Source organism: Stegodyphus dumicola, chromosome X2, assembly GCF_044657685.1.
Source record: "Stegodyphus dumicola isolate Sdum_Otavi_A_Nest chromosome X2, ASM4465768v1".
NCBI classification, from domain to species: Eukaryota; Metazoa; Arthropoda; class Arachnida; order Araneae; family Eresidae; genus Stegodyphus; species Stegodyphus dumicola.
In genome coordinates, this window is record NC_140781.1 from 393,467 (window position 1) to 465,555 (window position 72,089).

The 72,089-nt window shown below is 32.5% G+C and overlaps 2 long non-coding RNA genes across 3 annotated transcripts; one reads left to right on the forward strand and one right to left on the reverse strand.

Moving 5' to 3' along the window:
• Positions 1-42,061: 42,061 nt before the first annotated feature.
• On the reverse strand, positions 42,062-45,405 carry LOC146992664 (uncharacterized). 2 transcript variants are annotated; one of them, XR_015039277.1, is made up of 2 exons: positions 44,859-45,405; positions 42,062-42,203 (listed from the first exon to the last, which is right to left on the reverse strand). It is a non-coding gene; the product is annotated as an uncharacterized LOC146992664 (long non-coding RNA). The 2 variants fall into 2 exon arrangements; XR_015039278.1 differs by lacking the exon at positions 42,062-42,203 and adding an exon at positions 43,842-43,998.
• A 5,097-nt stretch (positions 45,406-50,502) lies between these two features.
• On the forward strand, positions 50,503-53,961 carry LOC146992665 (uncharacterized). Its single transcript, XR_015039152.1, has 3 exons — positions 50,503-50,726; positions 51,377-51,490; positions 53,624-53,961. It is a non-coding gene; the product is annotated as an uncharacterized LOC146992665 (long non-coding RNA).
• The last annotated feature ends 18,128 nt before the right edge of the window (positions 53,962-72,089 follow it).

Here is a 72,089-nt window from a genome sequence, read left to right on the forward strand (position 1 = left end):
AGAAATATTGTTCCTTATAAAAAAATACACACATAAATTTTATATATAGAAAAATCTATGTACTCTTCTGTTATAGAGACTTGGATTCAAAAATGTCTGTATGTGTGTTTATACACAAACATACATGCATACGTACATATATACGTGCATATGTGAACACATTCATACATACATTTCTGAATTCGGTCCTGATAACAGAAGTGTACCAAATTTTGCCGCAGTTGTTAAATGAATAGTCTAAGGTAAAATGGTTCTGGTTTATTTGATTACAGTAAAGCTTGCTCAGGCTCATCTATACCTAAGGGTGTAGAAGATGCCGTTGTGTAGTACTTTCGATTGAAAACTGTCACACATTAATATTACATGTGTATAATCAGCTATAAAATATGCACCAAGAAACTGAAATTGTCAACAGTAATTTAATATACTTTATTCTGTGTTACATACGAATAGTACATTCTTTTTGGGCAAAGCTATATGAAGCATACACAATCAGCCTCATTCAAATACTAAATATTTAAGTATTTTTTGATTATCCAACCCCTAGTTTCAGCATTTTATAAAAGTGTTAGGTTTTTTTTATGCATTCCTGGTACACATCCGACCAAAGACAGTGCATAAAAATGGTTATATGATTATATTATACAAATGGTTATGATTTTATAGTTAACCGTCATTTCGCTGGCAAATACTTTTTTTATCATAATGAATTACATTAGAATTTTGGAGTCTATGTACTTATAAAAAAGAAAGCGTTAGATTTCATTAAAAATACAATGTTTTCCCTAAGAATAAAGAATCAAAAATGTGCATTCTATGAAATTGTACTTTTTAAATGATAAAATTTTAAAATCTACAATCTGAATATTAGAATATGGTTGGAAAATTACCGCAAAATCTCTTGTTTCTACCAAAGTGCTTTTAACATTCTGTGATGGATGGAATTCTCTTATGAAAATTATGTTATGGTACTTGAAATGGTTTCTTGTTTACTTAAGAATTATAACCAGATAATGAAGCTCTTACAACAAATTTTATCTGATTAATATAATTTATGCCTTTTTTTTTTAATGAAATGGCTGTTGTATATAATGATTGTAGTTGTTTAAATTTAAATAATTCTTTGGCATAATGTAATTTATATCATCTATGTTGCTACAATTCTGTTTCAGTACAAGACCATCATGTCAGTGTAAGATTTCGTAAGAGGAGACTTGGTTTCTAATCTTTGTGTAATATAATACGGAGAAGCTCTTACTGTGAATTTTCATATGTATAATTTATTCTTGTATTGGATTGGAATGGACTCGGTGTTTTCATTTAGGATGTTTCATATTCAAAGAGTTAGTTCAGTGTTTCATATTCAAAGATGATTAAGCTCATACAATGTAATTAATTAATAGACTTATCACACAGACCTTTTTAATAGACTTATTTTTTTTTAATTTTTTGTTCAGACATAATGTTACTAATTAAAAACAGCATTAGAAAAACAAAACTGGTTAAAAGAAAACTTCAGTTATTTTTAAAATTGATATTTTATATTTAAATGCTTTTATTAATATAAAAACAACAATAAACATATTTCTAAATAATAAGGTTATTAAGAATCCTTAAGAAAATTTTTAATATTTATAAAGGTTTGCAAGGTGAAAACATAATCGATTTTGTTATAAATCACATGGTTTTGACATGTTTTGAGTATGCTCCTGCTGGGTTGGTAGAAGCTTGGTGATCCTGTTATGAACAAATCTTAACAGATGAAGATATAGCATGTGAATATAGAATCTAAAGGAAAGGTAAGGTTAGATTAGGGTCTTTGAATATTACCAAGCACAATGGTTATCAGTCTGAAGAAGAATGCTTTTATGAAGAACTTTATAGGGCACACCCGTTCTTATATGGCAGGGTTGCTTTCTCAAGTACTGAGGTAGGGAATATTTAATCTGCTCTTTTTTTTTTTTTTTTTTTTTTGAAGTGTTTGGTAATGGTATTATTCATTTCATGTATTTTCTGTAATACATAAAGAACACTAATATTTCTATTACTAGTGTCTTTTTTCATTTTTAAGTGCTTTGCTCGTTGATATTCTCAAAATTGCATCTAATAAGTAGTGCTATTAAGTATATAATAGCTATATATTATGTATAAATTATAATATAATGTACGGTTGATCTTTACAATATGGTAACTGGTAGTTTGGCGACATTTTGGAAGCGATAAAGGTTACTACCTGGGACTTTGGTAATAATGTGAGCAGTACTCAGTTCCGATTACGCATTATTTTGCGTGAGGGAAATGAGAGATCATGGGATATGTCATGTGATATTAATGGACGAATTACGGTTCTTTAATCGGAAAAGGGAGGAAATCGGGGAAAAAATGTGGAAATTTTGTATTTAGCTTTATTCTGTGTTGTGTAATTTTTGGATCCCATGGCCCTAATTAAAGTGAATTCGAAATGGGTATTTAGGCATTGTGATAAAGAGAAGTTTGCATTTTATTTAGCGGAGGAAGTATGAAGGAAAAATTCGCAGAAAAAATCTTTCAATAATTTTATTGAATGAATTAGAAAAGTGTATCCGCCACGTAATCAAGATTCTGAAGAAGATTAGGTAAGTTAGTATTTTTAATTATTTGAGGATATTATTTTTTTGCATTGTTCTAAATGTAAGGTAGAAAGGAATTTGGTATTATTGGGAAAATTGTTATTAGCAATGATTTAGTTTAAAGTAATTAGGATTGTAAGGTAATTTTTATTAATTTAATGTATGTGCTCATTTATATTTTAAGTAGTGTTTTTGAATTTAATTATATTTTAATGAAATGATAGTTATTTTGTGAATTTTATGTTTGTAGGAATTTGGTATACGTTTAAGTTGAAATAAACGTGCATGGAAATAATTTAAATATTTGATACTAAGTATTTGTAATACTTGCAGTATGAATTCGTTGGTGACGTGTATAATGTAATAGATGATTTAGAGGTAAAAGTTTTTGGATATTTTATTTATTTTATATGTGGAAATGTTCATATTTGTAAAGGGTAAATACTTTTTCGCGATCAGCTAATTTCATATATGTTCTTTTTACCGGGTTTAAAGATTGAGAAAATTGTCATGTATTTTCGTGAAATTTTTCTAATTTACGAGAAAAAAAGCAGTGTGTTTGGATATAGTGAAGAGTGCGCGCAATGCCATTTTTGTGCAATTCTGGGATGTTTTTTTAAGTAAAAATAAGTCGGCGTGTACATGGTTTATGTTTATGTGTTATTTTGAAAAACGCGTAAAGAGTATGGTATTGTGCACTTTTTCCCAATTTTGCAGTGAATATTTGTCATGATTAAGCAGTTTTGTTTGATAAAATTTCTAGCATAAGTGTAATTCGGCTAGTAGATTGTTGGAAGAAGTGTTCAGTAGATAAGAAGAAAAGAAACATGTCTTTACTTCGTGAAGACAAAATGGCGGCGGGGAAAAAAAATAGAGGGTTGCTGTAGGAGAGTTGGTTGCCAAATTTTCGCCAAAAAATCGCCAAGTTACCATAATGTAAAGATCAACCCAATATATTTTTAGTATGTAATCATTCAAAATAAATTTTATGGAAAAAAAAAAGACACTTGACAGCAGAGATTTTCTGGAAATCCCAAGTTAAATACATATGAAATCATTTGTTTACAATCAGTGAACGTTAACACCAAAACAGCGACTCAATGCTTACAACAGCCAGCAGTTCCTCCTTTACATGAACAAGAAATTAAATTTAAAAAAAAATATATATATATATTTCTCCTTTTTCAACAATGAAATGTCCTTCGATTTCATGCGATCATTACGCTATAGAACTTATCCTTCAACAGGAAGTCAAAATTCGTACATTGGGTTTTTCAAGTAAAATTCCGTGCTTTACTAAATGATGCGCTTTTTTAAATTCTCTGCTTCAGTAACATAGCGAGAATTTACGCCTCCTTGAACAAAATCAAACATTTCGCAAAAGCTAAGCAACTCCATTTTTGGATGGACGAAGTCAGATCACAAATCAAAATACCGATTTTTATACGCCATACCTATATGTGAATTTAATCGCGGATAAAAAGAAAAGGCAAAGTAGTAGTGAACATCCTAAAAATATTACTGTCTCCATGGGTGTAGTCAAAACGAGAGGAAGCTGTAATCATTTACAATAAATACTGTCTCACAGGTGCGTGTAGTGAGTATGTTTGGTAAGGCTGAATAGATGTGATGATGGGGGGGGGGGAATGGATAGTGTTGAGATGCTTCGTATTCAAGCATTTATTTATTTATTTTACCATGGAATTTAGCATGGAATACAAGGCAATATGTATGCTTTCATCCTGAGACACACAGCAAAAGACCCATAACATCAGACAGAAACATATATTACTTTAACTAAAATAACTAAAGACAATAAGCATAGATCGGTGGTATTTATTAATATATTTATCATAATTTATTATAAGTTTATTTATGGTCAGCTCGCTATCATAATTTATTACTTGTTAATTAATGTTAGTTTAACACATTGAAGAAAACAGTATTTATATTATCTCTTAATTCTAAGAATTTATTTAAGGCAATGAAGAATAATAGATCCCTCACATTTAGATATTAAACAGATAGCAAACAAGAGTTGAGGGAAAAAAATCGGTGAGGTATAGTATTTAAAGGCAAAAAAATATTTAAGCGATCTCGGGGGGGGGGAAGATAGGAGAACGAAGTAGCGCATAGCGCAACCTAACATACACGTCGCTTCGCAAAATCTCCATTTTCCCTCTCTGGAAACTGGAAATGTAGGCGGTGTCGTTCTGTTGGCAGATAGCCAGAGACGCCGCACTCATTAGTGTTTAGCCAAGATAATCGAGCTTTTTCCCAGTATAGACGGAAAAATTAGACTAACGAGGGTCAAGATAGGAAATGAACTCTGCTTCCTCCAGTGTCCCGGCTTTTCCCGTCGGAGATCTCTACTCCCGAATCTGCTGGTCCTCTGTTCCACTGCAGAACATCTCGAGATAGAAACAACCCTACGACTGGTCAGGCTGATTGTGTTTCAGAACCTGCTTCAAGTCTGTTTGTGTTTCAGAACCTGCTTCAAGTCTGTTTGTGTTTCAGAACCTGCTTCAAGTCCTCACGTGATAACCAGAGCTGGAAGAGTTATTGGTCTTCCTCATCGACTGGACCTGTGTGTATTTAATTCCTCCGTACCGTCGGACCTCAATGGGAGGAGATGTTACATCTAAACTCTGGACTATCAGCGCCGTTGCATCTAAAATCTAGAATAATCAAAACAAAAACGTATATAGAACTCTGATTTGCATTGAACTGGAACCAGAACAAGAACTAGAAAGATTGTATGAAGGAAAGAGCGTAATGCTCATCTAAACGTAATCTGTTAATTGTGTATAAATATAATCTATTTATGTTTCACACAAGTCTAAGTGTCAATATTTTGAAGAATCTTGGAATTTAGATAGTTCAGCGATCAGAATGGATGTTTCCTTGGCCATCCGGAAGATAGAAAAGGTAAGATAATTTTTTTTGCCTTTATAGAGAATTCAGAAATATTAATTTTGAGTGAGAATCTAGAATTTCGTTTCCACTAGAAGGTTTCATAAATACGTTATATTCACTTTTACATTTAGCCTTTGAAGTTAAATAAATTTTACAATTTCGACCTAGCTTTTGCGGTTTAAAATATGATTCTCCTTGTTTAATTGCAATATGTGTCATCAATTCGCAATCAAATAAACCGAATATTTCATCTGATACAATTAATTAACATAATAATTTAAAATCACTCACTTAGCGCATCTGACAATAATACTCAACTGTAGCATTTTATCTTGACGCAAATTAAACATAGCTTTCTGAATGTAATTTTCGCGCTTTTTGAAAACTGTATAACACTCTCGTGGCGTTGTCTGAAATTCTTTCAACACTATTGTTCTAAGCTTATCATAATTGCGCATGTCTTCTTCAGTCAAATAAACTATTCAATTATTCGCTCTCACCCAGAATATTCAAAATAATTTCCAATTTTAGCTCATCTGGTTTAAACGCTTTCTCAAGGGACTGGAAAAAAAGATTGAATGACTTTACTCTCGAAGGTACTGGCAAAGAATATGTATTGTTAAAAACAAGGTGGTTAGAATAGAACAAGGAGGAGGCTATTCTAACCTCCTTGGTTAAGAAGGAAAACTTCTTCGCACCAAAAGTTGCTCAGCTGCCCATGAGCGAAATATCTGTCTCCAAAGCGCCAAAGTTCGAAGCCGGCATCGAAGTTCGAAGGTCACGTTTATCAAGAGTCCATAAAACGAATATCGTTATAATTTTCTTAAAACTTTGAAGGAAAAGAAAATATTTTTTCGCGTAAGTAAATTAAATTAATAGGTTAGTTATTTTGAGTCCACCCCCTCCCAAAGAAAAAGTGCAAAATTCTGAGTCTAAATTATTACAAAAAGTAAAAGAAGAAACGTTTTGTCGGTGAGATCGGAGATCATCATTCGTTAAGTGGTGTTCGACACGAAGGCCTTTACCACAACATGTTTATCAATCCCCTAAGAACCTGTAACAGTTGGTTAAATTCCATAAACTGGAAAAGTTCTGTGCACTTGTAATAAAAGTGCAAAGACTTCAGTAGTAAAGAAGTTGATCATGGGTGACGCCATACATCGGCCACATATGAAGTCTTCGTTGGATAAGCTGTAATAGCAACTAATAATTTTGACATATCTTTTACACATTATCGTAGATTTGACACAGTATCGTACAGTAATATTGGAAAATAATATATACAAGTCCCAGATTTTTTTTTTTTTTTTTTTTGCTTTCGTCCGAGGCGAAAGTACCTATATCTTAATACTCATAGGGAAGTAGACTGTCACGTGATATACGAATTTAATGATGATAAAGTCAGCAGCCTTGGTAGTGGGCAAAGTCCGGGGTAAGATGAAAATGATGATAAAGATGGAACAAAATCTTGATTAAATAGTTGAAAATAAAATGTATACAAGAACTACCATCTAACATTATGATGTATAGTTTTGGGCCGTTTATGCGGCTGTGCGATTAGATAGTCATAATCGCCTATGTTTTTAATAACTTCTTTTCGTAGAATTTGAATGTAATCTTTAGTAATTCGGTATATAATGGTAAAATCTTTAGAGAATTATAAATGACAGTGTTCCTAACGAACCACGGAGAGTTCGATAGGAATCTGAGAGTTTTACTCTGAAAACTTTGAAGCCTTGCTCGGTTTGAACGTGCAGTAGCTGCCCACGCCCAAGCGGCATATAGAATTATGGGTCGGATTGCCTGTAGACAGATTGTTCTTTTAGCGTTGATATTTAACTTCGAATATTTGCACATCAGAGAGTATATGCTCATTAAGGCACGTTGTGCTTTGTCTCTGATATAATTAACATGAAATTTGAAAGTTAACTTCTGATCGAGATAAAAACCTAGATATTTTGCTTGGTGGTCACTTGACACGATTTGTCCGTCCATCGTAATTTCTTCCAAGTCTTGAGGGATATTTCCTTTCTTAAAGTAAATCACTTTTGATTTTTCGGGTTTAATTTTAATTTTCCATCCTTTAAACCAGGGTGAAATGTAATTAATGGCATTCTGTAGTTTATTTCTTGCATGATATGGATTAAGTGAGAGACATAAAAGTGCCATGTCATCGGCATAGCATGCAGTGAATGTATTTTCTATCTTAGGAAGATCGTTCATATATAAATTATAGAGAAGCGGGAAAATTACCGACCCCTGTGGTAACCCGCGTTAAATTTTCTTGTGGTGGAATAGTTATCTTGAATCTTAACTTGAAAAGTTCTGTTCTTTAAAAGGTCAGGAATTAGATGGATGATGGCAGGTGAGAAATTGTAGTTAATCAGCTTGATGATAAGACCGGGATGTCAAACTTTATCGAAGGCTTTCTCTAAATCCATAAAAATAGCAGCGACTACTTCCTTTTTATTAAAATTTTCACCTATGAATTCTACGATTCGGGCGATCTGCTGAGTCGTTGAGAATCCTTGGCGAAATCCAAATTGATGGTCTTTGATGATGTTATTTTCATTAATAAAAGTGGTGAGTCGAGACTTGATAAGCCTTTCGAAAAGTTTGGCAATTGCAGGCAGAAGACTGATCGGTCTAAAGTTACTTGTGAGATTTCCAGCTTTGCCAGGCTTTTTAATGACAGTTAGAATGGCGTGTTTCCAATATTTTGGGAATGTATTAAGTCTTAAACATGCGTTATAAATATTTGTAATAAGGACGATGTCTTTCCTTGGGAGGTATTGCAGGGCCTTATTAGTGATATTGTCATATCCAGATGCTTTCTTTGGATTAAGTTTCTTTATAATTTTCTGTATTTCTTTGGGAGAAGTCGGGTTGTTTTGATTTTCAGGATCTTTGCAGAGGAAATCGGTCAAGGGATTGATAATGTTGATATCATTCGGGTGTGGGAAATTATTTATATTAAACTGTTGTTCATAGTTATCAGAGTAGAGGTTGACAATTTTCTTATGATCGTAAATTTTGGTGTTATTATCATCTAGAATGGGTCCAATATTGCAGGGAGTGCTTCGGAGACTTTAGCAACATTCCACACAGAATGGTCGGTGTGCGAAAGACTTTCAATGAAGTTATCCCAGCAATTGTTTCCGTACACTTGGATAAGTTTTCTGAGGTTTCAATTGGCAGCATTAAATCTTCTTTTGTCTTGGGTGGAGTGAGAACGTTGATAAATTTTTCTTAGTCAATTTTTCTCTGTAATTTTCTGTCTAATATTGTGTGGGAGCGTATAATTAGTCTGTTTTGGAATACATTTGGCGTGGTTGAGGGCTTCGTTGATTTTACTGCTAAGATAGGCTGTGGCATCATGAATTTCGCTGTTATTAGTCATTTTAGTGGTAGCAGATATGTTTTCTTCAAGGTGATAAGCATAGTTTTCCCAATTAATAAGGCACTTTATAGGCGGAAGACCATGCTTTAAGCCATATAAAGTGAATCGTACTGGTAGGTGATTTGAAAAAAGTTCTTTATCCACTTGGAGAAAAGGTATTTGAGGAACATTGAAGGTAATTAAGATGTCTAATACATCAGAAGTATTTGAGATTTGATGAAGATCCATAGGTTCATCTGGACCATAAATGTTGATATCAGGGTTGTTGATGAAAATAATTCCGTCTGGATTATTCGCGTGGAGTTCCAGTTAACGTGCTTACAATTAAGTCCCCAGCAAGAATAGTTGGATAACCAAAGTTGAGAATATAGTCAAGATCTTGAGTGTTGAGGCTTTTGTTGAGTGGCTTATAAACAGCAATGGTGAGATATTCTTTATTATCACTGTTCAAAATACATGCACTTGCTTCAAAGCTCATAAGGGGAAGAGGAAAGATGGTACTGTTTAGGCTTTTTTTTCATGAGAATAGCTATACCGCCACCACGCTTATGAAGACGGTCAGATCTATAGATGTTGTAGTTGGGAATTTTAAATTTGTCATTTGATTTGAGGTGGGTTTCACTTAACAAAATTACATCCAGATTGTGCTGGTTGATGTAGTTTTAAACTTCAAATTTTTGATTTTTAATACCATTACTATTATAAAACATAAACTCGGCATAATAAATATGTTGCATGGTATTTGGATTAGCCGTATGGGCGTAAATATTCATGCTCGTTCTGGATGAACATCTTTAGTGCTGCCATTGCAGTCTTGAGCCTGGTGTCGGGGTTAGAAGCCTGCTTGTGTTGCTGGTAAATTTGATAAATTTCAGTAATGAACCCGGGGAATTCTTCAAAAGTGTTGTTCTTCTATGTCTCTGTTTACTGATTTTCGTCTATTTTTGGAGGATTGGTCTTCTTTATCATTATTTATAGAGTTGTTATTATTCTTGAGGGATTTCCTGTCGTTAACCGTCTTTGGGTTGCTCTTGGTAATCGCCGCATATGATTTGTTGTACGGGGCTTAAATGCATTTGGTGTTAATGAAGAAACTTAATTAATTTTTTCAATATCTGTATTTCCTGGTCTTTTAGGGCATTCCTTACTACAGGATGCATGTCCTCCTCCACAGGGGACACATTTCGCAGGAAATTCTTTACCTTTTTGAGAGCACTGGAAGGATTTGTGATTATCGGCGCATTTGACGTTTTGTCCACGAACGTTTCTTCCCTCAATTTCCTGTACAGTCGGTTACAAAAGTATTCGAACACCGGTACCCTATCAGAAAATGACAAGATGGCTTTTTTTTTTTTTTTTTTTTCCTGTCTCTTGTGTTATTCCATCCTAAGTTTTCTTCTTTCCCCATCTTGGAAAAGACTGAAAAATGGTCACGATCTCTCTTTGAATTGGGAAGCCATTTTGAAAAAAGCGGACGACCCCACCTTGGACAACGGAAATGACAGCTCACCACACCTCTCCCTCTCTTTGCATTGGGACGCGATTTTGAGAAAAAGCGGACGACTCCATCTTGGAAAAACGGCATTCGATATGTTTTGGTTTGCTGTATTTAAGTCGGGGTGGAATCCGGTCAGCTAGCTGTGTTCTTTTCCTCGGTGAAATATTGCTATCATTTCATTGAAAGTGACCTGGTAATATTTCAGGATAAACCCTCGTACATTGGGCTAAGTTATCACCTCTCATGGATGAGAGTACTTAAGTAAGAACTTAAAATTTTAGATGCGTTTCTTAGGTTAAAATTCTGATTGAAATACTTCTTTTAAGGTATATGACTTAACTTTCCAAGATGTCACTAATTGTGTGTGTGAATTAAGATAGTTTAATATATAACACCTGCTTCAAAGCTAACAGTAAAGTTTATTTTGTTTATTTGTCATTTAAAATTACCTGCTTATTGTCTTTCGGTGCCATCTTTCTACCATCGCTGAAATAATTTACTCATCTCGAAGATCATTATCCCTTTTATTGTGTGTATCCATAATAACTGTCTAATTTTTTTTCTTTTATTGTTCATGTTATAGCCGTACATTAAAAAACCCTTTCGCTTACTGTACTTCTGTCGTATTAGGAAAATCAGTTGCTTTTCTATCAACTGCAGTCATGATTTTAGTAACAATGTAGCACATTGCTGGAATTTAAAACAAAGAGGAAAATAATTTGCATTTCTATCAAGTGCAGTCATGATTTTAGTAACAATGTAGCACATTGCTGGAATTTAAAACAAAGAAGGTTACTTTTGAAGTTTTATATATTAAGAAACGGTATTAGATATTTCTCCTTGTGTATAATTATTCTTTAATTTCAAAGTAGTTAAAATCTAATGATTCCTTTCTTTCCCCCCTTGGCCTCTTCTAGTGTAATTTGTCATCATTTTTGTGCACTCTTGGATTGCAGAACATGATATCGTTAAAGAAAAAGAACGAAGATGGAACGGACAAATAATGCAGAGCAAAAAGACATCTGTGGCTGGTAATTCTTGTTTTATCTTAACTTTATTTCCATTAGAAATGCTTGAATGTTATAATTTGTACGTCCCTTCTCACATGTTGCTTTATATTGGAGTTTTACTAGTTATTTATTTTACATGATCGCTTCACATTATGTTTTAATGTTTAGGTTAGCATTTGTACATAAATTTAGGTTTTGAATTCCATATTGAATTGTCTGAATTGGTGCTTTCTTTATATTGTATTGTAATATTCGAAGTGAGGTTGAACTGTTAATCACACTATAATTATCCGAAGTTTGAGATTTGTTAGAGTTCTGTTGCTTCGTAGTGGTTTCAAAATTACTGCTGTAGTGTAATTTTTTCCCAAGTGGCCTCCTTTTGCATTACGAGGAGGAGGCTAAACATTTTCATCTCTGTGTGGCCTAATAACTGCAGATTAACTTTCAACTTTGTTTTGAAAAGCACTCTGAATGTTTCGTTTTGGACTTTTTTCCGTTCTCTTGGCAAATGCATGACAGAATTATTTTTTGAAAAAGCTGATGTCTTTTGCTTATAAGAATAACTAATGCAACTGTAACCATGTCGCTGTAAAGAGCACATGTTTCCCAGTAGCTCTTTTAAAGTGTCCTGTTTTTTCTTTAATTGGGTCAATCTCGTCTAGAAGATCAGACGTTGCTTTTGTGTTATTTAACAATTCTTTCATCTTATCTTAGGTTAAAAAGCTCTTCTTCGTAATGAGCGTTATTATCATCAAGGGGTTTTATAAGCACCCAATTCTTCTTTTATTTAACATATTTATTTATTTAACTTTAAAACTTTTTTTATTTAACAAATCTTTAAAAGTATATATGTATAGCTCTTTTAATGTTAATATATTGCGAGTTTGATTCTTACTCTTTTTTGATCTGTTATGTAACTAATTCTGTGGGTGAATTAAGATAGTTTAACGTATAACACCTGCTTCAAAGCTAACAGTAAAGTTTATTTTGTTTATTTGTCATTTAAAATTACCTGCTTATTTTCTTTTGGTGCCGTCTTTCTACCAGGGCTGAAATTATTTACTCTTCTCGAAGATCATTATCCGTAATAACTGTCTAAATATTTTTCCTTTCATTGTTCATGTTGTACCCATACATTAAAACCGCTTTTGCTAACTGTACTTCTGTCGTATTAGGGAAATCATTTGCTTTTCTATCGACTGCAGTCATCATTTTACTAACAATGTAGCACATTGCTGGAATTTAAAACAAAGAAGCTACTTTTTGAAGTTTTGTATATTAAGAAACAATACTAGATATTTCTCTTTGTGTATAATTTTTCTTTAATTTCAAAGTAGTTAAAATCTAATGATTCCTTTCCCCCCTCCCCCTTGGCTTCTTCTAGTGTAATTTGCCATCATTTTTGTACACTCTTGGATTGCAGATCGTGAAAGAAAAAGAATTGAAAAACAGTGCAGACAAAAAGACATCTGTGGCTGGTAATTCTTCTTTTATATTAACTTTATTTTCACTAGAAATGCTTGAATGTTATAATTTGTACGTCCCTTTTCACATGTTGCTTTATATTGGAGTTTTACTAGTTATTTATTTTACTTGAAAGCTTCATATTACGTTTTAATGTTTAGGGTAGCATTTATGCATTAATTTTTTTGGTTTTGAATTTTTTATTGAAGTGTCTGAATTGGTGCTTTCTTTATATTGTATAGTAATATTCAAAGTTAGGTCGAACTGTTAATCACACTATAATTGTCAGAAGTCTGAGATTTGTTAGAGTTCTGTTGCTTCGTATTGGTTTCAAAATTACTGTTGTAGTGTAATTTTTTCCCGAGTGGCCTCCTTTTGCATTATGAGGAGGAGGCTAAACATTTTCCTCTCTGTGTGGCCTAATATATTCCCTGTCCATCAGGGTCTCCTCTTCCCAACAGGTCAGTGTAATTGCACTGCCTGTGTATAAACCAATTTTGTTTCAGATTTTGTCCGAATTTAGAGTCTCTCTATCAAGTGCTATTTCTCTTGAAACCATTGAAAGTTAAATGTTCAATAAAAAAGAAATGTAAATAAAAATTTAATGAGTAGTCGTATAGAAAGTTAGTGGAGCTGCAAATTGTGAAGTTTTATGAACCAATTTGCGAAGATCTGTTTAAAAGTGATTCCACAAATAAAAATTCATTTTGAAATCAAATCAGAGATGTTTTATTATTATCGAAGTAAAATTCTGCAGATTGACTTTCAACTTTGTTTTGCAAAGCACTCTGAAAGTTTCTTTCGGACTTCTTTCCGTTCTCTTGGCAAATGCATGACAGAATTATTTTTTGAAAAAGCTGATGTCCTTTGCTTATAAGAATGACTGATGCAACTGTATGCGTGTCGCTGTAAAGAGCACATGTTTCCCAGTAGCTGTTTTAAAGTGTCCTGTTTTTTTCTTTAATTAGGTCATTCTCCGCTAGAAGATCAGACGTTGCTTTTGTGTTATTTAACAATTCCTTCATCTTATCTTCAGTTAAATCTCTTCTTCGTAATGAGCACTTTTGTTATCAAGGGGTTTTATAAGATCCCAATTCTTCTTTTGTAATTTTCTGATTCATTCTTTAACTTCTCTGTCTTCCATGTGTGAAAATTCTACGGCATCGTTTGCTTTTGATCCTTTAAGTATCGTATGAGTTATGTGGAATGCAGATTGGAAGTTTAGTCGTGATAGGTAAACAGTCTATACAGATGACCGGAAATAATAAAAATTTAGATGGGAATTAATATAAAGTATTTTACTCCTGGACCATGGTTAGTCATTAACAGTACTTGTGTAAAAACAGATTAAAGTATATGAATTCCCTGTTTAAGAAAGGAATTTCTTTATGACAGTATGAAGTGTGTAGCATAGCTGGAATAGCGAGGTGTTGCGTCTTCAGGGAAACAAAATTTGTTATTCTGTAATTTTTACTGAAAATGTGTGTTTAAATTTTGTTACCTAGATAACCTATTTTTAACTCTTTCTATATGAAAATGAAACCAAATACAGACAAAAAAATAAAATTGCATTCCTTCCCTTCGTGCAGTTACTCGCATTTTTAACATAATGGGAGGCAATTTTAAGTTTATAAAATTCTGGCTAGCTGCAATTATATATTGCACTTTTAATATTTCAGTTGTAAGTGCATTGCACAAAGTATAAAAATGTGTGGTATAATATGTTAAAGAAAATTTATACTCTTTGTATTATTTACAAAAAGATCAGCTAGATGAAAATTAAATACAGGGAAATCATATTTTAATGTGAAATTTAACACTGCATTTCTTCTGAGAGTTTTTTTCCTCCTTCTGGTACGTGCGATGTTATGGCTAAATCCATGCAGTCGTTCGGATGTTTGTTTGTTATTCTGTATCTGAACATTGATTTTAACAAGTTCGTTGTTGAAAATCCTCTTTCACATTTTTAAGTAGATCGAAAGAAGGAATTTATCTTTTAAAAAGTTTAACAGTTCATGATTTTTCTGATCTAGGACTATTCAAATGGCTTTTCGTGATATTCCTTATCTTAATTAGGATGAAAATCAGTTATTTCCATCTCTAGATCAGTAGAATTGTTAACCTATTTGCAATCTTTTACCATTTTTCTTAAATACTAGTATTATGTAATGGGTTTGAAGTGAATGAAGTAGTTGGCCTAATTTTAAATACACTCAAAACATCTAATTTAGAAACTAATTTAAGCTCGATGAGATTTTCCAAATGTTTCTTTCAGTTTTCTTACATTTCACGCTTTAATTTTCCAGATTTTCAAAGTGGAAAAACGTACATTGCATTATGGTAAAAATGTATATTCCTTATATTTGTGTAATAGTTTTACAAAATTCATTTTGATTTAAATTGAATTTAAAATACCCTTGAATTCAAAGACTTAGTTTAGTTCTCTCTCCCCCCTTTGGTTTTAAGATTTTAGTTGTTATGTCTGTAAGAATGACTAAATCATAGAACCAATTATGGTCAATAATTTCTTCATAAGTTTCGTTTCTGGATTTTTAAAATTCTTCTGTGAAACTTTTGTAACCAAAGCTGGGATGAAACCCAGGCAGCCAGACAGAATGTACCTTCCCTGAGTGAAAATTTCTATCATTTCACTGAAAGTGACATTATAATATTTCAGAATAAACCCTCGTAACACTAATAAATGTATGTAGGTTTTTTTTTTAATGTTTTTATAATGCGTGTTTGGTCCTTACAATATTTTGAGCTATTATATTACTAATTCTGTATGTGAGTTAAGACATTTTAATATAGAACACCTGCTTCAAGGCTAAAAGTAAAGTATTTGAATTGTGTTTCACCTTTCGTGTGTTTTTAGACGTTCGTTCTACTCTACAGTTTACGGAATTTCTCGGGATTTGGACATCTCACAAATCTGACAAAATTTCATTCCTATGTTTAGGTTTTATAGTACAATAAGTTGAGCATCACTACATTAGTATATGACTGATTCCTTCGAAAGAAAAAAAGAGTATCTTAGTTTTGTTGAATTTCTGGTCAAAATTTTAGTATATAGGTAATTGCAATAGCTCTTTCACGAAATTTTATTGAAATTTTTTGCAAGATTTCAAAATGCTGTATCATTCAATGGCATTTGATGTGTTTTGGCTTGCTGTATTGAAGCTGGGCTCGAACCCGGGCAGCTAGACAATATGTTCTTTTCCTGAGTGAAATATTGCTATCATTTCATTAAAGTGACGTGGTAATATTTCAAGATAATTTCTCTTACATTGGACTAAGCCGTCCTCTCTTGTGGTTGAGTGTATCTAAGTAAAGAACTTAAAATTAGAAATGGTTCTTACGTTAAAATTCTCAATGAAATATTTCTTTTATGGTTTATGACTTTTGTTTCCAAGATGTTCTTCGAAATCTGTGTTTAGAATGGTGTTTTTGAGCTTTTTTTTAAAAAAAAATCTTTAAAAGTGTATATGTATAGCTCTTTTAATGTTAATATATTGCGAGTTTGATTCTTACTCTTTTTTGATCTGTTATGTCATTAATTCTGTGTGTGAATTAAGATAGTTTAATATATAACACCTGCTTCAAAGCTAACAGTAAAGTTTATTTTGTTTATTTGTCATTTAAAATTACCTGCTTATTGTCTCTTGGTGCCGTCTTTCTGCCAGTGCTGAAATTATTTACTCTTCTCGAAGATCATTATCCGTAATAACTGTCTAAATATTTTTCCTTTCATTGTTCATGTTGTACCCATACATTAAAACCCCTTTTGCTTACTGTACTTCTGTCGTATTAGGGAAATCATTTGCTTTTCTATCGACTGCAGTCATCATTTTAGTAACAATGTAGCACATGGCTGGAATTTAAAACAAAGAAGCTACTTTTGAAGTTTTGTATATTAAGAAACAATACTAGATATTTCTCTTTGTGTATAATTTTTCTTTAATTTCGAAGTAGTTAAAATCTAATGATTCCTTCCCTCCCCCTTGGCTTCTTCTAGTGTAATTTGCCATCATTTTTGTACACTCTTGGATTGCAGATCGTGAAAGAAAAAGAATGGAGAAGCAGTGCAGACAAAAAGATATCTGTGGCTGGTAATTCTTCCTTTATATTAACTTTATTTTCACTAGAAATGCTTGAATGTTATAATTTGTACGTCCCTTTTCACATGTTGCATTATATTGGAGTTTTAATAGTTATTTATTTTACTTGAAAGCTTCATATTATGTTTTAATGTTTAGGGTAGCATTTATGCATTAATTTCTTTGGTTTTGAATTTCGTATTGAAATGTCTGAATTGGTGCTTTCTTTATATTGTATTGTAATATTCGAAGTGAGGTAGAACTTTTAATCACACTATAATTATCAGAAGTCTGAGATTTTTTAGACTTCCGTGGCTTTGTAGTGGTTTCAAAATTACTGCTGTAGTGTATTTTTTTCTGAATTGGCCTCCTTTTGCATTAAGAGGAGGAGGCTAAACATTTTCCTCTCTGTGTGGCCTAATATTTTCCCTGTCCAACGGGATCTTCTCTTCCCAACAGGTCAGTGTAATTGAACTGCCTGTGTATAAACCAATTTTGTTTTAGTTTTTCCAGAATTTAGAATCTCTCTATCAAGTGCTGTTTCTCTTAAAACCATTGAAAGTTAAATGTTGAACAAAAAAGAAATGTAAATAAAAATTTAATGAGTACTCATAAAGAAAGTTAGTAGAGCCAAATTGTCTTCTGTTAAGGCTGCTCAAAATGTGCTTTTTCTTAGTTGTTTTAAGCATACTTTATTATACTTTTTCCCTTAATCTGAACTATTTTAGCATATTGTGAAGTTTTCTGAACCAATTTGCGAAGATCTATTTAAAATTGATTCCATAAATAAAAATTAATTTTGAAATCGAATCAGTGACGTTTTATTATTATCCAAGTTGCATGACAGAATTATTTTTTGAAAAAGCTGATGTCTTTTGCTTATAAAAATGACTGATGCAACTGTAACCGTGTCGTTGTAAAGAGCACGTTTCCCAGCAGCTCTTTTAAAGTGTCCAGTTTTTTCTTTAATTGGGTCAATCTTCGCTAGAAGATCAGACATTGCTTTTGTGTTATTTAAGAATTCCTTCATCTTATCTTCTGTTAAAATCTTTTCTTAGTAATGAGCGCTTTTATTATCAAGGGTATTATAAGCACCCAATTCTTCTTTTGTAATTTTCTGATTCATTGTTTGACTTCTCTGTCTTCCATATGTAGAAATTCTTCGGCATCCTTTGCTTTTGAGATTTGTTAGATTTTCAGTCGATGGAAATTGTTTAAAGTAGCAGATAAATTCTTTCCTGTGTTGATGGATGAATGTTGCACCCTGTATGAATGAAATTCTAGCAGTGGATAAATTAAATGGGATCCTTTAAAGTACTGCTATATGCGAAATCACGCTTTACGAGTTTGCGCTCAGCAAGTACCTGCAGTATTAAAAATGATAGACTAGGAAACATGACTTGAAGAATCGTATGTGTTCGATGTTATGCAAATTGTATTTCTTTCTTTGTACCGAGGAGCGGCGCAGACGCAAATTTGTTAGGCTTTTAAAGCTCGCGTTTAGAGCTTTGAGGTTGCTGTGAATTACTGGAGTTTCAACTATGCGGAGGTTCTTCTGAGTTTGTGTTGGTAAGCCGCCACTGAAGTCGGAGTTTGTGTTGTCTTCGCCGTTCCTCTTCGCCTAACTTACTATTTGAAGGTCAATAAAAAAGTTTCGGTCAAGTTAGGAGTCTGAGGTTTTTTGGGTTCTATACTGAAGTAACATCAAGTTAATTTACAGTCCACTATTTTTAAACAACGGAAAGTACGTGATTATTGGTCCGTCGAGCCGGAATCGCAAAAAATTTGGTGAGTCAGTGTGTTTCTTTATCTTTCTTATTAGATAATGGAATTTACAACGCTTAAGACTAAAAAGCGTGTAGCTAAAGCTAAGTTAAGTAAACTGAAAGAGAAAATTGCAGTGACTTACGATTCTGCTGATGTTGATCAGTTGGAACTTTTTAAATCTAGATTAAATGACTTAACAACCGAACTTTCGGATATTTTTAGTAACATATTTGTAGTGTGTGAAGAAAAAGATATTGATGTATTTATAGAAGAACAACAGGTCATACAAGATACGGTTGATGAGTTAATTTTAATGCTAACCAGAGTTAAGAATGTTAAAGACATTAGTGTGGAAACTAAATCTTGTGAAATAGCGAGTATACGCTTACCTAAGCTAACTCTTCCTATATTTAGTGGCAGTACTGAAGAATGGTTATCATTTTTTGATTTATTTAAAACGGCGATAGTGGATAATGACCGTTTATCAGGTGCACAAAAGCTACAATATTTAAAGGGTTCTTTAAAAGGAGATGCTTTGCAGATTGTTCAAGCTTTAACTATTTGTGACAGGAATTTCGAAATAGCGTGGCATTTATTGTGTCAAAGATTTTCACATAAGAGAGAATTACTTTCATCGTTATTAAAGAAAATCTTGTATTTATCAAATTTACAATCTGAAATTCCTAGTCAGATATTAGCGTTAGTAGACACTGTAAGAGAGTGTGTATGTTCATTTGAAAATCTAGGATTCAAAGTGGAGCAATTCGCGGATACTATTTTAATGTTAATAGTACAGTTTAAATTGGATTCTTCTACGAGAGGATGGTGGGAAAGAACTTTAAAGAGTGAGGAAATACCAACACTTAATAATCTGCTAGAGTTCTTGAAATCTCATGCCAGAACCTTGCAAGCAGGTAAAACGCAAGGTGTTAAAAAACAAGTTACAAAAGACAAATTAACTTCATTGGCTTCAGAGATTCGCGCGCAGTGTACGTATTGTAAAGCCGGTCATTCAGTTTTTAAATGTAATAAGTTTTTAAATCTGAATGTTCAGGAACGCGTTAATTTTGTCAAGAGAAATAATGTTTGTTTTAATTGTTTGGTTTCAAACCATAAAGCTTTCGAGTGTAGAAGTACACATAAATGTAAAAAGTGCTTTAAAAATCATCACACACTACTGCATTTCGAAAGAGTTCAAAATGAACCAAAGGCACTTAAAGGAGTTTCGAACAGTTCGAATGAATTATCAGTGACGGCTAAGCCATTTTTCCCTGGGCCAGAACCTCGCGCTCAATCGGCTGGGTCAGGGAAGAATATTGCAAGTTCTAGTCCAGTAATTAAATCTTGTGTTTCAGACTTTAATTTTCAGAGTGAAGTTTTATTATGTACGGCTGTTATTAAAGTGTTAGATTCATCGGGTGAATACCAATTGTGTAGAGCCCTCCTTGACCCTGGCAGTCAAGCAAGCGTGATTTCAGAAGATTGTGTACAAAGGCTAGGGTTAGCAAGAAGAAATGCCAAAGTTTTTATTTCATGTTTAGGGTCTTTGGATACGAAAACTAATGGGATTACGGAAATAAACTTCGTTCCGCATTTTCCGGCGAAAGTGTCATTTAAAACACCAGTATTTATCATCAATAGAATTATTGAAACTTTGCCGCATTTTACATTGGATAAGAAGTACGTTGAGGAATATAATGATTTAATGTTAGCAGATCCAACGTTTTACAAAAGTGGGCCTGTTGATATACTTTTAGGCGTAGATATTGCCTTACCTCTTTTAAAGGGAGAAATAATTAAATGCGAAGAAGGTAAACCGGTAGCTTCTCGTTCTGAACTAGGATGGATTATTTCAGGTAGTGTGAATAATTCAACAGAAATTAATCCTACTATCTATGTTAATAATATACAAGTGGAAACTGATCAGATGCTGTCTGACTTTTGGAAATTGGATGCTGTACCTACGTTTGACATGCTTACTAAATCGGAGAGAGCATGTGAAGATTATTTCAAATCTACATATACGAGAGAGGAAAGTGGGGTATATACTGTGAAATTACCGTTTCACTCTCCGCCTTCTCAGCTTGGAGATTCCAGACAATTAGCTATGCGTAGATTCCAATCTTTAGAAAATTCACTTCTAAAAAGTCCTCTGATATATGAACAGTATAAGGATTTCATGAGGGAATACCTTGAGCTGAGACATATGGAGGGAGTGCCTGAGGGAGAGATTCTTATTGACTCTATGTATTACATGCCTCATCATGCCGTATTAAAGGAATCAAGTACTACGACTAAACTGAGAGTTGGTTTCGATGCTTCGGCTAAAACGACATCGGGTCTTTCATTGAATGATATTTTGATGGTTGGGCCAAGAGTTCAGCAAGAGCCGTTTCCAATTATTCTACGGTTTAGAAATCACAAAATTGCAGTATGTGCCGATGTAGAGAAGATGTTCAGACAAATTCGTGTCCACCCAGAAGATACAAATTGGCAACGAATGCTTTGGAGGGATAGTCCTAGTGAGCCCTTGAGTACATTTAGATTAGTGACAGTTACATATGCGACTGCCTGTGCGCCATATTTGTCTACTAGAGTAATGAAACAACTTGCATTAGATGAACAAGTTAGATTTCCTTTAGCATCAAAAATTGCCCTTCGTGATTTTTATGTTGATGATTTGCTTTCAGGGGCACAAAGTGAAGAGGAAGCGAATGTTCTAGTTCAGCAGTTGAATGAAATGATGAAAAGGGGTGGATTTCGCTTAAGGAAGTGGATTTCAAACAATTCAGCTATTTTAGAGAATATTCCCGAGTGCTTACGAGAATCCAATATTTCTCTTGAAATAAACAGTGACAAGAAAGTAAAAGTATTGGGAATTAATTGGAACAACTCTAGTGATACGTTTCACTTTTCGGTATGCATAAGTGATAAAGAGTTTACCAAGAGGACTATTTTATCAGAAGTAGCCAAAATCTTTGATCCAATGGGATGGTTAGCGCCAACAATAATATACGCGAAAATATTATTACAAGAGTTATGGAACTTACAGCTGGGTTGGGATGAACTTATTGATAAGAGAATAAGTAGAAAATGGAAGCATTTCTATCTAGAATTACCCTTACTTTCATGCTTACAATTTCCGAGGTATGTCTTGAGTCCGAAGGCAGTAGTGATAGATATCCATGCTTTCTGCGACGCTTCAGAAAAGGCTTATTGTGCAGTCATCTATCTCCGTACAATCGACCTTGATTCGTCAGTCAAAGTCAGCCTTCTGACATCGAAAACCAGAGTAGCGCCCTTAAAAACCCAGTCTCTTCCGAGACTAGAGTTGTGTGCTGCGTTACTTTTAGCAAACCTCTTACATGCAGCATTATCATGCTTAGAACTGCCTATTAACAATATTTACGCATGGACCGACTCGCGGGTTACATTGGCATGGGTTTCGTCCGAACCTCGCCGTTGGCTACCTTTTGTGGCAAATCGAGTTGCAAAAATCCAGGAAGCTGTTCCAGGTATTCAATGGAATTATGTTGCTGGGAAAGAAAATCCTGCAGACTGTGGGACCAGAGGTTTTATTCCATCAGAATTCCTACAATGTGAGTTATGGATGAAGGGACCGCAGTGGTTAAACGAATCCGTAATTCATGTACAGCAAAATTCAAGTGTAGAATTTGAGGGTGAAGTTATGTTGAAGGAATTGAAAAAGAGTTTCAGTTCAAATGCTTCCAAATTTGAAGAGCCTAGTGTGTTTTCAAGATTTTCGTCATGGTTAAAGTTATGTCGGGTGTTAGCGTGGTGTTTAAGATTTAGAAATAATTGTAGCAAGTTACCTACAGAGCGTATAAAGGGTTATTTATCTACTGAAGAATTCTGTGAAGTTACTTCTATGATTGTTAGGATTGTGCAAAGAGCCGAATTTCCAGAAGAATTATTCTGTTTAGAATGTGGTAAACCCTTGAAGACATCAAGTAAATTACTGTCTTTAAGTCCTTTCTTGGATTCCGCGGGAGTAATGCGTGTAGGCGGAAGGCTCAGAAACTCTACAGTTTCAAATAATCAGAAACATCCTATGATTTTACCTAAGAATCACAATATTACGCGTTTAATTATTAAGCATTATCATGACACGTATCTTCACGCAGGTACGCAGCTACTCACTTCTGTCATACGACATAGATTTTGGATTGTGAATGCTAGAGATATTATAAGAAAGTGTATAAACCAATGTGTTATCTGCCGTAGAGTTAGAGCGCAAACTGCAACTCAGCTAATGGCAGATTTACCCGCTTCAAGAGTTACTCAAAGTAGAGCTTTTTCTCGTGTAGGGATTGATTTAGCAGGACCATTTAATGTTAAATATCGTCCTGGTAGAGGAGTCAAAATCTTTAAGTGTTACGTATGTCTTTTTATTTGTTTTACTACAAGAGCAATACACTTAGAATTAGTTGGAGATCTTTCAACAAAATCATTCCTCGCGACACTTAAGCGGTTTATAGCTCGTAGAGGCAAACCGTGTGAAATTCACAGTGATTGTGCAACGAATTTTATAGGAGCTAATAAAGAACTAAGGAAAGCCTTTTCTATTGTTCAAAGTGATGAACAGCTACAGGGTTATATTTCTTCAGAAAATATTAAATGGTTGTTTAATCCTCCCTCTGCCCCTCATTTTGGAGGGCTTTGGGAAGCGGGTATCAAGTCTATGAAACATCACTTAAAAAGATGTTTAGGAACACTTATTTTAACATACGAGGAATTTTTGACATTAATAACCCAAATTGAATCATGTCTTAATTCTAGGCCTTTAGTACCAGCTTCAAGTGATTGTAGCGACTTGGAGGCGATAACACCAGGACACTTTTTAACCGGAGCGGCTTTAAGCGCTATTCCAGAATCTAACCAAATTCAAGAAACCATGAGCTGCAGTGACCGTTGGAGGAACGTGCAAAGGTTATTTCAACATTTCTGGAATCGTTGGAGCAGTGAGTATTTATCTAGATTGCAGCAGAGACCCAAGTGGTGCAAGGTACAACAAGACCTGAAGATTGGTGATATGGTTCTTATTAAGAACGAAAATCTACCTCCGCTACGTTGGAAATTAGGTAGAATTATTAAAGTGCATCCCGGTCTGGATGAGAAAGTTCGAGTGGTGAGTTTACGCACGTCTAATGGTGAAATAAAACGACCTATAGCAAAGCTATGCGCTTTGCCATTTAATTCTTGATTTAGAGACTTTAATTTTTTTTTCAGGTTTATGCAGTTCAACAGTTTAAATTTATTGTTTGAACCCCCTTGGGACTTCAAGGCTGGGGGTATGTTCGATGTTATGCAAATTGTATTTCTTTCTTTGTACCGAGGAGCGGCGCAGACGCAAATTTGTTAGGCTTTTAAAGCTCGCGTTTAGAGCTTTGAGGTTGCTGTGAATTACTGGAGTTTCAACTATGCGGAGGTTCTTCTGAGTTTGTGTTGGTAAGCCGCCACTGAAGTCGGAGTTTGTGTTGTCTTCGCCGTTCCTCTTCGCCTAACTTACTATTTGAAAGTCAATAAAAAAGTTTCGGTCAAGTTAGGAGTCTGAGGTTTTTTGGGTTCTATACTGAAGTAACATCAAGTTAATTTACAGTCCACTATTTTTAAACAACGGAAAGTACAGTATGAGTTATGTGGAATGCAGATTGGGAGTTTAGTCGTGATAGGTAAACAGTCTATACAGATGACCGGAAATAATAAAAATTTAGATGGGAATTACTATAAAGTATTTTACTCCTGGACCATGGACTAGTCATTAACAGTACTTGTGTAAAAACAGATTAAAGTATATGAATTCCCTGTTTTAGAAAGGAATTTCTTTATGACAGTATGAAGTGTGTATCATAGCTGGAATAGCGAGGTGTTGCGTCTTCAGGGAAACAAAATTTGTTATTCTGTAATTTTTACTGAAAATGTGTGTTTAAATTTTGTTACCTAGATAACCTATTTTTAACTCTTTCTATATAAAAATGAAACCAAATACAGACAAAGAAATAAAATTGCATTCCTTTCCTTGGTGCAGTTATTCACAACTTTAACTTATTGGGAGCCAATATTAAGTTTATAGAATTTTGGCTAGCTGTAATTATATATTGCAATTTTAATATTTCAGTTGTTAGTGCATTACACAAAGTATAAAAATGTGTGGTATAAAATGTTAAAGAAAAGGTATACTCTTTGTATTATTTACAAAAAATTCAGCAAGATGAAAATTAAATACAGGGAAAACATATTTTAATGTGAAATTTAACACTGCATTTCTTCTGCGAGTTATTTTCCCTCTCTAGTACATGCGATGTTATGGCTAAATCCATGCAGTCGTTCGGATGTTTGTTTGTTATCCTGTATCTGAACATTGATTTTTAACAAGTTCATTCTTGAAAATCCTCTTTCACCTTTTCACGTAAATCGAAAGCAGGAATTTATCTTTTTAAAACTTTAACAGTTCATGATTTTTCTGATCTAGGACTATTCAAATGGGCTTTTTGTGGTATTCTTGATATTAATTAGGATGAAAATTAGTTATTTCCATTTCTAGATCGGTAGAATTGTTATTTAACATATTTTCAATCTTTTACCATTTTTCTTAAATACTAGTATTATGTAATGGGTTTGAAGTGAAGGAAGTAGTTGGCCTAATTTTAAATACACTCAAAACATCTAATTTGAAAACTAACTTAAGTTCGATGAGACTTTCCAAATGTTTGTTTCAGTTTTCTTATATTTCACACTTTAGTTCTCCAGATTTTCCAAAGTGGCAAAACGTACATTACATTATGGTATATTATGTATATTCCTTATATTTGTGTAATATTTTCACAAAATTAATTTTGATTTAAAATGAATTTATAATAGCCTTTAATTCAAAGACTTTGGTTTAGTTCTCTTCCCTCCCTCAAGTTTAAGATTTTAGTTATTATGTCTGTAAGAATGACTAAATCATAGAATCAGGTATGTTCAATAATTTCTTCGTAAGTTTCATTTCTGGATATTTAAAATTCTTCTATGAAACTTTTGTAACAGAAGCTGGGATGGAACCCAGGCAGACAGACAGAATGTCCCTTCCCTGAGTGAAAATTTCTATCATTTCACTGAAAGTGACATTATACTATTTCATAATGAACCCTCGTAACACTAATAAATGTATATACACTTTTTTATAATGTTTGTATAATGCGTGTTTGGTTCTTACAATATTTTGAGGTATTATATTACTAATTCTGTATGTGCATTAAGACAGTTTAATATAGAATACCTGCTTCAAGGCTAAAATTAAAGTATTTGAATTATGTTTTTCGTTTCGTCTGGTTTCAGACGCAAGATCTATTCTACAATTTACAGAATTTCTCGGTATTGGACATCTCACATAGCTGACAAAATTTCATTCCTGTGTTTAGGTTTTATGTTATAGTACAATAAGTTGAGCATCCCTACATTAGTATATGACTTTGATTCCTTCGAAACAGAAAAAGAGTATCTTAGTTTTCTTGAATTTTTGGTCACAATTTTAGTATGTAGGTAACTGCAATAGCTCTTCCACGAAATTGCATTTAAATTTTTTGCGATATTTCAAAATGCTGTTTAATTCAATGGCATTTGATGTGTTTTGGCTTTCTGTTAAAGCTGGGCTCGAACACAGGCAGCTAGACAATATGTTCTTTCCGTGAGTTAAATATTGCTATAATTTTATTAAAGTGACATGGTAATACTTCAGGATAATTTTTGGTACATTGGACTAAGCTATCTTCTCTCAGGGATAAGAGTACCTAAGTAAAGAACGTAAAATTAGAAACGGATCTTACATTAAAATTCTCAATGAAATATTTCTTTTATGGTTTATGACTTTTGTTTCCAAGATGTTCTTCGTAATCCGTTTTTAGAATGGTGTTTTTGAGCTTTTTTTTAAAAAAAAAAATCTTTAAAAGTGTATTTGTATAGTTCTTTTAATGTTAATATATTGCGAGTTTGATTCTTACTCTTTTTAGATCTGTTATGTCACTAATTCTGTGTGTGAATTAAGATAGTTTAATATATAACACCTGCTTCAAAGCTGACAGTAAAGTTTATTTTGTTTATTTGTCATTTAAAATTACCTGCTTATTGTCGTTTGGTGCCGTCTTTCTACCAGCGCTGAAATTATTTACTCTTCTCGAAGATCATTATCCATAATAACTGTCTAAATATTTTTCCTTTCATTGTTCATGTTGTACCCATACATTAAAACCCCTTTTGCTTACTGTACTTCTGTCGTATTAGGGAAATCATTTGCTTTTCTATCGACTGCAGTCATCATTTTAGTAACAATGTAGCACATTGCTGGAATTTAAAACAAAGAAGCTACTTTTGAAGTTTTATATATTAAGAAACAATACTAGATATTTCTCTTTGTGTATAATTTTTCTTTAATTTCAAAGTAGTTAAAATCTAATGATTCCTTCCCTCCCCCTTGGCTTCTTCTAGTGTAATTTGCCATCATTTTTGTACACTCTTAGATTGCAGATCGTGAAAGAAAAAGAATGGAGAAGCAGTGCAGACAAAAAGATATCTGTGGCTGGTAATTCTTCCTTTATATTAACTTTATTTTCACTAGAAATGCTTGAATGTTATAATTTGTACGTCCCTTTTCACATGTTGCATTATATTGGAGTTTTAATAGTTATTTATTTTACTTGAAAGCTTCATATTATGTTTTAATGTTTAGGGTAGCATTTATGCATTAATTTCTTTGGTTTTGAATTTCGTATTGAAATGTCTGAATTGGTGCTTTCTTTATATTGTATTGTAATATTCGAAGTGAGGTAGAACTTTTAATCACACTATAATTATCAGAAGTCTGAGATTTTTTAGATTTCCGTGGCTTCGTAGTGGTTTCAAAATTACTGCTGTAGTGTATTTTTTTCTGAATTGGCCTCCTTTCGCATTACGAGGAGGCTAAACATTTTCCTCTCTGTGTGGCGTAATATTTTCCCTGTCCAACGGGATCTTCTCTTCCCAAAAAGTCAGTGTAATTGAACTGCCTGTGTATAAACCAATTTTGTTTTAGTTTTTCCCGAATTTAGAGTCTCTCTATCAAATGCTGTTTCTCTTAAAACCATTGAAATTCAATTCAGGTTTTATGGTACAATAAGTTAAGCATCCTTACATTAGTATATGAATTTGATTCCTTCAAAAGAAAAAAAGAGTATCTTAGTTTTTTTTTTTTTTTTTTTTTTTTTTAATTTTTGATCAAAGTTTTAGTTATGTAGGTAATTGCAATATCTCTTCCGCAAAATTGCATTAAAATTTTTTGCAACATTTTAAAATGCTGTATCATTCGATGGCATTTGATGTGTTTTCGCTTTCTGTATTAAAGCTGGGCTCAAACCCGGGCAGCTAGACAACATTTTCTTTCCCTGAGTAAAAATTAAATCGTTTAAAAATAGATTTATGTCATTAAATGAAGAGGCTAGATGAAATATTCAAATCGTGTAGCTTCTACATTTAGTTTGACAGTAAAAAGTCTGGAAGTAATATTATTCTTTGTTGAAAAATATCTTTATTGATACCAAGTGTTGCAAATCAATCTTAAGTTATTTCTCAGAGTAATATATAAAAACTGTCCCCCTCTGGCTACATTCCTGAAAGTAAGCATTAAGTATTTAACAAATCGATTTGATCATATTTTATGCATCATGCAGACTATATTTCCAGCTCTTTCATTAAAGTGCAATTTATTTTCAGTGTATGAACATGAAATTTCTTCTAAAATACTGTACAAGCCTAGTCACTTATTCCAAATTTAATTCAGTTTTCATATAAGAATTAAAATTTGCCAGACAATTGCTTTCTTAACATCTATTAAACTAAAAATAGTTTAATAGATGTTGTTGTAATTTAACACTTTTGACTTTATTGTTTTCAGAAATTTGCTAAATCAAGTTTATCTTTGTGTGACCTTGCATCTAAGGCACCAATAATAAATTTGTTTTGGCATTCACTGGTTAAATTTTTAAAGAAAACTTATTATTGATGTAAAAGAAGGAACAAATTATATTTATCTTGGTAATATGTCTTTTGATATTGTCTTAAGTTATCGCGTCTTATGGTTATTTATGGTGTCTCATGATATTGCAGCAACTTAAAATGCATTTCATAGAACTTGTTGTTTCTTAAGTTGCTTAACCTATTTTCATAGCTTCTTGTCATCTTTATGTTTTACTGTTCCATGTTCAAATATATATAAAAGGTAAATTTCTAATCAAATATTCTTCCATTCACAGCACAGTGATATAATTTGTGTTCGCATTTATTATACAGTTATGATCATTATTCATTATAGAGTTTTATATATTTATTTATTATATATATTTAATTTATATCATTATGTATTATATGATTTTGCTTTTAGAATATATCACAATATATGTTTCGGATTGCTAATAAAACTATTATGTTTTTCAATATGTTAATGTGATCTGTGTGTCTTTTAGGTTAATTATTTTAATAAAAGAATTAAAATAAAATCATACCCTTTTAATGTAATTCACATTTTACCATAAAATTTTTTTTTAAAGTCACATTTGATAACAATATAAAAAATGTTGATAGAAACTTTAAAATTATTCCTATTTTTATTGGCAAGTATTAAATATTCTTCACAAAATTCCATTTCTCAGCACACACCATCTCAATTAATTTAATCAGTTTCCAAATAAAAATTAAATTCAGTATGTCGCAGAGTAAGTACCAGAAGTAGAACTGCATGAAACACACAAGAACATATCCATATTTAGACAATCACTAGTCACTTCTAACTGTTACTAACTGAATAAAGGAAAATATAAGTATAAAGTTCTATGAATAAAAGATCAGTTACACTAAAGAAAATTTTTTTTAATATACATTACATCTTAATTCTATATAATTATTCTTTTGTTTTTCACTTGCCCTTGACATTAGTTGATGACAGCTGATTCATGTCAGAAATATTGTTCCTTATAAAAAAATACACACATAAATTTTATATATAGAAAAATCTATGTACTCTTCTGTTATAGAGACTTGGATTCAAAAATGTCTGTATGTGTGTTTATACACAAACATACATGCATACGTACATATATACGTGCATATGTGAACACATTCATACATACATTTCTGAATTCGGTCCTGATAACAGAAGTGTACCAAATTTTGCCGCAGTTGTTAAATGAATAGTCTAAGGTAAAATGGTTCTGGTTTATTTGATTACAGCAAAGCTTGCTCAGGCTCATCTATACCTAAGGGTGTAGAAGATGCCGTTGTGTAGTACTTTCGATTGAAAACTGTCACACATTAATATTACATGTGTATAATCAGCTATAAAATATGCACCAAGAAACTGAAATTGTCAACAGTAATTTAATATACTTTATTCTGTGTTACATACGAATAGTACATTCTTTTTGGGCAAAGCTATATGAAGCATACACAATCAGCCTCATTCAAATACTAAATATTTAAGTATTTTTTGATTATCCAACCCCTAGTTTCAGCATTTTATAAAAGTGTTAGGTTTTTTTTATGCATTCCTGGTACACATCCGACCAAAGACAGTGCATAAAAATGGTTATATGATTATATTATACAAATGGTTATGATTTTATAGTTAACCGTCATTTCGCTGGCAAATACTTTTTTTATCATAATGAATTACATTAGAATTTTGGAGTCTATGTACTTATAAAACAGAAAGCGTTAGATTTCATTAAAAATACAATGTTTTCCCTAAGAATAAAGAATCAAAAATGTGCATTCTATGAAATTGTACTTTTTAAATGATAAAATTTTAAAATCTACAATCTGAGTATTAGAATATGGTTGGAAAATTACCGTAAAATCTCTTGTTTCTACCAAAGTGCTTTTAATATTCTGTGATGGATGGAATTCTCTTATGAAAATTATGTTATGGTACTTGAAATGGTTTCTTGTTTACTTAAGAATTATAACCAGATAATGAAGCTCTTACAACAAATTTTATCTGATTAATATAATTTATGCCTTTTTTTTTTAATGAAATGGCTGTTGTATATAATGATTGTAGTTGTTTAAATTTAAATAATTCTTTGGCATAATGTAATTTATATCATCTATGTTGCTACAATTCTGTTTCAGTACAAGACCATCATGTCAGTGTAAGATTTCGTAAGTGGAGACTTGGTTTCTAATCTTTGTGTAATATAATATGGAGAAGCTCTTACTGTGAATTTTCATATGTATAATTTATTCTTGTATTGGATTGGAATGGACTCGGTGTTTTCATTTAGGATGTTTCATATTCAAAGAGTTAGTTCAGTGTTTCATATTCAAAGATGATTAAGTTCATACAATGTAATTAATTAATAGACTTATCACGCAGACCTTTTTAATAGACTTATTCTTAAATTTTTTGTTCAGATATAATGTTACTAATTAAAAACAGCATTAGAAAAACAAAACTGGTTAAAAGAAAACTTCAGTTATTTTTAAAACTGATATTTTATATTTAAATGCTTTTATTAATATAAAAACAACAATAAACATATTTCTAAATAATAAGGTTATTAAGAATCCTTAAGAAAATTTTTAACATTTATAAAGGTTTGCAAGGTGAAAACATAATCGATTTTGTTATAAATCACATGGTTTTGACATGTTTTGAGTATGCTCCTGCTGGATTGGTAGAAGCTTGGTGATCCTGTTATGAACAAATCTTAACAGATGAAGATATAGCATGTGAATATAGAATCTAAAGGAAAGGTAAGGTTAGATTAGGGTCTATGAATATTACCAAGCACAATGGTTATCAGTCTGAAGAAGAATGCTTTTATGAAGAACTTTATAGGGCACACCCGTTCTTATATGGCAGGGTTGCTGTCTCAAGTACTGAGGTAGGGAATATTTAATCTGCTCTTTTTTTTTTTTTTTTTTTGAAGTGTTTGGTAATGGTATTATTCATTTCATGTATTTTCTGTAATACATATAGAACACTAATATTTCTATTACAAGTGTCTTTTTTCATTTTTAAGTGCTTTGCTCGTTGATATTCTCAAAATTGCATCTAATAAGTAGTGCTATTAAGTATATAATAGCTATATATTATGTATAAATTATAATATAATGTACGGTTGATCTTTACAATATGGTAACTGGTAGTTTGGCGATATTTTGGAGGCGATAAAGGTTACTACCTGGGACTTTGGTAATAATGTGAGCAGTACTCAGTTCCGATTACGCATTATTTTGCGTGAGGGAAATGAGAGATCATGGGATATGTCATGTGATATTAATGGACGAATTACGGTTCTTTAATCGGAAAAGGGGGGAAATCGGGGAAAAAATGTGGAAATTTTGTATTTAGCTTTATCCTGTGTTGTGTAATTTTTGGATCCCATGGCCCTAATTAAAGTGAATTCGAAATGGGTATTTAGGCATTGTGATAAAGAGAAGTTTGCTTTTTATTTAGCGGAGGAAGCATGGAGGAAAAATTCGCAGAAAAAATCTTTCAATAATTTTATTGAATGAATTAGAAAAGTGTATCCGCCACGTAATCAAGATTCTGAAGAAGATTAGGTAAGTTAGTATTTTTAATTATTTGAGGATATTATTTTTATGCATTGTTCTAAATGTAAGGTGGAAAGGAATTTGGTATTATTGGGAAAATTGTTATTAGCAATGATTTAGTTTAAAGTAATTAGGATTGTAAGGTAATTTTTATTAATTTAATGTATGTGCTCATTTATATTTTAAGTAGTGTTTTTGAATTTAATTATATTTTAATGAAATGATAGTTATTTTGTGAATTTTATGTTTGTAGGAATTTGGTATACGTTTAAGTTGAAATAAACGTGCATGGAAATAATTTAAATATTTGATACTAAGTATTTGTAATACTTGCAGTATAAAAATGGTTATATGATTATATTATACAAATGGTTATGATTTTATAGTTAACCGTCATTTTGCTGGCAAATACTTTTTTTATCATAATGAATTACATTAGAATTTTGGAGTCTATGTACTTATAAAACAGAAAGCGTTAGATTTCATTAAAAATACAATGTTTTCCCTAAGAATAAAGAATCAAAAATGTGCATTCTATGAAATTGTACTTTTTAAATGATAAAATTTTAAAATCTACAATCTGAGTATTAGAATATGGTTGGAAAATTACCGCAAAATCTCTTGTTTCTACCAAAGTGCTTTTAATATTCTGTGATGGATGGAATTCTCTTATGAAAATTATGTTATGGTACTTGAAATGGTTTCTTGTTTACTTATGAATTATAACCAGATAATGAAGCTCTTACAACAAATTTTATCTGATTAATATAATTTATGCCTTTTTTTTTTAATGAAATGGCTGTTGTATATAATGATTGTAGTTGTTTAAATTTAAATAATTCTTTGGCATAATGTAATTTATATCATCTATGTTGCTACAATTCTGTTTCAGTACAAGACCATCATGTCAGTGTAAGATTTCGTAAGTGGAGACTTGGTTTCTAATCTTTGTGTAATATAATATGGAGAAGCTCTTACTGTGAATTTTCATATGTATAATTTATTCTTGTATTGGATTGGAATGGACTCGGTGTTTTCATTTAGGATGTTTCATATTCAAAGAGTTAGTTCAGTGTTTCATATTCAAAGATGATTAAGTTCATACAATGTAATTAATTAATAGACTTATCACACAGACCTTTTTAATAGACTTATTCTTAAATTTTTTGTTCAGACATAATGTTACTAATTAAAAACAGCATTAGAAAAACAAAACTGGTTAAAAGAAAACTTCAGTTATTTTTAAAACTGATATTTTATATTTAAATGCTTTTATTAATATAAAAACAACAATAAACATATTTCTAAATAATAAGGTTATTAAGAATCCTTAAGAAAATTTTTAACATTTATAAAGGTTTGCAAGGTGAAAACATAATCGATTTTGTTATAAATCACATGGTTTTGACATGTTTTGAGTATGCTCCTGCTGGATTGGTAGAAGCTTGGTGATCCTGTTATGAACAAATCTTAACAGATGAAGATATAGCATGTGAATATAGAATCTAAAGGAAAGGTAAGGTTAGATTAGGGTCTATGAATATTACCAAGCACAATGGTTATCAGTCTGAAGAAGAATGCTTTTATGAAGAACTTTATAGGGCACACCCGTTCTTATATGGCAGGATTGCTGTCTCAAGTACTGAGGTAGGGAATATTTAATCTGCTCTTTTTTTTTTTTTTTTTTTTTTTTTTGAAGTGTTTGGTAATGGTATTATTCATTTCATGTATTTTCTGTAATACATATAGAACACTAATATTTCTATTACAAGTGTCTTTTTTCATTTTTAAGTGCTTTGCTCGTTGATATTCTCAAAATTGCATCTAATAAGTAGTGCTATTAAGTATATAATAGCTATATATTATGTATAAATTATAATATAATGTACGGTTGATCTTTACAATATGGTAACTGGTAGTTTGGCGACATTTTGGAGGCGATAAAGGTTACTACCTGGGACTTTGGTAATAATGTGAGCAGTACTCAGTTCCGATTACGCATTATTTTGCGTGAGGGAAATGAGAGATCATGGGATATGTCATGTGATATTAATGGACGAATTACGGTTCTTTAATCGGAAAAGGGGGGAAATCGGGGAAAAAATGTGGAAATTTTGTATTTAGCTTTATCCTGTGTTGTGTAATTTTTGGATCCCATGGCCCTAATTAAAGTGAATTCGAAATGGGTATTTAGGCATTGTGATAAAGAGAAGTTTGCTTTTTATTTAGCGGAGGAAGCATGGAGGAAAAATTCGCAGAAAAAATCTTTCAATAATTTTATTGAATGAATTAGAAAAGTGTATCCGCCACGTAATCAAGATTCTGAAGAAGATTAGGTAAGTTAGTATTTTTAATTATTTGAGGATATTATTTTTATGCATTGTTCTAAATGTAAGGTGGAAAGGAATTTGGTATTATTGGGAAAATTGTTATTAGCAATGATTTAGTTTAAAGTAATTAGGATTGTAAGGTAATTTTTATTAATTTAATGTATGTGCTCATTTATATTTTAAGTAGTGTTTTTGAATTTAATTATATTTTAATGAAATGATAGTTATTTTGTGAATTTTATGTTTGTAGGAATTTGGTATACGTTTAAGTTGAAATAAACGTGCATGGAAATAATTTAAATATTTGATACTAAGTATTTGTAATACTTGCAGTATGAATTCGTTGGTGACGTGTATAATGTAATAGATGATTTAGAGGTAAAAGTTTTTGGATATTTTATTTATTTTATATGTGGAAATGTTCATATTTGTAAAGGGTAAATACTTTTTCGCGATCAGGTAATTTCATATATGTTCTTTTTACCGGGTTTAAAGATAGAGAAAATTGTCATATATATTCGTGAAATTTTTTAATTTATGAGAAAAAAGCAGTGTACATGGATATAGTGAAGAGTGTGCACAATGCCATTTTTGTGCAATTCTGGGATGTTTTTTTAAGTAAAAATAAGTCGACGTGTACATGGTTTAGTGATATTATAATTAAATGATAGTTATTTTGTGAATTTTATGTTTGTAGGAATTTGGTATACGTTTAAGTTGAAATAAACGTGCATGGAAATAATTTAAATATTTGATACTAAGTATTTGTAATGCTTGCGGTATGAATTCATTGGTGACGTGTATAATGTAATAGATGATTTAGAGGTAAAAGTGTTTGGATATTTTATTTATTTTATATGTGGTAATGTTCATATTTGTAAAGGATAAATACTTTTTCGCGATCAGGTAATTTCATATATGTTCTTTTTACTGGGTTTAAAGATTGAGAAAATTGTCATGTATTTTCGTGAAATTTTTCTAATTTATGAGAAAAAAGCAGTGTACATGGATATAGTGAAGAGTGCGCGCAATGCCATTTTTGTGCAATTCTGGGATGTTTTTTTAAGTAAAAATAAGTCGGCGTGTACATGGTTTATGTTTATGTGTTATTTTGAAAACGCGTAAGGAGCATGGTATTGTGCACTTTTTCCCAATTTTGCAGTGAATATTTGTCATGATTAAGCAGTTTTGTTTGATAAAATTTCTAGCATAAGTGTAATTCGGCTAGTAGATTATTGGAAGAAGTGTTCAGTAGATAAGAAGAAAAGAAACATGTCTTTACTTCGTGAAGACAAAATGGCGGCGGGGAAAAAAAATAGAGGGTTGCTGTAGGAGAGTTGGTTGCCAAATTTTCGCCAAAAAATCGCCAAGTTACCATAATGTAAAGATCAACCCAATATATTTTTAGTATGTAATCATTCAAAATAAATTTTATGGAAAAAAAAAAGACACTTGACAGCAGAGATTTTCTGGAAATCCCAAGTTAAATACATATGAAATCATTTGTTTACAATCAGTGAACGTTAACACCAAAACAGCGACTCAACGCTTACAACAGCCAGCAGTTCCTGCTTTACATGAACAAGAAATTAAATAAAAAAAATATATATATATATTTCTCCTTTTTCAACAATGAAATGTCCTTCGATTTCATGCGATCATTACGTATAGAACTTATCCTTCAACAGGAAGTCAAAATTCGTACATTGGGTTTTTCAAGTAAAATTCCGTGCTTTACTAAATGACGCGCTTTTTTAAATTCTCTCTACTTCAGTAATATAGCGAGAATTTACGCCTCCTTGAACAAAATCAAACATTTCGCAAAAGCTAAGCAACTCCATTTTTGGATGGACGAAGTCAGATCACAAATCAAAATACCGATTTTTATACGCCATACCTATATGTGAATTTAATCGCGGATAAAAAGAAAAGGCAAAGTAGTAGAAAACATCCTAAAAATATTACTGTCTCCATGGGTGTAGTCAAAACGAGAGGAAGCTGTAATCATTTACAATAAATACTGTCTCACAGGTGTGTGTTAGAGCTGTAGCAAATCGCATGAATTCGTTACCGAGTGACGGGTACAACGGTTGATTCGATGTACCGATTCGGTACTCACAAATTCATTTCGTTACTCGCATCTGTTCGTTACTCGCATCTGTCGTACGATGCGGTTTATTGGAGTACGAATGATGCGGTTTCTATGCGAATACGAATGATGCGGTTGCTGTTCGAATACGAATGATACATTTGCTAACAATACCCGTGTGCCACATTTTTCATTGATAATTTCGAATTTTTTTGGTTAACTCATCGGGCAAACTCTTGTTTACATTATGTGTTTTAGTTGAAATATTGTTTAGTTGTTGATATTTAAGAAAATGATCAATTTTGATAGCGTGAAGCGTTATTTTGTATTTGCTTTTTACATTTAGATTTATAGCGCATGTTATGTCTGTAATTTGAAAATTTAGATGATTATTGATTTTTTTTTCTTGAACGTGCCATAGGGAGATTTTATTGATTTGAAATATTTATATACTGCACTTAGGTATTGTTTAAATAAGAATATGTAGGTTAATATAAGTTCTTTACTTAGGAGTAAGTATTGTAATCGAGAAATAAAAAGGAAGTAAGTATTGTAATCGAGAAAAATTTTTGGGTATCATATTTCAACGGAAATATCCATTTTTGACGATTACGGAATCCATGTGAACTATTTTTTGGGTGACGTCTGTACGTACAAAGACGATTTCCCCCCCCCAGAAACGGATTGTTAATGTAATCCCATTTACTCTAAGCTGATACTTATGACTAATGATTATGATTAAGTTGATACTTGAAAGGGATTTTTTTCGTGATGTGTAAGTACGTATATATGCATTTCACATAACTCAAAAACGATTAGAAATTTTGTATATGAGCCCATTATAACATCTAGATGTGCACCTCCCTTTTTATTGCAATCGGTAATACTACAAAACGTAAATATGTATATTTTAAATAAATTATAATTAAATGTAAAGTACATATATATATATATATATATATATATCATTATAATTAAATGTAAAGTACACACACATTTATATGTATATAAATATAAAATAAAAGCCAAGTAAGGCAAAAATTAAAGCCTTGGTTTTTATTTTATTTATTTATCACTAAGTAAGTTACTTGGCTTTTATTTGCGCAATCGTTGGTTGTAGTCAGGACTTAATTTTTAAAATTAGAAGTGCTGGAGCTCTATGGAAGGCCATCAGGAAAGATGAATAAATAAATAAATAAATATAAATAAAAAACAAATAAAATAACTAATGCAATAATAAAATAATTAACAACTAGAATATTAAATGATTATTATTATAATTCAATAAAAATGTAAAGACAAATGAAAATTTAATTAATTCTTAAATTAATGATGAACAACTAAGTAATGAAATAAAATACCAGACATCGTCTGGTTTGGGGGCTGTGGCTGAAATTGCAATTTAAGAACCAAGCCAAGCATTAGCTAAATTTAGGCCCTTGATGAGCAAATAATGTACTGTTTACCAGAGTATAGATAGAAATTTGGTTATGTAGCCTATTCTTCTAAAACGATGTTTCGTCGCTGCCTTCCCCCACCAATTCCCTTTTTTTCGGTTTCGGATTATTTGGTTACGGCAATGCACACTAGGGCTATTGCCTAAGGGAAGGGATGCCTTCGTGGAGGACGTTTTAAAGGAAACTGACTCATATGCAAGTTACACATGGGGAAAACCCCGAAAACGCCCGTGTAGCCAGCCGTTAGCCGGGAATTGAACCCTGGACTGAACTATTAGTCTTCAGCGACTTTGCCGCTCGAGCGCTGGTGGGTTCTTCGCTGTTTGAAAAATAGGTGTTCACTTTTCGATAAAGCAAGCACCTGTTTTCTTCAATTAAAACAGGTTATACGACATGACTCTTACTACTTCATTCTCACTTAGCTTTTGATTTCTAATATTGATTCAATATTTTCTGTAGGCATTCTGATTAGAATAATGGATTTCAAACATGTGCAAAAGGCGTGTATCTGAATATAATTAGGTTTTTATAACATAGGGTCCATTTTATTAATTTCTAAAGCAATAGAATCACATTATCGCTGTTTTGAAAGAAAGCAAAAATGTGACAAATGTATAATGAACATTAATATACATGCTTTACTAGAAATTCACCCTTTCGTCATTAGCGGTTCTGATGAAAGGAATGGGGAGCAGCAGCAAACGAAATAACGAATAACGGACAAATAACGAAATCTAATCTTTAATGCGGTCTCCCAGTTTCTTTAGCCCACCAGCGGCAGAGCGGTAACGTCGTTGAACACTGGTAGTTCGGTCTGAGGTTCGAATCCCGCAAACGGGTTGGCTGCATGGGTGTTTTCGTGGTTTTCGCCATGTGTAACGTGTATACGAGCCATTTCCCTTAGAAAGTCCTCCACGAAGGCATCCCTCCCTTTAGGCAGATAGCCCTAGTGTGCTTTGCCATAGTTAAATACACCAACACCAATCCAGTTTCTTTATTTGTATTTGGGAAAGTTTTATTGTCATTATGAAAAGTGAAATTTGATATGGCTACCGCATAACTTTTTAAATTATGCTTATTTTTGCTGCACTTCATTTAAATTTATTTCCTCGAATTATTCTAACTTAATTAAGCGATACACGAAGGCAAGTTACAAATGGCATCAAACACTGCAAATTTTGAAATTAAATTTCCCGGTCAATCTCTGTCTACGGGACTCAAACTTCTTGTATTTTTATTTTTTCATAACGAGTATAAAACTTTGCCAGCTATAAATATAGGAACCAGAAGACAACATTAAAAGTTAGATTTCATAATTTGTCAAAAATTAATTCTTTTTTAAATTTGACATTGACAAAATATGAATATTTTAGTCATTTAAAATACTTCTGTATTTTTGTGACACCGTATTTAAACTTGCTTCCTCGAGTTATTGACACTAAATTACATTAATTCCGTTAACTATTAGAAAATAGTTATAGCAAATCATCTAATTACGACATCTCTAAGAGGTCACTTTCTAAGAAATCTGTACTTTTGAGAACATAAACAAACATTGGTAGTGAACATCACCTTTTTAAGACCACGATGTTATATTCAGATACAACACCTTCTGAGCACGTCTGAAATTCATTCTTCTGCTCAGCATAATTCGTCTGCATAAAATAATAAATAGTATTAGAAATCAAAAGCTAAGTCGAAGTAGAAACAGTCATTTCTTCTAAACCATTTTAATTGAAGTAAACAGACGTTCGTCTTATCGTAAAGTAGACACCTATTTTTAAAACAGCGGATGAAACGGAAAAGAGGGAATTGGCGGGGAAAGGCAGCGAACGAAATGACACTTTTTGGAGCTGGGATGAAATGAGAAACGACGAAAAAGTACTAAGCCAATAAGACAAGGTCTGGTATTTTACTTTATAATTTAACAATTCATCATAAATTTAAGAATTATTTTAATTTTTATTTGTCTTTACATTTTTGTTGAATTTTACTGATAAGTATTTTATTTCAGTTGTTAATTATTATGTTACTTTAATTATTCATTATTTTAATCACTATTTTTTTGTTATTTTAATTATTAAGTTTTTTAATAAGTAATTTTTTAGTATTTTAATTACTAATTAATGTTATTATTGTAATATTTATTTTATTTCGTTATTTATTTTTTATTTTATTTTTTCCTGACGGCCTTCCATAGGCGCTTCTGACTTCTGAGACACCACAAAAGGAGGTGAATTATTTGTATCCAAAAATACGACGCGAAACTTCCTATCGCATAGGGCCGTATACCGATAAAATAGGCTCAGGATACGAATACCGATCGATTTTACCGAAAGTAACGAGTAACGATACGAAAGTAACGAGTACTGGTTCACCGAGTAACGAATACATACGGGTACACAATTTCTCGTTACTTCTACAGCACTAGTGTGTGTAGTGAGTATGTTTGGTAAGGCTGAATAGATGTGATGATGGGGGGGGGGAATGGATAGTGTTGAGATGCTTCGTATTCAAGCATTTATTTATTTATTTTACCATGGAATTTAGCATGGAATACAAGGCAATATGTATGCTTTCATCCTGAGACACAGAGCAAAAGACCCATAACATCAGACAGAAACATATATTACTTTAACTAAAATAACTAAAGACAATAAGCATAGATCGGTGGTATTTATTAATATATTTATCATAATTTATTATAAGTTTATTTATGGTCAGCTCGCTATCATAATTTATTACTTGTTAATTAATGTTAGTTTAACACATTGAAGAAAACAGTATTTATATTATCTCATAATTCTAAGAATTTATTTAAGGCAATGAAGAATAATAGATCCCTCACATTTAGATATTAAACAGCTAGCAAACAACAGTTGAGGGAAAAAAATCGGTGAGGTATAGTATTTAAAGGCAAAAAAATATTTAAGCGATCTCCGGGGGGGGGGGAAAGATAGGAGAACGAAGTAGCGCATAGCGCAACCTAACATACACGTCGCTTCGCAAAATCTCCATTTTCCCTCTCTGGAAACTGGAAATGTAGGCGGTGTCGTTCTGTTGGAAGATAGCCAGAGACGCCGCACTCATTAGTGTTTAGCCAAGATAATCGAGCTTTTTCCCAGTATAGACGGAAAAATTAGACTAACGAGGGTCAAGATAGGAAATGAACTCTGCTTCCTCCAGTGTCCCGGCTTTTCCCGTCGGAGATCTCTACTCCCGAATCTGCTGGTCCTCTGTTCCACTGCAGAACATCTCGAGATAGAAACAACCCTACGACTGGTCATAAGGCTCCTCTAAACCAGGCTGAATCACCAACGTTTCTCTCTTGGCGAGGGAATGAACGCGCTGCCAATTTTGGCGCGTTTATCGCACACGCTGGCTGAATGTCTGCTGTTTTTTTAAAGATTTATTTTATAGACGCGCGGTATTCAGCGCATATAAACTTTTCGGATAATTTATTAATTCTCGAATAGTATATAGACGTTTTCACTTAAATAAAAATTTCGCGTATATTTTGTAAACATATTCAAAATAACTTATTCTTTAAATGTTTCAGTTTCGTTAGCAGACTATAACAAATAAGATATGAATAAAAACTTTCAATAGTGTCAAATGGGGAAATAGTTAAAGCGTAGAGTGTGCAAATAAATTTATCTTAATGACATTTTAACAAAAATTTCCATAAAAACACTGTAAATTCATACTAAAAAAATAACTTAAGAATATGTTGTCATTTAAGTCTGAGGTACGTGGAAATAATTGTGCAAGATTCTGAAGAAACACTTTCTTTTAAATGTGTGAAATATTTCATAACATAATATGGAAGAAGAAAGTACAGCATTCTGTGTTTTGGATGCTTTTCATCAAATGTAATATAAATACGAACTAGAAACCGTAATAAAAAGTCCTTCCTCTTCAATCAGATCACCTTTGTGTTGCATTGTATTTGTAATACTTCTAAAAATCCAGTTTTTACCTAAATTAAAAAAACAGTTATTCCATAAAAGATAATAACTTTGAACGTATATAGAATGAATTTTGTAATTTGAGTTATGTTACAAAATAATTCATAGTTTATATATTTTATACTAATAATTTAGATAAAACCTGTCCAATTTAAGAATGTGTGTTAACCACATTCTTAAATTGTAAAAGGACGACTTAACCACATGTAATTCATTTCAAAGGATAAAAGAAAGCTTATTTTTTATTTTACACAGCAACAGCATTTTCATGCAGTCAAGTTTTTTTAACTGCTAGTTATTATACATAATACTTAATTTTAAACCCATTCTTATTAGAAAGCATAACTAAGAAACTTCTTTTTAAAGCACCACAGTGATTGCAAAGAATGTCGTTAAATTTACAAAAGTATTGAAGATATATTGAACAGCATTATAACAAGAAAGTACTGTACAAAATATGTAAATTTAGCATAACTTCTTTTTTAATATTTGCATAGTTTCCTCCAAATGAACCTTAATGGAAAGTTATCTTGCGAAAATTTAAAAGTATTAAAATGGCCTCTATTTAAGATGTAACTGCATTTATAATTATTTTGTAATTGCGAATAGATTATATTATTGCAATTAGATTATGCACTTACAACATAATTGCATAAAGTAATGAAATTAAGAGTTCACAGATACAATGTAATATAATTACAATGCAATTACCTAAATTGTAATTATAATTACTTATTTCATACCACAATATTATTACAATCACAATGTAATTTAAATTGGGTACTATACTTGCATACCCTCCACTCAAAAGGAGGTACTGATAAGCCTGGAAGTTATTATCAACAAAAAGCCTGTTCAGGACAGTTTGATGACAATTTCCACCGGGCGAAAAGTACATTCTTAAGCCCAGGCAAATCATGACAATAAAAATCATTTAGTCTTATGATTGACTATATTTTAAACCCTAAATTTGAATTCTGCACCAAATTATTTACCTATATTTTAACATACTTTATGAATTATTAGAAGCGATATGGCAAATATCTTCTAAAAATAACTGTAAAATATTTGTATCCATTAATTGATTCAGATACACACTTTTATTATTTAAGTATATCAAAATAACAGTTTCATGTTCCTGAAATACAAAAATTATGGAAAAAGTTAAAGTAATATTCTTAGAAGCATATGATATTAGTCACCAGATGCAAAATTATAGTTAATTTTTTGCCCTAAATACAATTTTATTACACAGTAGTCAAATGTCTAACTTAATAACATGTTATATAAAAAATTAATGATAATAAGTTTATCAGAAATGAATTAATTCTGCAAATAAACTTTCTGCACTTGAAAATTTTCTACACCTGAGGGAAGGGAGAGATCTAGTAAAATTAGATTTATTATAACTTCAGTTGGACCAAACACCTTCTCTCTATATATATGCATCACTAAAGAAATAAATAAAATTATCATGCTTAAAAAACAGATATACCATACCAGTTTTTTCCCCCCTTGTTACACTTTACATTGAGAAATAACAAACCGTACAACACTGAAAAATACTATCCTTGAAATTTTGTTTAAATGAAGAAACACACACCATCTTTTTATTTAAGCATTACACTTCAAAAACAGATACACATACTAATTTATTTTCACTAGCCTTTATACTGATAACATGCCATATAAAAATGAAAAGAATTATCCTTGAAATTTAGATAAAATGAAGTAACACAATGGGAAAATTTATGCACACGGACATCTTTTTTCTTTTGCATGTTGTCTGACATGATCCACAAGTGCCTAAAAATGTACCCAAAGAAACGCATTTCAATATTAACAAAAAATTGTTTACAGATTAAAATTCATTCATTTCATACCAGTATTATAAAGATCATGCATGAAACAAATCTGCTTTCCCATACTTTTAAGTAAAACTTTTATACTGGAAAATAGACTATATTTCTATATATTAGAAACAAGAAAATACTAATTTGAATGTTCTGCATTCATTTCTAAATCTTTACTCCATTGCCAAATTGTATAATACTGTGATTATAAATAAACTTGCACAATCCTTGCAATTATTGAAGTCAGATTATATATATTTTGTCTCACACTATTCAATTTATTCTATTGACTTCAGATGTCAATGTCAAAATTCTGGAAGTTATTTTAACCAAGAAACAATAGTGGGCACCGTGCATAAACAACTCATCTAACTTTTTAACAATAGTGATTATAAAATAAAGAAAAAATTATATATCATTCCAACGATGTTGCAAGTATAGTATAATGTTACATATATCTTTAGCAAACATTCAGATTTTATCTTGACTTTCCAAATTATTATTTATTTTTTAATAAATTTCAATATGCTAATGATTTTCATGTTACATTAGTATAAATTCCACAATTAGCACAGGAAAACAAAATCCGCGCTTTATATTAGAAGGGAAATTTCTTTTCCATATTCAAAACATCTACATTGGCGATGTTTGGCGACGGGTACATTAACCCTAGACTAATTTAATTATAGCTATTATTACATAAATTAGCAGATACTCAGGTTATTGTAAACAAGAATTTCACTTTACGTGCACATTATAAACATCAGAGAAGATATAAACTCTAAATGAAGGCGTAATTAACATTATACTTACTAAGCAAAGTTCAGCGCCTGGACCAGGTTTCCAATTGTCTCTTCGGCAATTATTTACCCATATTTTTCTTCTTTCTTCATTTTTAGGAAATTTTACCAATGTATGACCTTTCCGTGAATGATTTGAACAATTAATAGCTGTACATCCGCCCATTTTACACAAAAAAAACACAAAAAATTGTTGCACCTTAACCACTCAGCCGCCATTAAATCTCCCACTTGGGAGCGCGAATGCCTGATGATTCAGCCTGGTATATAGGAGCCTTAACTGGTCAGGCTGATTGTGTTTCAGAACCTGCTTCAAGTCTGTTTGTGTTTCAGAACCTGCTTCAAGTCCTCACGTGATAACCAGAGCTGGAAGAGTTATTGGTCTTCCTCATCGACTGGACCTGTGTGTATTGAATTCCTCCGTACCGTCGGACCTCAATGGGAGGAGATGTTACACCTAAACTCTGGACTATCAGCGCCGTTGCATCTAAAATCTAGAATAATCAAAACAAAAACGTATATAGAACTCTGATTTGCATTGAACTGGAACCAGAACAAGAACTAGAAAAATCGTATGAAGGAAAGAGCGTAATGCTCATCTAAACGTAATCTGTTAATTGTGTATAAATATAATCTATTTATGTTTCACACAAATCTAAGTGTCAATATTTTGAAGAATCTTGGAATTTAGATAGTTCAGCGATGAGAATGGATGTTTCCTTGGCCATCCGGAAGATAGAAAAGGTAAGATAATTTTTTTTGCCTTTATAGAGAATTCAGAAATATTAATTTTGAGTGAGAATCTAGAATTTCGTTTCCACTAGAAGGTTTCATAAATACGTTATATTCACTTTTACATTTAGCCTTTGAAGTTAAATAAATTTTACAATTTCGACCTAGCTTTTGCGGTTTAAAATATGATTCTCCTTGTTTAATTGCAATATGTGTCATCAATTCGCAATCAAATAAACCGAATATTTCATCTGATACAATTAATTAACATAATAATTTAAAATCACTCACTTAGCGCATCTGACAATAATACTCAACTGTAGCATTTCATCTTGACGCAAATTAAACATAGCTTTCTGAATGTAATTTTTGCGCTTTTTGAAAACTGTATAACACTCTCGTGGCGTTGTCTGAATTTCTTTCAACACTATTGTTCTAAGCTTATCATAATTGCGCATGTCTTCTTCAGTCAAATAAACTATTCAATTATTCGCTCTCACCCAGAATATTCAAAATAATTTCCAATTTTAGCTCATCTGGTTTAAACGCTTTCTCAAGGGACTGGAAAAAAGATTGAATGACTTTACTCTCGAAGGTACTGGCAAAGAATATGTAATGTTAAAAACAAGGTGGTTAGAATAGAACAAGGAGGAGGCTATTCTAACCTCCTTGGTTAAGAAGGAAAACTTCTTCGCACCAAAAGTTGCTCGGCTGCCCATGAGCGAAATATCTGTCTCCAAAGCGCCAAAGTTCGAAGCCGGCATCGAAGTTCGAAGGTCACGTTTATCAAGAGTCCATAAAACGAATATCGTTATAATTTTCTTAAAACTTTGAAGGAAAAGAAAATATTTTCTCCCGTAAGTAAATTAAATTAATAGGTTAGTTATTTTGAGTCCACCCCCTCCCAAAAAAAAGTGCAAAAATCTGAGTCTAAATTATTACAAAAAGTAAAAGAAGAAACGTTTTGTCGGTGAGATCGGAGATCATCATTCGTTAAGTGGTGTTCGACACGAAGGCCTTTACCACAACATGTTTATCAATCCCCTAAGAACCTGTAACAGTTGGTTAAATTCCATAAACTGGAAAAGTCCTGTGCACTTGTAATAAAAGTGCAAAGACTTCAGTAGTGAAGAAGTTGATCATGGGTGACGCCATACATCGGCCACAGATGAAGTCTTCGTTGGATAAGCTATAATAGCAACTAATAATTTTGACATATCTTTTACACATTATCGTAGATTTGACACAGTATCGTACAGTAATATTGGAAAATAATATATACAAGTCCCAGAATTTTTTTTTTTTTTTTTTTTTTTGCTTTCGTCCGAGGCGAAAGTACCTGTATCTTAATACTCATAGGGAAGTAGACTGTCACGTGATATACGAATTTAATGATGATAAAGTCAGTAGCCTTGGTACCGGGCAAAGTCCGGGGTAAGATGAAAATGATGATAAAGATGGAACAAAATCTTGATTAAATAGTTGAAAATAAAATATATACAAGAACTACCATCTAACATTATGATGTATAGTTTTGGGCCGTTTATGCGGCTGTGGGATTAGATAGTCGTACTCCCCTATGTTTTTAATAACTTCTTTTCGTAGAATTTGAATGTAATCTTTAGTAATTCGGTATATAATGGTAAAATCTTTAGAGAATTATAAATGACAGTGTTCCTAACGAACCACGGAGAGTTCGATAGGAATCTGAGAGTTTTACTCTGAAAACTTTGAAGCCTTGCTCGGTTTGAACGTGCGGTAGCTGCCCACGCCCAAGCGGCATATAGAATTATGGGTCGGATTGCCTGTAGATAGATTGTTCTTTTAGCGTTGATATTTAACTTCGAATATTTGCACATCAGAGAGTATATGCTCATTAAGGCACATTGTGCTTTGTCTCTGATATAATTAACATGAAATTTGAAAGTTAACTTCTGATCGAGATAAACACCTAGATATTTTGCTTGGTGGTCACTTGACACGATTTATCCGTCCATTGTAATTTCTTCCAAGTCTTGAGGGATATTTCCTTTCTTAAAGTAAATCACTTTTGATTTTTCGGGTGTAATTTTAATTTTCCATCCTTTAAACCAGGGTGAAATGTAATTAATGGCATTTTGTAGTTTATTTCTTGCATGATATGGATTAAGTGAGAGACATAAAAGTGCCATGTCATCGGCATAGCATGCAGTGAAAGTATTTTCTATATTAGGAAGATCGTTCATATATAAATTATAGAGAAGCGGGAAAATTACCAACCCCTGTGGTAACCCGCGTTAAATTTTCTTGTGGTGGAAAAGTTATCTTGAATCTTAACTTGAAAAGTTCTGTTCTTTAAAAAATCAGGAATTAGATGGATAATGGCAGGTGAGAAATTGTAGTTAATCAGCTTGATGATAAGACCGGGATGTCAAACTTTATCGAAGGCTTTCTCTAAATCCATAAAAATAGCAGCGACTACTTCCTTTTTATTAAAATTTTCACCTATGAATTCTACGATTCGGGAGATCTGCTGAGTCGTTGAGAATCCCTGGCGAAATCCAAATTGATGGTCTTTGATGATGTTATTTTCATTAATAAAAGTGGTGAGTCGAGACTTGATAAGCCTTTCGAAAAGTTTGGCAATTGCAGGCAGAAGACTGATCGGTCTAAAGTTACTTGTGAGATTTCCAGCTTTGCCAGTCTTTTTAATGACAGTTAGAATGGCGTGTTTCCAATATTTTGGGAATGTATTAAGTCTTAAACATGCGTTATAAATATTTGTAATAAGGACGATGTCTTTCCTTGGGAGGTATTGCAGGGCCTTATTAGTGATATTGTCATATCCAGATGCTTTCTTTGGATTAAGTTTCTTTATAATTTTCTGTATTTCTTTGGGAGAAGTCGGGTTGTTTTGATTTTCAGGATCTTTACAGAGGAAATCGGTCAAGGGATTGATAATGTTGATATCATTCGGGTGTGGGAAATTATTTATATTAAACTGTTGTTCATAATTATCAGAGAAGAGGTTGACAATTTTCTTATGATCGTAAATTTTGGTGTTATTATCATCTAGAATGGGTCCAATATTGGAGGGAGTGCTTCGGAGACTTTAGCAACTTTCCACACAGAATGGTCGGTGTGCGAAAGACTTTCAATGAAGTTATCCCAGCAATTGTTTCCGTACACTTGGATAAGTTTTCTGAAGTTTCGATTGGCAGCACTAAATCTTCTTTTGTGTTGGGTGGAGTGAGAACGTTGATAAATTTTTCTTAGTCAATTTTTCTCTGTAATTTTCTGTCTAATATTGTGTGGGAGCGTATAATTAGTCTGTTTTGGAATACATTTGGCGTGGTTGAGGGCTTCGTTGATTTTACTGCTAAGATAGGCTGTGGCATCATGAATTTCGCTATTATTAGTCATTTTAGTGGTAGCAGATATGTTTTCTTCAAGGTGATAAGCATAGTTTTCCCAATTAATAAGCACTTTATAGGCGGAAGACCATGCTTTAAGCCATATAAAGTGAATCGTACTGGTAGGTGATCTGAAAAAAGTTCTTTATCCACTTGGAGAAAAGGTATTTGAGGAACATTGAAGGTAATTAAGATGTCTAATACATCAGAAGTATTTGAGATTTGATGAAGATCCATAGGTTCATCTGGACCATAAATGTTGATATCAGGGTTGTTGATGGTAATAATTCCGTCTGGATTATTCGCGTGGAGTTCCAGTTAACGTGCTTACAATTAAGTCCCCAGCAAGAATAGTTGGATAACCAAAGTTGAGAATATAGTCAAGATCTTGAGTGTTGAGGCTTTTGTTGAGTGGCTTATAAACAGCAATGGTGAGATATTCTTTATTATCACTGTTCAAAATACATGCACTTGCTTCAAAGCTCATAAGGGGAAGAGGAAAGATGGTACTGTTTAGGCTTTTTTTTCATGAGAATAGCTATACCGCCACCACGCTTATGAAGACGGTCAGATCTATAGATGTTGTAGTTGGGAATTTTAAATTTGTCATTTGATTTGAGGTGGGTTTCACTTAACAAAATTACATCCAGACTGTGCTGGTTGATGTAGTTTTGAATTTCAAATTTTTGTTTTTAATACCATTACTATTATAAAACATAAACTCGGCATAATAAATATGTTGCATGGTATTTGGATTAGCCGTATGGGCGTAAATATTCATGCTCGTTCTGGATGAACATCTTTAGTGCTGCCATTGCAGTCTTGAGCCTGGTGTCGGGGTTAGAAGCCTGCTTGTGTTGCTGGTAAATTTGATAAATTTCAGTAATGAACCCGGGGAATTCTTCAAAAGTGTTGTTTTTTTATGTCTCTGTTTACTGATTTTCGTCTATTTTTGGAGGATTGGTCTTCTTTATCGTTATTTATAGAGTTGTTATCATTCTTGAGGGATTTCCTGTCGTTAACCGTCTTTGGGTTGCTCTTGGTAATCGCCGCATATGATTTGTTGTACGGGGCTTAAATGCATTTGGTGTTAATGAAGAAACTTAATTAATTTTTTCAATATCTGTATTTCCTGGTCTTTTAGGGCATTCCTTACTACAGGATGCATGTCCTCCTCCACAGGGGACACATTTCGCAGGAAATTCTTTACCTTTTTGAGAGCACTGGAAGGATTTGTGATTATCGGCGCGTCTGACGTTTTGTCCACGAACGTTTCTTCCCTCAATTTCCTGTACAGTCGGTTACAAAAGTATTCGAACACCGGTACCCTATCAGAAAATGACAAGATGGCGTTTTTTTTTTTTTTTTTTTTTTTCCCTGTCTCTTGTGTTATTCCATCCTAAGTTTTTTTCTTTCCCCATCTTGGAAAAGACTGAAAAATGGTCATGATCTCTCTTTGAATTGGGAAGCCATTTTGAAAAAAGCGGACGACTCCACCTTGGACAACGGAAATGACAGCTCACCACACCTCTCCCTCTCTTTGCATTGGGACGCGATTTTGAGAAAAAGCGGACGACTCCATCTTGGAAAAACGGCATTCGATATGTTTTGGCTTGCTGTATTTAAGTCGGTGTGGAATCCGGTCAGCTAGCTGTGTTCTTTTCCTCGGTGAAATATTGCTATCATTTCATTGAAAGTGACCTGGTAATATTTCAGGATAAACCCTCGTACATTGGGCTAAGTTGTCACCTCTCTAAGTAAGAACTTAAAATTTTAGATACGTAAAATTCTGATTGAAATACTTCTTTTAAGGTATATGACTTAACTTTCCAAGATGTCACTAATTGTGTGTGTGAATTAAGGTAGTTTAATATATAACATCTGCTTCAAAGCTAACAGTAAAGTTTATTTTGTTTATTTGTCATTTAAAATTACCTGCTTATTGTCTTTCGGTGCCATCTTTCTACCATCGCTGAAATAATTTACTCATCTCGAAGATCATTATCCCTTTTATTGTGTGTATCCATAATAACTGTCTAAATTTTTTTCTTTTATTGTTCATGTTGTAGCCGTACATTAAAAAACCCTTTCGCTTACAGTACTTCTGTCGTGGTTGCTTTTCTATCAACTGCAGTCATGATTTTAGTAACAATGTAGCACATTGCTGGAATTTAAAACAAAGAGGAAAATCATTTGCTTTTCTATCAAGTGCAGTCATGATTTTAGTAACAATGTAGCACATTGAAAGTGACCTGGTAATATTTCAGGATAAACAAAGAAGGCTTCTTTTGAAGTTTTATATATTAAGAAACGGTATTAGATATTTCTCCTTGTGTATAATTATTCTTTAATTTCAAAGTAGTTAAAATCTAATGATTCCTTTCTTTCCCCCCTTGGCCTCTTCTAGTGTAATTTGTCATCATTTTTGTGCACTCTTGGATTGCAGAACATGATATCGTTAAAGAAAAAGAACGAAGATGGAACGGACAAATAATGCAGAGCAAAAAGACATCTGTGGCTGGTAATTCTTGTTTTATCTTAACTTTATTTCCATTAGAAATGCTTGAATGTTATAATTTGTACGTCCCTTCTCACATGTTGCTTTATATTGGAGTTTTACTAGTTATTTATTTTACATGATCGCTTCACATTATGTTGTAATGTTTAGGTTAGCATTTGTACATAAATTTAGGTTTTGAATTCCATATTGAATTGTCTGAATTTGTGCTTTCTTTATATTGTATTGTAATATTCGAAGTGAGGTTGAACTGTTAATTACACTATAATTATCCGAAGTTTGAGGTTTGTTAGAGTTCTGTTGCTTCGTAGTGGTTTCAAAATTACTTCTGTAGTGTATTTTTTTCTGAATTGGCCTCCTTTTGCATTACGAGGAGGAGGCTAAACATTTTCAGCTCTGTGGGGCCTAATATTTTCCCTGTCCAATGGGGTCTTCTCTTCCGAACAGGCCAGTGTAATTGCACTGCATGTGTATAAACCAATTTTGTTTAATTTTTTTCAAATTTAGAGTCTCTCTATCAAGTGCTGTTTCTCGTAAAACCATTGTGTTAATCTTTGGATTATGGTAACTTGGAGATTTTTCGTGAAAATTTGGCAAGAACCCTTCTACAACAACCTTCTACTTTTTTTTTTTTTTTTGCACCATTTTGTCTTAATGAAGTAAAGACAGGTTTATTTATTTTTTTTTTTTATTTTCTCAACATTTTTTCCAACAATCTGCTAGCCGAATTACGCTTATGCTATAAATTTTATGGAACAAAAGTGCAAATATTAACTGCAAAATTGGGAGAAAGTGCAGGTTTGCAAACTCCTTGCCAAGGTTTTTAGAATGGCACATACATGGTAACCATGTACACTTTGACATATTTTTACTTAAAAAAAATCCCAGAATTGCGCACACTCTTGACTTTATCCATGTACAAAGCTTTTTTCTCATAAATTAGAAAAATTTGCATGAAAATGCAGGAAAATTTTATAAATCTTTAAAGTCCGTAAAAAGGACATATATGAAATTACCTGATCGCGAAAAAGTATATACCGTTTCCAAGGATGAACATTTGCACGTATAAAATATCCAAAAACTTTTCCCTCTAAATTATCTATTATAAACGTCACCTGCGAATTTATAACGCAAACATTAAAAATGGTTGCTAATACTTAGTGTCAAATATTTAAATTATTTCCATGCACGTTTACTTCTGCTGAAACGTATTCCAAAATGCTACAAATATATAATTCCCAAAATAACTATCATTTAATTAAAATATAGTTTAATTAAAAACACTACTTAAAATAGAAATAAACACATACAATAAATTAATAAAAATTAACTTAAAATGTTAATTACTTTAAACTAATCCATTGCTAATAAAAATTTTCCAATAATAGCATATTATCTTATTTATTCCTTATATTTACAACAATGCATAAAAATAATATCCTCAAATGATTAAGAATACTAACTTACCTGATCTTCTACAGAACCTTGAGTGCATGGCGGATCACAAAATGTCCATTTTCACCACATGTCTTTCACCGCCATTCAAACTTATCTGTAATATCCTTCCTTTCACACAATCTCATTTCATTCCCACATTTTGGACATTCATACTTATCCGCAATTAATCCTACACTCATACAGCATTCAAGCAATTCTTTTGGATTATCAGATAAACGCAATAAAAATTTCGAATTCACATTAGATAGCGCCATGGGATCCAAAATTTAAGCAACACTGTTTCACACAACACAGAATGAAGCTAAATACAAAATGCTATAAAGTACTGCAGATATTTTTCCAAATTTCCCCACTTTTCCGATTGAAGAGCTGTCCTTCGTCCATAAATGTCACATGACATATCTCATGACCTCTCATTTCTCTCAGACAAAAAATCCGTAATTGGAACTGGGTACTTCTCACATTATTGCCTAAGTCCTAGGTAGTAACCTTTATCGCCTACCAAAATGTCGCCAAACTGCCTGTTACCATATTCCAAAGATTAGCCAACCATTGAAAGTTAAATGTTCAACAACAAAAAAATAAATAAATAAATAATTAAAAAATAAATAAAAATTTAATGAGTACTCGTAAAGTTATTATTAATATTTTTTTATTTATTACGTGCTCCGCCCTTAGGCACTACATGGACAGGGAGAGACTCCCCGTGGAGGTCTTTTTAAGGGAAACTGGCTCGTATCCACGTGACACATGGGGAAAACCACAAAAACGCCCATGCAGCCAGCCCGTTCGCCGGGACTTGAACCACGGAACGAACTACCAGTGTTCAACGGCTTATACCGCTCGGCTGCTGGTGTGCTACTCGTAAAGTTAGTGGAGCGAAAATGTCTTCTGTTAAGGATGCTCAAAATGTGCTTTTTCTTAGTTGTTTTAAGCATACTTTATTGTATTTTTCCTTAATCTGAACTATTTTGGCGTATTGTGAAGTTTTATGAACCAATTTGCATAGATCTATTTAAAATTGATTCGATAAATAAAAATTAATTTTGCGATCAAATCAGAGATGTTTTATTATTATCGAAGTAAAATTCTGCAGATTAACTTTCAACTTTGTTTTGAAAAGCACTCTGAATGTTTCTTTTGGACTTTTTCCTGTTCTCTTGGCAAATGCATGAGAGAATTATTTTTTGAAAAAGCTGATGTCTTTTGCTTATAAGAATGACTAATGCAACTGTAACCGTGTCGCTGTAAAGAACACATGTTTCCCAGTAGCTCTTTTAAAGTGTCCTGTTTTTTCTTGAATTGGGCCAATCTCGTCTAGAAGATCAGACATTGCTTTTGTGTTATTTAACAATTCTTTCATCTTATCTTAGGTTAAAAAGCTCTTCTTCGTAATGAGCGTTTTTATTATCAAGGGGTTTTATAAGCACCCAATTCTTCTTTTATTTAACATATTTATTTATTTAACTTTAAAACTTCTTTTATTTAACAAATCTTTAAAAGTATATATGTATAGCTCTTTTAATGTTAATATATTGCGAGTTTGATTCTTACTCTTTTTAGATCTGTTATGTCACTAATTCTGTGTGTGAATTAAGATAGTTTAATATATAACACCTGCTTCAAAGCTGACAGTAAAGTTTATTTTGTTTATTTGTCATTTAAAATTACCTGCTTATTGTCGTTTGGTGCCGTCTTTCTACCAGCGCTGAAATTATTTACTCTTCTCGAAGATCATTATCCGTAATAACTGTCTAAATATTTTTCTTTCATTGTTCATGTTGTACCCATACATTAAAACCCCTTTTGCTTACTGTACTTCTGTCGTATTAGGGAAATCATTTGCTTTTCTATCGACTGCAGTCATCATTTTAGTAACAATGTAGCACATTGCTGGAATTTAAAACAAAGAAGCTACTTTTGAAGTTTTATATATTAAGAAACAATACTAGATATTTCTCTTTGTGTATAATTTTTCTTTAATTTCAAATAGTTAAAATCTAATGATTCCTTCCCCCCCCTTGGCTTCTTCTAGTGTAATTTGCTGTCATTTTTGTACACTCTTGGATCGCAGATCGTGAAAGAAAAAGAATGGAGAAACAGTGCAGACAAAAAGACATCTGTGGCTGGTAATTCTTCTTTTATATTAACTTTATTTTCACTAGAAATGCTTGAATGTTATAATTTGTATGTCCCTTTTCACATGTTGCTTTATATTGGAGTTTTACTAGTTATTTATTTTAATTGAAAGCTTCATATTACGTTTTAATGTTTAGGGTAGCATTTATGCATTAATTTCTTTGGTTTTGAATTTCATATTGAAGTGTCTGAATTGGTGCTTTCTTTATATTGTATTGTTATATTCGAAGTGAGGTAGAACTGTTAATTACACTATAATTATCAGAAGTCTGAGAATTTTTAGAGTTCCGTGGCTTCGTAGTGGTTTCAAAATTACTGCTGTAGTGTATTTTTTTCTGAATTGGCCTCCTTTCGCATTACGAGGAGGAGGCTAAACATTTTCCTCTCTGTGTGGCGTAATATTTTCCCTGTCCAACGGGATCTTCTCTTCCCAAAAAGTCAGTGTAATTGAACTGCCTGTGTATAAACCAATTTTGTTTTAGTTTTTCCCGAATTTAAAGTCTCTCTATCAAATGCTGTTTCTCTTAAAACCATTGAAATTCAATTTAGGTTTTATAGTACAATAAGTTGAGCAAGTTTTATATATTTATTATATATATTTAATTTATATCATTATTTATTATATGATTTTGCTTTTAGAATATATCACAATATATGTTTCGAATTGCTAATAAAACTATTATGTTTTTCAATATGTTAATGTGATCTGTGTGTCTTTTAGGTTAATTATTTTAATAAAGGAATTAAAATAAAATCATACCCTTTTAATGTAATTCAGATTTTACCATAAAATTTTTTTTTTAAAGTCACATTTGATAACAATATAAAAAATGTTGAAAGAAACTTTAAAATTATTCCTATTTTTATTGGCAAGTATTAAATATTCTTCACAAAATTCCATTTCTCAGCACACACCATCTCAATTAATTTAATCAGTTTCCAAATAAAAATTAAATTCAGTATGTCGCAGAGTAAGTACCAGAAGTAGAACTGCATGAAACACACAAGAACATATCCATATTTAGACAATCACTATTCACTTCTAACTGTTACTAACTGAATAAAGGAAAATATAAGTATAAAGTTCTATGAATAAAAGATCAGTTACACTAAAGAAAATTTTTTTTAATATACATTACATCTTAATTCTATATAATTATTCTTTTGTTTTTCACTTGCCCTTGACATTACCTGATGACAGCCGATTCATGTCAGAAATATTGTTCCTTTTAAAAAAATACACACATAAATTTTATATATAGAAAAATCTATGTACTCTTCTGTTATAGAGACTTGGATTCAAAAATGTCTGTATGTGTGTTTATACACAAACATACATGCATACGTACATATATACGTGCATATGTGAACACATTCATACATACATTTCTGAATTCGGTCCTGATAACAGAAGTGTACCAAATTTTGCCGCAGTTGTTAAATGAATAGTCTAAGGTAAAATGGTTCTGGTTTATTTGATTACAGCAAAGCTTGCTCAGGCTCATCTATACCTAAGGGTGTAGAAGATGCCGTTGTGTAGTACTTTCGATTGAAAACTGTCACACATTAATATTACATGTGTATATTCAGCTATAAAATATGCACCAAGGAACTGAAATTGTCAACAGTAATTTAATATACTTTATTCTGTGTTACATACGAATAGTACATTCTTTTTGGGCAAAGCTATATGAAGCATACACAATCAGCCTCATTCAAATACTAAATATTTAAGTATTTTTTGATTATCCAACCCCTAGTTTCAGCATTTTATAAAAGTGTTAGGTTTTTTTTATGCATTCCTGGTACACATCTGACCAAAGACAATGCATAAAAATGGTTATATGATTATATTATACAAATGGTTATGATTTTATAGTTAACCGTCATTTCGCTGGCAAATACTTTTTTTATCATAATGAATTACATTAGAATTTTGGAGTCTATGTACTTATAAAACAGAAAGTGTTAGATTTCATTAAAAATACAATGTTTTCCCTAAGAATAAAGAATCAAAAATGTGCATTCTATGAAATGTACTTTTTAAATGATAAAATTTTAAAATCTACAATCTGAGTATTAGAATATGGTTGGAAAATTACCGTAAAATCTCTTGTTTCTACCAAAGTGCTTTTAATATTCTGTGATGGATGGAATTCTCTTATGAAAATTATGTTATGGTACTTGAAATGGTTTCTTGTTTACTTAAGAATTATAACCAGATAATGAAGCTCTTACAACAAATTTTATCTGATTAATATAATTTATGCCTTTTTTTTTTAATGAAATGGCTGTTGTATATAATGATTGTAGTTGTTTAAATTTAAATAATTCTTTGGCATAATGTAATTTATATCATCTATGTTGCTACGATTCTGTTTCAGTACAAAACCATCATGTCAGTGTAAGATTTCGTAAGTGGAGACTTGGTTTCTAATCTTTGTGTAATATAATACGGAGAAGCTCTTACTGTGAATTTTCATATGTATAATTTATTCTTGTATTGGATTGGAATGGACTCGGTGTTTTCATTTAGGATGTTTCATATTCAAAGAGTTAGTTCAGTGTTTCATATTCAAAGATGATTAAGTTCATACAATGTAATTAATTAATAGACTTATCACACAGACCTTTTTAATAGACTTATTCTTAAATTTTTTGTTCAGACATAATGTTACTAATTAAAAACAGCATTAGAAAAACAAAACTGGTTAAAAGAAAACTTCAGTTATTTTTAAAATTGATATTTTATATTTAAATTCTTTTATTAATATAAAAACAACAATAAACATATTTCTAAATAATAAGGTTATTAAGAATCCTTAAGAAAATTTTTAACATTTATAAAGGTTTGCAAGGTGAAAACATAATCGATTTTGTTATAAATCACATGGTTTTGACATGTTTTGAGTATGCTCCTGCTGGATTGGTAGAAGCTTGGTGATCCTGTTATGAACAAATCTTAACAGATGAAGATATAGCATGTGAATATAGAATCTAAAGGAAAGGTAAGGTTAGATTAGGGTCTTTGAATATTACCAAGCACAATGGTTATCAGTCTGAAGAAGAATGCTTTTATGAAGAACTTTATAGGGCACACCCGTTCTTATATGGCAGGGTTGCTTTCTCAAGTACTGAGGTAGGGAATATTTAATCTGCTCTTTTTTTTTTTTTTTTTTTTTTTTTTGAAGTGTTTGGTAATGGTATTATTCATTTCATGTATTTTCTGTAATACATATAGAACACTAATATTTCTATTACAAGTGTCTTTTTTCATTTTTAAGTGCTTTGCTCGTTGATATTCTCAAAATTGCATCTAATAAGTAGTGCTATTAAGTATATAATAGCTATATATTATGTATAAATTATAATATAATGTACGGTTGATCTTTACAATATGGTAACTGGTAGTTTGGCGACATTTTGGAGGCGATAAAGGTTACTACCTGGGACTTTGGTAATAATGTGAGCAGTACTCAGTTCCGATTACGCATTATTTTGCGTGAGGGAAATGAGAGATCATGGGATATGTCATGTGATATTAATGGACGAATTACGGTTCTTTAATCGGAAAAGGGGGGAAATCGGGGAAAAAATGTGGAAATTTTGTATTTAGCTTTATTCTGTGCTGTGTAATTTTTGGATCCCATGGCCCTAATTAAAGTGAATTCGAAATGGGTATTTAGGCATTGTGATAAAGAGAAGTTTGCTTTTTATTTAGCGGAGGAAGCATGGAGGAAAAATTCGCAGAAAAAATCTTTCAATAATTTTATTGAATGAATTAGAAAAGTGTATCCGCCACATAATCAAGATTCTGAAGAAGATTAGGTAAGTTAGTATTTTTAATTATTTGAGGATATTATTTTTATGCATTGTTCTAAATGTAAGGTGGAAAGGAATTTGGTATTATTGGGAAAATTTTTATTAGCAATGATTTAGTTTAAAGTAATTAGGATTGTAAGGTAATTTTTATTAATTTAATGTATGTGCTCATTTATATTTTAAGTAGTGTTTTTGAATTTAATTATATTTTAATGAAATGATAGTTATTTTGTGAATTTTATGTTTGTAGGAATTTGGTATACGTTTAAGTTGAAATAAACGTGCATGGAAATAATTTAAATATTTGATACTAAGTATTTGTAATACTTGCAGTATGAATTTGTTGGTGACGTGTATAATGTAATAGATGATTTAGAGGTAAAAGTTTTTGGATATTTTATTTATTTTATATGTGGAAATGTTCATATTTGTAAAGGATAAATACTTTTTCGCGATCAGGTAATTTCATATATGTTCTTTTTACTGGGTTTAAAGATTGAGAAAATTGTCATGTATTTTCGTGAAATTTTTCTAATTTATGAGAAAAAAGCAGTGTACATGGATATAGTGAAGAGTGCGCGCAATGCCATTTTTGTGCAATTCTGGGATGTTTTTTTAAGTAAAAATAATCGGCGTGTACATGGTTTATGTTTATGTGTTATTTTGAAAAACGCGTAAGGAGTATGGTATTGTGCACTTTTTCCCAATTTTGCAGTGAATATTTGTCATGATTAAGCAGTTTTGTTTGATAAAATTTCTAGCATAAGTGTAATTCGGCTAGTAGATTATTGGAAGAAGTGTTCAGTAGATAAGAAGAAAAGAAACATGTCTTTACTTCGTGAAGACAAAATGGCAGCGGGGAAAAAAAAAATAGAGGGTTGCTGTAGGAGAGTTGGTTGCCAAATTTTCGCCAAAAAATCGCCAAGTTACCATAATGTAAAGATCAACCCAATATATTTTTAGTGTGTAATCATTCAAAATAAATTTTATGGAAAAAAAAAAAAGACACTTGACAGCATAGATTTTCTGGAAATCCCAAGTTAAATACATATGAAATCATTTGTTTACAATCAGTGAACGTTAACACCAAAACAGCGACTCAACGCTTACAACTGCCAGCAGTTCCTCCTTTACATGAACAAGAAATTAAATAAAAAAAATATATATATATATATTTCTCCTTTTTCAACAATGAAATGTCCTTCGATTTCATGCGATCATTACGCTATAGAACTTATCCTTCAACAGGAAGTCAAAATTCGTATATTGGGTTTTTCAAGTAAAATTCCGTGCTTTACTAAATGATGCGCTTTTTTAAATTCTCTCTGCTTCAGTAATATAGCGAGAATTTACGCCTCCTTGAACAAAATCAAACATTTCGCAAAAGCTAAGCAACTCCATTTTTGGATGGACGAAGTCAAATCACAAATCAAAATACCGATTTTTATACGCCATACCTATATGTGAATTTAATCGCGGATAAAAAGAAAAGGCAAAGTAGTAGAAAACATCCTAAAAATATTACTGTCTCCATGGGTGTAGTCAAAACGAGAGGAAGCTGTAATCATTTACAATAAATACTGTCTCACAGGTGTGTGTTAGAGCTTTAGCAAATCGCATGTATTCGTTACCGAGTGACGGGTACAACGGTTGACTCAATGTACCGATTCGGTACTTACAAATTCATTTCGTTACTCGCATCTGTCGTACGATGCGGTTTATTGGAGTACGAATGATGCGGTTTCTATGCGAATACGAATGATGCGGTTGCTGTTCGAATACGAATGATACATTTGCTAACAATACCCGTGTGCCACATTTTTCATTGATAATTTCGAATTTTTTTGGTTAACTCATCGGGCAAACTCTTGTTTACATTATGTGTTTTAGTTGAAATATTGTTTAGTTGTTGATATTTAAGAAAATGATCAATTTTGATAGCGTGAAGCGTTATTTTGTATTTGCTTTTTACATTTAGATTTATAGCGCATGTTATGTCTGTAATTTGAAAATTTAGATGATTATTGATTTTTTTTTCTTGAACGTGCCATAGGGAGATTTTATTGATTTGAAATATTTATATACTGCACTTAGGTATTGTTTAAATAAGAATATGTAGGTTAATATAAGTTCTTTACTTAGGAGTAAGTATTGTAATCGAGAAATAAAAAGGAAGTAAGTATTGTAATCGAGAAAAATTTTTGGGTATCATATTTCAACGGAAATATCCATTTTTGACGATTACGGAATCCATGTGAACTATTTTAGGTGACGTCTGTACGTACAAAGACAATTCCCCCCTCCCCAGAAACGGATTGTTAATGTAATCCCATTTACTCTAAGCTGATACTTATGACTAATGATTATGATTAAGTTGATACTTGAAAGGGATTTTTTTCGTGATGTGTAAGTACGTATATATGCATTTCACATAACTCAAAAACGATTAGAAATTTTGTATATGAGCCCATTATAACATCTAGATGTGCACCTCCCTTTTTATTGCAATCGGTAATACTAGAAAACGTAAATATGTATATTTTAAATAAATTATAATTAAATGTAAAGTACATATATATATATATATATATCATTATAATTAAATGTAAAGTACACACACATTTATATGTATATAAATATAAAATAAAAGCCAAGTAAGGCAAAAATTAAAGCCTTGGTTTTTATTTTATTTATTTATCACTAAGTAAGTTACTTGGCTTTTATTTGCGCAATCGTTGGTTGTAGTCAGGACTTAATTTTTAAAATTAGAAGTGCTGGAGCTCTATGGAAGGCCATCAGGAAAGATGAATAAATAAATAAATAAATATAAATAAAAAACAAATAAAATAACTAATGCAATAATAAAATAATTAACAACTAGAATATTAAATGATTATTATTATAATTCAATAAAAATGTAAAGACAAATGAAAATTTAATTAATTCTTAAATTAATGATGAACAACTAAGTAATGAAATAAAATACCAGACATCGTCTGGTTTGGGTGCTGTGGCTGAAATTGCAATTTAAGAACCAAGCCAAGCATTAGCTAAATTTAGGCCCTTGATGAGCAAATAATGTACTGTTTACCAGAGTATAGATAGAAATTTGGTTATGTAGCCTATTCTTCTAAAACGATGTTTCGTCGCTGCCTTCCCCCACCAATTCCCTTTTTTTCGGTTTCGGATTATTTGGTTACGGCAATGCACACTAGGGCTATTGCCTAAGGGAAGGGATGCCTTCGTGGAGGACTTTTTAAAGGAAACTGACTCATATGCAAGTTACACATGGGGAAAACCCCGAAAACGCCCGTGTAGCCAGCCGTTAGCCGGGAATTGAACCCTGGACTGAACTATTAGTCTTCAGCGAATTTGCCGCTCGAGCGCTGGTGGGTTCTTCGCTGTTTGAAAAATAGGTGTTCACTTTTCGATAAAGCAAGCACCTGTTTTCTTCAATTAAAACAGGTTATACGACATGACTCTTACTACTTCATTCTCACTTAGCTTTTGATTTCTAATATTGATTCAATATTTTCTGTAGGCATTCTGATTAGAATAATGGATTTCAAACATGTGCAAAAGGCGTGTATCTGAATATAATTAGGTTTTTATAACATAGGGTCCATTTTATTAATTTCTAAAGCAATAGAATCACATTATCGATGTTTTGAAAGAAAGCAAAAATGTGACAAATGTATAATGAACATTAATATACATGCTTTACTAGAAATTCACCCTTTCGTCATTAGCGGTTCTGATGAAAGGAATGGGGAGCAGCAGCAAACGAAATAACGAATAACGGACAAATAACGAAATCTAATCTTTAATGCGGTCTCCCAGTTTCTTTAGCCCACCAGCGGCAGAGCGGTAACGTCGTTGAACACTGGTAGTTCGGTCTGAGGTTCGAATCCAGTGAACGGGTTGGCTGCATGGGTGTTTTCGTGGTTTTCGCCATGTGTAACGTGTATACGAGCCATTTCCCTTAGAAAGTCCTCCACGAAGGCATCCCTCCCTTTAGGCAGATAGCCCTAGTGTGCTTTGCCATAGTTAAATACACCAACACCAATCCAGTTTCTTTATTTGTATTTGGGAAAGTTTTATTGTCATTATGAAAAGTGAAATTTGATATGGCTACCGCATAACTTTTTAAATTATGCTTATTTTTGCTGCACTTCATTTAAATTTATTTCCTCGAATTATTCTAACTTAATTAAGCGATACACGAAGGCAAGTTACAAATGGCATCAAACACTGCAAATTTTGAAATTAAATTTCCCGGTCAATCTCTGTCTACGGGACTCAAACTTCTTGTATTTTTATTTTTTCATAACGAGTATAAAACTTTGCCAGCTATAAATATAGGAACCAGAAGACAACATTAAAAGTTAGATTTCATAATTTGTCAAAAATTAATTCTTTTTAAAATTTGGCATTGACAAAATATGAATATTTTAGTCATTCAAAATACTTCTGTAATTTTGTTGCACCGTATTTAAACTTGCTTCTTCGAGTTATTGACACTAAATTACATTAATTCCGTTAACTATTAGAAAATAGTTATAGCAAATCATCTAATTACGACATCTCTAAGAGGTCACTTTCTAAGAAATCTGTACTTTTGAGAACATAAACAAACATTGGTAGTGAACATCACCTTTTTAAGACCACGATGTTATATTCAGATACAACACCTTCTGAGCACGTCTGAAATTCATTCTTCTGCTCAGCATAATTCGTCTGCATAAAATAATAAATAGTATTAGAAATCAAAAGCTAAGTCGAAGTAGAAACAGTCATTTCTTCTAAACCATTTTAATTGAAGTAAACAGACGTTCGTCTTATCGTAAAGTAGACACCTATTTTTAAAACAGCGGATGAAACGGAAAAGAGGGAATTGGCGGGGAAAGGCAGCGAACGAAATGACACTTTTTGGAGCTGGGATGAAATGAGAAAGGACGAAAAAGTACTAAGCCAATAAGACAAGGTCTGGTATTTTACTTTATAATTTAACAATTCATCATAAATTTAAGAATTTTTTTAATTTTTATTTGTCTTTACATTTTTGTTAAAAATTTTACTTATAAGTATTTTATTTCAGTTGCTAATTATTATGTTACTTTAATTATTCATTACTTTAATCACTATTTTTTTGTTATTTTAATTATTAAGTTTTTTAATAAGTAATTTTTTAGTATTTTAATTACTAATTAATGTTATTATTGTAATATTTATTTTATTTCGTTTTTTATTTTTTCCTGACGGCCTTCCATAGGCGCTTCTGACTTCTGAGACACCACAAAAGGAGGTGAATTACTTGTATCCAAAAATACGACGCGAAACTTCCTATCGCATAGGGCCGTATACCGATAAAATAGGCTCAGGATACGAATACCGATCGATTTTACCGAAAGTAACGAGTAACGATACGAAAGTAACGAGTACTCGTTCACCGAGTAACGAATACATACGGGTACACAATTTCTCGTTACTTCTACAGCACTAGTGTGTGTAGTGAGTATGTTTGGTAAGGCTGAATAGATGTGATGATGGGGGGGGGAATGGATAGTGTTGAGATGCTTCGTATTCAAGCATTTATTTATTTATTTTACCATGGAATTTAGCATGGAATACAAGGCAATATGTATGCTTTCATCCTGAGACACACAGCAAAAGACCCATAACATCAGACAAAAACATATATTACTTTAACTAAAATAACTAAAGACAATAAGCATAGATCGGTGGTATTTATTAATATATTTATCATAATTTATTATAAGTTTATTTATGGTCAGCTCGCTATCATAATTTATTACTTGTTAATTAATGTTAGTTTAACACATTGAAGAAAACAGTATTTATATTATCTCATAATTCTAAGAATTTATTTAAGGCAATGAAGAATAATAGATCCCTCACATTTAGATATTAAACAGATAGCAAACAACAGTTGAGGGAAAAAAATCGGTGAGGTATAGTATTTAAAGGCAAAAAAATATTTAAGCGATCTCGGGGGGGGGGTGGAAGATAGGAGAACGAAGTAGCGCATAGCGCAACCTAACATACACGTCGCTTCGCAAAATCTCCATTTTCCCTCTCTGGAAACTGGAAATGTAGGCGGTGTCGTTCTGTTGGAAGATAGCCAGAGACGCCGCACTCATTAGTGTTTAGCCATGATAATCGAGCTTTTTCCCAGTATAGACGGAAAAATTAGACTAACGAGGGTCAAGATAGGAAATGAACTCTGCTTCCTCCAGTGTCCCGGCTTTTCCCGTCGGAGATCTCTACTCCCGAATCTGCTGGTCCTCTGTTCCACTGCAGAACATCTCGAGATAGAAACAACCCTATGACTGGTCAGGCTGATTGTGTTTCAGAACCTGCTTCAAGTCTGTTTGTGTTTCAGAACCTGCTTCAAGTCCTCACGTGATAACCAGAGCTGGAAGAGTTATTGGTCTTCCTCATCGACTGGACCTGTGTGTATTGAATTCCTCCGTACCGTCGGACCTCAATGGGAGGAGATGTTACATCTAAACTCTGGACTATCAGCGCCGTTGCATCTAAAATCTAGAATAATCAAAACAAAAACGTATATAGAACTCTGATTTGCATTGAACTGGAACCAGAACAAGAACTAGAAAGATTGTATGAAGGAAAGAGCGTAATGCTCATCTAAACGTAATCTGTTAATTGTGTATAAATATAATCTATTTATGTTTCACACAAGTCTTAAGTGTCAATATTTTGAAGAATCTTGGAATTTAGATAGTTCAGCGATGAGAATGGATGTTTCCTTGGCCATCCGGAAGATAGAAAAGGTAAGATAATTTTTTTTGCCTTTATAGAGAATTCAGAAATATTAATTTTGAGTGAGAATCTAGAATTTCGTTTCCACTAGAAGGTTTCAGAGATACATTATATTCACTTTTACATTTAGCCTTTGAAGTTAAATAAATTTTACAATTTCGACCTAGCTTTTGCGGTTTAAAATATGATTCTCCTTGTTTAATTGCAATATGTGTCATCAATTCGCAATCAAATAAACCGAATATTTCATCTGATACAATTAATTAACATAATAATTTAAAATCACTCACTTAGCGCATCTGACAATAATACTCAACTGTAGCATTTCATCTTGACGCAAATTAAACATAGCTTTCTGAATGTAATTTTTGCGCTTTTTGAAAACTGTATAACACTCTCGTGGCGTTGTCTGAAATTCTTTCAACACTATTGTTCTAAGCTTATCATAATTGCGCATGTCTTCTTCAGTCAAATAAACTATTCAATTATTCGCTCTCACCCAGAATATTCAAAATAATTTCCAATTTTAGCTCATCTGGTTTAAACGCTTTCTCAAGGGACTGGAAAAAAGATTGAATGACTTTACTCTCAAAGGTACTGGCAAAGAATATGTATTGTTAAAAACAAGGTGGTTAGAATAGAACAAGGAGGAGGCTATTCTAACCTCCTTGGTTAAGAAGGAAAACTTCTTCGCACCAAAAGTTGCTCGGCTGCCCATGAGCGAAATATCTGTCTCCGAAGCGCCAAAGTTCGAAGCCGGCATCGAAGTTCGAAGGTCACGTTTATCAAGAGTCCATAAAACGAATATCGTTATAATTTTCTTAAAACTTTGAAGGAAAAGAAAATATATTCTCCCGTAAGTAAATTAAATTAATAGGTTAGTTATTTTGAGTCCACCCCCTCCCAAAGAAAAAGTGCAAAATTCTGAGTCTAAATTATTACAAAAAGTAAAAGAAGAAACGTTTTGTCGGTGAGATCGGAGATCATCATTCGTTAAGTGGTGTTCGACACGAAGGCCTTTACCACAACATGTTTATCAATCCCCTAAGAACCTGTAACAGTTGGTTAAATTCCATAAACTGGAAAAGTCCTGTGCACTTGTAATAAAAGTGCAAAGACTTCAGTAGTGAAGAAGTTGATCATGGGTGACGCCATACATCGGCCACAGATGAAGTCTTCGTTGGATAAGCTATAATAGCAACTAATAATTTTGACATATCTTTTACACATTATCGTAGATTTGACACAGTATCGTACAGTAATATTGGAAAATAATATATACAAGTCCCAGATTTTTTTTTTTTTTTTGCTTTCGTCCGAGGCGAAAGTACCTATATCTTAATACTCATAGGGAAGTAGACTGTCACGTGATATACGAATTTAATGATGATAAAGTCAGCAGCCTTGGTAGTGGGCAAAGTCCGTGGTAAGATGAAAATGATGATAAAGATGGAACAAAATCTTGATTAAATAGTTGAAAATAAAATATATACAAGAACTACCATCTAACATTATGATAGTAGTTAGGATTTGAGTATCCCTGCACCCCGGAAGTGCCGTCGTCCTTCAAAAGTACTTGGATGTAGTAGTAGGCGGTAGTGTAGGCGAGACTGTTTGTCATATACCATGTTTTTCTAAAATGGGATTGCTTTAGTTAGAGACTGACCTCTCGGTTGTTGACTTTTGGAACATGTTTGTTGTCGTTCGGTAGGTTTCTTTTGTTTGATAGCCACCAGCTGTGAGTGCTTTTTTGTAGTATTTTTAACGTTTTTTTGGATGGTGTAAGTGAAGGACAGCAGCGACGTTGTGAATGCTTGTCCCCCTCGTACACCATTCATAAAACGCCTTCGATTTTCTTAAAAGTAGTATCTTCTTCTTTTCTTTTGGTAGTTTTTTTAACCTTCTTTGGACGGCAGGGGGTCGGAGACGACCAGCAGTAACCCATAAAATGTCAGGTCATTCATTGGGTTCGTTGTCTTGAGTTCGCTTGTGCATTTTCGTTTTTCTTTTTCTTTTCTTTTCTTTTTTTTTTTTTTTTTCTTTTTGGAAATATTTAGTATAAAAAGGGAGTTGAAAGTGAGAATTAAGAGTAGTAGATGCAAGATGAGTGCAACAAAATGGAGTATTTTTATTATAAATTTCGTTTTATTTTTGGCAATAACAATAGTCGTCGTAGGAATATTTTTCGGAGAATTAATGAGGAATTGTAAATGGGGTGAAGGGAAAGTGGATTTAAGAAATTCTACTTGTAAGGAATCAGTTTATATTGGTCGAAAATTGTTTTTGCATGTATGTGTAAAAGAGAATAAAACAGTTTATGATATACGTTATTTTTGGAAAGATATCGATATGTTGAAAGCCGATATAATTGGCGTACAAATGATGAGGGGGGAATTTATGAAACTATGCAGTTTTTGCAGACAAAATGTATAGACATTTGAGTCCTCGGATATCGGAAACGGTTGGATGAATGTAAATATATTTTTGTTAAAGAAAAAAAAAAAAAAAAAAAAAGGAATTTATCAGCGATGTTAAAATTCAAACATCCAAGTTCCTGTTTGGTTATTGGCCCGAGTCAATCAGGTAAAACTTCGTTGGTACGCGAAATGATACGAAATCGAATATATGAAGCCCCTATCAGAAAAGTAAAATGGTGTTATTCGTATTCCGCACCTTGGTTTTGGGAAGAACCAGACATTGAATTCATTCAAGGTCTTCCGGATAGATACGAAAAAGGGGATTTGATAGTGGTCGATGACCTGATGCATCGACTAAATGAGAAAATTGCCGATCTTTTTGCTGCCGCCTCACACCATTGTGAAGTCAGCGTCATAGTGATATTACAAAACTTATTCCCTCGTTTAAAGGTTATGCGCGACATTAGTCTTAATGCGCATTATATCATTTTGTTTAAAAATGCAAGAGATGTCTCCCAAGTTAGTTGCTTAGGACGACAGTTATATCCTCAGAACTGGCATTTTTTGACGGATGCTTATATAAAAGCAACAACGAAACCCTTTGGTTATTTAGTTATTGACTTACACCCTCAAACATCGGAGGAGTATCGGATGCGCGAAAATCTGTTTCCAGATAAAGACGGAATACTGTGGTTATTTCGTCCGAAATGACGAAGAAGAATTTGAAAAAGCAGTATCATTTCTTGCGAATATTAGCTCATTCCCACCCATCGCAGAAACGTGCTTTGTTACAGACTGCAAATAAGGATCAAATTTTATCTCTCTGCGAAGTTTGTTTAAATATTTTGAATGGAAATATCCCCGTTAATGTACGTAAGCTGAAAAAATATAAGAATCTATTAAGGTTGCTATCTAAAAAACACGAAAGTATACAAAAGAAAAAAAAAATTTTAGTCAACCAATCGGGAGGCTTTTTACCATTGATTGCTCCGGCAATAATATCTGCCTTGGGTGGTATTTTAGGACCAGTTATTAGCAAACGACTGTAAAAAAATTCTTAATCCCAATTTTGGGCTACAATGGCCAAAAGAGTGGCTCTCATACCCGAAGAATTGGTATCGTCTTATCATCTTCAGAAGCCAGAATTGAGATTGGAAGATGACATAGACACGTTATTAGAAAGAGCAAAATTACCCGACGACATGAAAGCAAAGTTGTTGGGGCAACTAATCACGCGGTATCACAGAACAGTGCACGCACCACCAGAACCTATACGTGTGAGCCTTGCGAATGAAGCGAAAGAAACCAAAGAAGAGAAGGGATTCCAGCAAGTGGAAGATCCTGTTATTAGGGATATTATTCTATCAAAACCGCAGAAATTTTCTAGATTGGTGCCTCTGGTCGCCGAAAAATTAAAATCGAGGCTTTATTCATGGAACGATCGCGGAGAAATGATTCTTGACGGTAAAACGATTCAGGGATCCAGTATGGTGGATTTCTTTAATTACCTAATGAGAAATATAAAAAATGCTCAAGAGCCAAGGCATTTCGATGTATTTCTAAAGGCTATCGAAGAAATTAATATACCGCGCTCATGGATAGGGAATCAGAATGTGTTGTCTCGCATGAGAGATGCCTCATCGCACTACCCCCTCACAGAAAATAAATCCTCGAGCGGCGAGGAAAATGTCTTTCGATGGCCCCCATCAAATGTGAAAGACTTCGATCATCAAACAAAAAGAAAACAGCAGAGATATAAAGTACAGCAGGAAAGAAGAGGGAGATCCCAAAGTCAAGCACCTTATAAAGAGGAATGGGAGGAGCTTTAAACGATGCCGACGCAATTTTAGAAAATATCTATTACGATGTAGAAAACCCCGCTTCGTATGGCGGAGTGGTAAGATTGGCTCGTGCCGCACAACTTCCGTTGAAAACGACGCGTCGATGGTTAATGAAACAGGATGCTTATATGTTACATAAACCAGTTCGCTTTAATTTCAAACGACAGAAGGTGTTGTCTTTCGGCATTGGAGAATTAATGCAATGCGATTTGATTGATTTGTCTAAGCTCTCTAAATATAACGATGGTGTAAAATATTTATTAACAGCAATTGATGTGTTTTCTAAACGCGGGTATGCCATTCCTTTAAAATCGAAGAGTGCAGATTCTGTACTCGAAGGATTTAAGAAGCTATTTAAGGAGACAAATTTTGTGGTGAATTTACAAACAGATGAGGGAAAAGAATTTTTTAATAAAAAAGTTCGTGACTATTTTAGAAGACATGGAATACATCATTATGCCTCTAACAGCGAATACAAGGCGAGTGTTGTAGAGCGATTTAATCGAACGCTAAAATCTAAACTCTATCGAATATTTACTTACACCAATTCCTACAGGTATGTGCATGTCTTGAAATCAGTTTTGAAAAGCTATAATTTGAGTATTCATCGTAGTACTGGTTATGCACCTGCCGACGTGAAGCCGGAACTAGAAAGTGAAATTTTTGAAAAACTGTATGGCTATAGCATAAAACCGAGATACAAATTTGAGGTAAATGACCAGGTGAGGATTTCTAAAACAAGGCGAGCATTTCGCAAAGGTTATTTGCCCAGTTGGACGGATGAGGTTTTTGTCATATATAAGAGATATCCTTCGAGTCCTCCGACATATCTGCTTAAAGATTTAAAAGGAACAGTTCTGAAAGGAAGGTTTTACGAACAAGAGTTACAAAAAGTATTAAAGAGTTCTCACGATTTCTGGAGAGTGGAAAAAATTCTGCAAACGAGAGGTGTCGGTGCTAAGAAAGAATATTTCGTCAAGTGGAAAGGCTTTGATCGACGGTTTAATTCGTGGGTGAAAGCGTCATGGATGAAATGACAGACGAATTCTACGTTACTCTACCCGGCAATGCGAGCATGCAGTATTTCCCTCTAAACAATCAATCATCTTATCGAACAAAACTCGCCTCTCCTCTGTTATTGAACGATTCTTGGGAAGTAGGTCTAACTGAAATTTTTATTCCACGAAATTGGTATAATGAGGGAGAGTATAATAATGACTATGTAATAACTAGGAATGTGGAGAAAAGCATTCCTATTAAATTTTCACGCCATACTTTATCATTTAATTATGGCGTTTTAGTTTCGGTAAACGCAGATGTTTCTCTAGAGGAATTTTTATCAAAACTGAATGATAAAATTAGTACCATTCTCGGTAGAGAGGACGCTGTGAAATTCGTTCTAGAACATGAAGGGAGGAGTATTCGCTGGGTTCTTGCAAATGGTTTCGAAGTACACATTTCTAAAAGAAAAGCTCCTAAAATGTTACAGATGTTTTACTTACCAGATGAAGCTACTATTATTAAAAAATCTCAAGTGATGAGATTCAGATCAATAGCTGAAAATAAAGATCAGTTATTTTCAATCATAAATAGGAGCCCTTCTAGCACGAAACTGCATTTGATTCTGTTAACCTTAATAAAAGCAGATGTATCTAGGGGTCTCTTTGGCGACGTAGCAAAAAATATCCAAGATCTTAAATTGGAAAATTTTGTCACTTTCACCTACGATCAGACGAAGTCCCAACTAGAAATAAAGGTGTCAGAAAACACGGAGCTGCATATTACTCAAGAAAGAGCATCCTCCCTTTTAAGGATACTCGGCGTCCGCAAAAACCTTATAATTTCGCAAACGCGAAAGTTTCCTGTGCTTTTGCCCCTAACTGTGGAGGAGGGGGAAGCTGTGGAACTTATAATTAAAGGATATCCCGAAGTAACTATGACTGAAAAAGAAACTTTACATTTGCATGTCAGCGCAGGCGTATATAAATCACCGGAAACTTTATTTCGCGAATTTCAACACGTACATTTAAGACAATTAGCGAATTCAAAAGTGTTTTTAGAAGTTCCTCCAGAATCGGAGCTGGCATTTGGGAAAGGGCTGGCAGACATGCTGGGATTCGT